At 45.9% G+C, this 72,089-nt stretch overlaps 2 protein-coding genes across 2 annotated transcripts; both read left to right on the top strand.

The window, feature by feature from the left end:
• Positions 1–34,087: 34,087 nt before the first annotated feature.
• LOC109733338 (GDSL esterase/lipase At1g71250-like) lies at positions 34,088–36,389 on the top strand. Its single transcript, XM_020292533.4, has 3 exons — positions 34,088–34,323; positions 34,406–35,035; positions 35,833–36,389. Exons 1-3 carry the CDS (start codon positions 34,110–34,112, stop codon positions 36,099–36,101), a joined length of 1,113 nt encoding a protein of 370 aa, XP_020148122.1. The 5' UTR covers positions 34,088–34,109; the 3' UTR covers positions 36,102–36,389.
• Positions 36,390–58,402: 22,013 nt separating this feature from the next.
• Positions 58,403–67,817, top strand: LOC109733352 (uncharacterized). Its single transcript, XM_020292555.3, has 4 exons — positions 58,403–58,676; positions 58,891–59,342; positions 63,133–63,368; positions 66,082–67,817. Exons 1-4 carry the CDS (start codon positions 58,537–58,539, stop codon positions 66,646–66,648), a joined length of 1,395 nt encoding a protein of 464 aa, XP_020148144.1. The 5' UTR covers positions 58,403–58,536; the 3' UTR covers positions 66,649–67,817.
• Positions 67,818–72,089: the final 4,272 nt, after the last annotated feature.

Genomic DNA, 72,089 nt, shown 5'->3' on the forward strand with positions numbered 1-72,089 from the left:
ATATGTTTTCAGTAATAGAAAGTAGACCCTAGAGGCATAGCTCACTGGTGTCATCTCTCCAAGAGGATAAGTGTGGTGTGATGAACAAATTACACTGGGCGGCGATTAAATTGCAATATTTATATTTATGAACATGATCATTCATGGTATAATCTCATATAGGCATTTACATCCGTGATATGTAAACTGCTACCCAACTGCATCTGAAACTAATACTCCACCCCAAGACTGCTATCCAGCATGCATCTCGAAATATTAAGTTCATAACCAACAGAGCATTGCAATAAGCACGATGACATAATGTAGACAGTAAAACTATCATCTAAGTGTAATAAAGAAACCATCGTTGTATCCTTAGTGGCAACAATACAATATGTCCCCAGTTTCTCATTTTCACTGGAATCAAATACACCACAAGATTGAACCCACTACTATGCATCGCTTCCTCTAAAGAACTACCTATCAATAATACAATACATGCTCATAATTTTTAACTTTAAACCTGCCACCAGCACATCGGCAGCCACCTTAAGCCCAGCTGAGCTGCTCCAAGGTGGGCATCTACTGTTCGGAGGGCATCAAACTCCTCATCAATAAACACTGGTTTTACCAGCGATGTCCTCCTCACCCAATACCGTTAGGCTTTCAACCTCTGAGAGGTCGCAGAATGTATTGCAGAGGATCCCAGTTGAGGAATACTGTGAGGCTCCTTTGGCGGAGGTGGCTGTTGGCCAGCCGCCTCGGGGATAGAAGCAGGAGCACCTAAAACCGGGGGCGCTAGTGTGTTGGCCCGAGAGACCTACAAGTTGAAAAAACCAGGCTTATTGAAGTAAACTAACGCGTGATTTGATTTAATAGAGGTGGCGGTAAAGATGACACTTACATAATAGGAGGTATGCGGACGCATTCTCGGATGCCCGCTTGATGGTAGGATTAAGACCATCCCTCGGTAGGCTCCCTTGAGGAGCCGAGGTCTTTTTCTGGCGCTTCGGTTGGTGACCCTTATTAAGGGGAATGGAGGTGCTTGTCACCAGAGTAGAAGCATCGATTGATCATTTCCGTGAAGAGGCATGAGGGGTGCTTACCATAGAGGAAGGCAAAGCCCCGGATGATCCAGGCGAAGCGCCGCCTCAAAGCCATCAACGCTCTCTTGATAGAAAACCCTGTCCTTAAGATAAGAGATTACTCGGGGTCTTCGACAAAACCGGGGTCATTACCTCGGACATAAGTCTCTGGCTAAGGAGCCTGACAACTCACTGTTTTGATCCAGTTTCTTCATCTCTGCTCACATATGTTAAATTACTGGTTAGAAGTATAAAGAACCATGCCTAGTGTTGGGGATATAACTATTGAGTATAAACCGCCCAGGAGGGGCTGGGTTATACTCATGGCGATTTACCAGTATTGAAGCCCATGAAGACATAGAAGATGGCGACTTACGAAGGAGATTTACTAAGAAGGCCCAAAGCCCAAAGGCGGGTTAGGGCCCATAGATGTAAACCGCCATATGTGTACGACTTGTATTGTAAGGTATGAAAGAGTAAATACCGAGCTGGACACGTTAATGAACCGGCCGGGATTCTGTGAGCCGCGGGGTGTCAACCTGTGTATATAAAGGGACGACCCGGCGGCGGTTTAGGACAAGAAAGAAGAGATCGAAAGCTAGGTCAAGCGTATTCGCTCCCTGGTAATCGAGACATAATCAATACCACCTCAAACTGGACTAGGCCTTTACCTTCACAGCAAGGGGCCGAACCAGTATAAATTCCCTGTGTCCTTTGTCCCATTTAACCTCTTTAAGCTAACCTAGTTGCGATGGCTCCACGACTAAGTCCTCACAGTAGGACATCTGCCATGACTATTCCACGACTGTTGGCGCCCACCGTGGGGCTATCGCATGATGGTTTCAAGTTCTTGAAGGGCAACTTCGAAGGGATCAAGGGATATGCTGTGGGCCGGATGACCAAGAGTCGTCGCGGCAAGCTCTACAGTGATGATGCAGGCTGGGGCCCCGACGCCGGCTCAATTGAGTACGGGTACCGGGTCCCCTTCGGCGGAATCCACGTCTTCATCGACAAGATCGGCGAACTGGGCCCTGAGCCGGACATCTGCACCGACATCATCGAGATGGCTCAGCGTGCAAGACCCGCCCGAGTTCAACCCGCCGTGAAGCGTGCCTTCATTGGATTCATCCATGGGGGAGAATTTGAGGAAGGATCTGTATCCGGCGGTTAGGTGGCCATCTATTCTGACGGTGAGTCGTCCACAGGCGAGACTACTTCATTGTATCAATTGCAGGACGACAGGCTTCGGGGCTATTCTGATGGCGACAGTATTCCGGACCCCTAGGAGCCGCCGAACCGGGTTGCGATCTTTATGGCCGGTACATAGTCAACGGAATTCTTCGACAGCAGCGGTGATGATTTCCGGATCAGCTGCGGTGACGGCAGCCGGGGCAGGAGACCCTGCGCGCCCGCCGGCTCAGGTCTTGACCGATTTGTTGGACAGTCTGGTGACATTGTTAGCGGCAGATGTTAATCCGGTGAATCAAGATCAGCACAATGCGGAGGTTGCAAAGTTGCGAGATCAGATAGCTCAAGCCAAGGAGGACCTGGCAGCTGAGGATATAAGGATAACAGCGGAACGAGCGGTTCTGGATGCTCAGGCACAACAGATCCAGGCTGATTCCTTCCGGCTTTCATTGGATCAGAATGCTTCAAATGACGTCATGAGGAGAAGACACCGGACTCGTCTGCATCTGTTTTACGAGGCGAGGAACCTCTTCAAGACACCTGGTGTGGGGACTAGTGACCAGCCAGGGGTAAACCGGGCAATAGCGCACCGGGGACTGGAGCGCCAGTTCAACCACGCACAACGGACCCGCCTCGTCAGAACAATGTCCCACCGCAACATGTGCCGACACCACCGGGTCATTACTCTAACCCCTTGGATAACATGATCGCTGCGGCATCACGATTGGCGGCCATCCCAGTTGAAGGTGAGTCTCCAGCTGCGGTTGAAACGCGGAGGGCTAGAGAGCTTCTTCAGACAGCATTGGTTCAGCAAGAGGCATATTCTTACAGCCGTGAGAGGATCCATTCAACCCCCCGCCCAAGCCGGAGTTATAGCAGGCACATGGACTCCCTGGCGGTTCAAGCAGTGAGCAACGTTGTAACCCGCCCCGTGGACATAACCCGACCCATAACACTCAGGCCCTGATAGATCAGCAGAGAGCACGTCGCGAGCCTGAGCCGGCAGCCCAGAATATGGCTCGTCCGCCGTCTCCGGTTTATCCGACAGCTTCGGTGGAGTTAGGTGTGACCTCCCAAAGCACTGGTGTGCCATGTTTAGTGCCAGCTCTACCTAACATACGTCTGCCCAAGGATTTCAAAGGTCCTCGTAAGGTGCCTAATTACACAGCTGACTTACCCCCTGAGACATGGGTCGAAAGTTATGAGATGGCGGTGGAGTTACTGGACGTTGATGAGGCTGCATGTGCTAAGTATTTCACCATGATGTTGGAGGGAACAGCTCACACCTAGTTAAAAGGACTGCCAGCCAACTCTGTTGGATCATGGGCCGAGTTACGAGCCCAGTTCATACAGCAGTTTAAAGACACGTGCAAGCAGCCGATGTCGATTGTGGATTTGGCTGCTTGTGTTCAAGAAGAGGGTGAGTTGACAACCCACTGGGTGCGCCGGTTCTCAGCAATTCTGCACTCATCGGATCATATCAAGGCTGATTCGGCAGTTCTAATGTTGGAAAGCAATTGTCGTTTCATACCTTTGAAGCAGAAATTAGGGCGACTCAAACGTCACTGCAATGACATGGGGACGCTCATGGCATCTCTAGTTAAATATGCCGACTCGGATAGTACCAAGGACCCCGAGTCTGATGATGAAAAGCCGGGAAAGGGAAAGAAGAGTGGCAACACCAAGGGTCAACATCATAACCCCGTGAGCCAAGGGGCAATGGTAAGCGTAAAGCGGACGGTAATTCAGATTTTGTGGCCAATACTAATACGCAGAATAATAGTCAGCGTCGTAAGGGAAAGCCACCTCCTCGGACAGGAGGACCAATTGTCAATCTTGAGCATGTGTTAAATCAGCCCTGTCCGAAACACGGATCACGTGAAAGGCCATCCGGTCACCTCTGGAAGGACTGTCAGATTATGAAGGAGTTTAAAAATTCTGATTTGTTCCGGAATGATCATGGGTCGGGCGGTGGCTCCGGTTCCGGACCGAGTTATGGTGGCGGCGGTCCTCATGGATCGGGTTATGGTGGCGGCGATTCTAATTCTGGCTTCCAGGGTCATCAAGGAAATCAAGGCAATCATGGCGGTTATCATTAGCAGTCTGGCCAGGGAAATCAACAGCAGCAATCTGGGTATCAGAGTAACCCAAAGCAGTTGAATAGTGGGCAGTACCACGTCTTCACCACAAGTTTATGCAAGCGGGACCAGAAGCTCCATAAAAGGGCTGTGAACACCGTTGAGCCAACAGTTCCCCGTTACTTGCGCTGGTCTGAGCAGCCTATTGTGTGGAGTCATGAGGATCACCCGCCCCGGGTTGATAATCCGGGTCACCTGGCTTTGGTGGTGGCGCCTCAGGTTGGAGGATATAAATTCACTAAGGTACTCATGGATGGAGGTAGCAGCATCAATATCCTTTATTATGAAACCTTTCGTCGCATGGGGCTGACTAGTAAAAATCAAGCCATCAAATATTGTCTTTCATTGCGTGGTGCCTGGCAAGTCGGCATACCCGGTTGGGAAAATAGCTCTGGAGGTTGCATTTGGGGATGATCATGATTCCAGGTCTCAAACATTGACCTTTGAAGTGGTGAAGATCAAAAGCCCTTATCATGCTCTGTTTGGACGGCCGGCTTATGCCAAGTTCATGGCACGGCATTGTTATGTTTATCTGCAGCTTAAGATGCCAGTTACAAGGGGACCATCATAGTGCATGGGAGCCGGAAGATAGCTTTGGAGTGTGAAGAAGGTGATGCAGCTTATGCTGAGTCAGTTTGTGCAACAGAGGAGTTAAAATTTTATAAGGACAATGTTGATCCGGCGGACATGACATCTTTGAAAAAGCCAACCACGGAACATGACCCGGCTCTAAAGTTTAAATCGGCGGATGACACCAAGCTAGTTGACTTCGTCCCTGGCGATTCGTCCAAGCAATTCAGCATCAGTGCTAATCTGGATCCGAAATAGGAAAGCGCATTCGTCGGGTTCATCCGTGAGAACCGGGACATTTTTGCATGGAAGCCTTCTGACATGCCAGGTGTACCGAGGGAACTCGCTGAGCACACTCTCAATATTAATTTGAAGTTTAAACGAGTCAAGCAATTTCTGCGTCGTTTTAACGAAGAAAGGCGTAAGGCTATTGGTGAAGAGGTAGCTCGGCTCTTGGCGGCTGGGTTCGTTGTTGAAGTTTTTCATCCTGAGTGGTTGGCTAACCTGGTGCTAGTACTTAAGAAGAATGGCACTTGGCGTATGTGTGTGGATTACACGGATTTAAACAAAGCTTGTCCGGCTGATCCTTTTGCTCTCCCTCGTATTGATCAAATTATTGATGCTACGGCGGGTTGTGAGCGTTTGAGTTTTTTGGATGCTTATTCTGGTTATCATCAGATCAAGATGGCAGTTAAGGACCAGGAGAAGACAGCTTTTATTACTCCCTTTGGAGCCTTCTGTTATGTGTCTATGCCTTTTGGGCTCAAGAGTGCCCAGGAGACTTACCAGCGATGTGTGCAGAATTGTCTTCATAATCAGATTGGGCGCAATGTTCATGCTTATGTGGATGATATTGTGGTGAAATCTAGAAAGAAGGAAACCTTGATAGATGACTTGAAGGAGACTTTTGACAATCTCCAGGTCTATAAGATGATGCTTAATCCGGCCAAGTGTGTTTTTGGTGTACCGGCAGGCAAGCTATTGGGTTTTCTGGTTTCAGAATGGGGTATTGAGGCTAACCCAGAGAAGATCAAGGCTATCACTTCCCTGGCTAAACCGAAGTGTGTTAATGACGTCTAGCGCTTAGCGGGTCGGATAGCGGCGTTGAGCCAGTTCATAAGCCGCCTGGGGGAGAAGGCTATCCCTCTATATCAGATGATGAAGAAGATAGACGATTTCGTCTGGAGTAATGCCGCTAATGAGGAATTTGAGGCACTTAAAAAACAGCTGGCTGAACCGCCGGTTCTCGCTACTCCTATTGATAAGGAGCCTTTGTTGTTATATGTGGCTGCTAACAACTGAGCTGTCAGTGTAGCTATAGTGGTGGAGAGGAAAGAGCAAGGAAAGGAGCATCCGGTTCAGCGTCCAGTTTATTATATCAGTGAAGTGCTCATTGAGTCCAAGCAGCGATATCCACATTGGCAGAAGCTGGTATTTGGAGTCTTTATGGCAAGCCGCAAGCTCAAGCAGTATTTCTTTAGTCATCCTATCACTGTGGTTAGCTCTGCTCCCCTAGGAGATATTATTCAGAACAGGGAAGCTACAGGCCGAATCGCCAAGTGGGCCATTGAGCTTGGACCCCATGGTTTCAAATATGTGCCTCGCACAGCAATCAAATCTCAAGCCCTTGTGGATTTTATCAATGATTGGACAGAACTACAGATGCCTGAGGAGAAACCGGACAACACGTATTGGACTATTCACTTTGATGGGTCTAGACAGTTGGAAGGCTCAGGGGCTGGAGTTATCTTAACTTCCCCATGAGGTGACAAATTTTGTTATGTTTTAAGGCTGATGTTCCCTTGTACTAACAATGCAGCTGAATATGAGGCTTTGCTTCATGGCCTCTAGATGGCTAAGGAGATGAATTTAAGCCGAGTCAGGTGCTTTGGTGACTCAGATTTGGTAGCTCAGCAAGTTTCAGGTACTTGGGATTCTAAGGACCCACTCATGGTGGCTTATCGACGAGAGGTGGACATTATTGCTGGTCACTTCAAGGGTTATCAAGTTGAGCATGTCGATCAGGGAAAAAATGAAGCGGCCGATGCCTTAAGTCGGTTGGGTTCTCAACGTAAACCGGTGCCGCCTAACATATTTCTTGACGTCTTGCATAACCCGTCGGTCAAATTACCTACAGAGGAGGATTTGGCTATTCCTGACCCGAAGGCACAACTTGTGGCAGTTCTTCATGCTATTCCTGATTGGACAATTCCGCATCTGGTTTACATGACCCGGGGCGAGTTACCAGAGGATGAAACACTGGCTAGGCAGATAACCCGGCGGTCTAAGTCAATGACTATTGCTAACGGAGAACTGCATCACTGTAGTGTTACGGGGGCATTTCAACGTTGTGTTTCTCCCGAAGAAGGCCGTGAAATTCTGCGTGAGATTCATGAAGGAGATTGTGATCATCACGCCGGTTCTAAATCTCTTGTAGCCAAGGCTTTTCGTCACGGATTTTATTGGCTGACGGCTCATGCTGATGCGGAAGACCTAGTCAGTAAATGTGATGGTTGTCAGTAGTTTTCACGGCGAGCTCATGTGTCGGCTCAAGAATTGAGGATGATCCCGTTTACTTGGCCGTTTTCGGTCTGGGGGCTTGATATGGTTGGGCCTTTTAAAAGGTCCAAGGATAAAAAGACTCATCTTTTAGTGGCAGTTGACAAATTCACAAAGTGGGTTGAAGCGGAACCGGTCAGTAAATGTGATGCGGCGACGGCGGTTCAATTCATCAAAAAGGTGATCTTCCATTTTGGTTTTCCCCACAGCATCATAACTAATAATGGCACTAATTTATCCAAGGGTGCTATGACAGAGTTTTGCCAACGTGAGCACATTCGGCTTGATGTGTCATCGGTTGCTCACCCCCAATCCAATGGTCAAGCGGAGAGAGCCAATCAAGAAATTTTGCGAGGCATCAAGCCCCGGCTTATGGTTCCTTTGCAGAGGACGCCGGGTTGTTGGGTGGAAGAGCTGCCTTATGTTTTATGGAGTATCAATACTACCCCCAACAGATCTACGGGTTACACGCCTTTCTTCATGGTTTACGGGGCAGAAGCGGTTCTACCTAGTGACATCCATCATGACTCGCCCCGTGTGGCAGCTTATGTTGAAGCTAATAATGAAAAAGCACGTCAGGATGCACTTGACCTGTTAGATGAGGAGCGTGACATAGCGGCGGCTCGTTCGGCGATTTACCAGCAAGATTTGCGCCGTTATCACAGCCGCCGGGTTAAGGCCAGAACCTTTCAAGAAGGTGACTTGGTGCTCTGGCTTATCTGGGATCAAACTCATATGCACAAGCTATCCCCACCTTGGGAAGGACCCTTTGTGGTTAGCAAGAATCTGAACAACGGGTCGTACTACCTTATCGATGTTCAAGACCACAAGGACTCACGCACGTCAGAGGAGGAGACCCACCGGCCGTGGAACATTGCTCATCTTCGGCCCCACTACACTTGAGCCATCGGCTCTTACAATGTATATATTTTTACAATGTACATATTATGATGATTATAATAAAGGTAGGCATCCCTGATAAGCCTCTATCGTTTTATCTCCAAGAATAACAAGTATTTCTTTTTACTTCAAAAGGTCACTTGGGGTCTTCCTGGTCGTATTTGAATCATAGCTGTGAATATCCCTCTTGATCGGCGCAATGTCGCCCTTATGGTCACTTGGGTGCTTCCTGATCGTATTTGAATCATAGCTGTGAATATCCCTCTTGATCGGCGCAATGCCACCCTTATGGTTACTTGGGGGCTTCCTGATCGTATTTGAATCATAGCTGTGAATATCCCTTTTGATCGGCGCAATGCCACAAACCACTTGGGGGCTTCCTGATCGTATTTGAATCATAGCTGTGAATATCCCTTTTGGTTGGCCCACGGCCACAACCCACTTGGGGGCTTCCTGTTCAAACATAGGTGTATTCACCAAAGATAACATAGCGTTACTACCCATGTGAGCTGGTTTGGAACACCAGGTGTAAATCACCAAAACCGTCCGGGTTATCCTGCATTGTTGAAACTGTCACTCTGACCAGGTAATCTGGAATGGCAAGCTGATTACTTGATAGACATATTTGAACTGATCACAGTTAAACCGGCAATCGTGTGAGGACAGATTCGCAATAAAAGGATAACTCAGTGGCTTGGCAGCCCATGACAGCCTCTTTTTTCTTTACTTGATTAAATTTTTGTGCATCTTTTGGGTTTATATTTGATGAATATTGACACACAGCTCGGGCCATACTGAGTCTACCTGCGGTTCTTGATAAACCGCCCTGGCCATATTTGAGTCATACTTGGAAGCATGGCGCTCCAGAATTTTTGTTAACCGGCAGTTCAATCACATGTCACAGGTATGATATTTGTTAACCCGGCCCTGGTTATGAATTATTTTGATTACCTATGATCACATATGGGGTATGCTGACCCGGCCTGCAGTAAACCGCCAGGACACTTGTAACCTGATTATATGCAGGAACAGATTCACATGGAAACCAACACTTGTCATTTGAGAGCATCCCATCCTCCGAGGACTTTGAGCGAAAATTATCAAGTGAGGAAAACCCAAACCCAAACACCCACAAAACCAAAGTGATTGAGCATCACTGAAGAGATTGATCCTGTGTGGATCTGACGCTTGTTACCTTTGAAGACTGTGCTTCTTCCAGACGGTTAGGCGTCATGGTCTAGAGCATCCAAGAGGAAATTGTGGATCACCGAGTGACCGAGTCTGTGAAGGTTTGGAAGTCACCTGAAGACTTACCACGAGTGATTGGGCGAGGTCTGTGTGACCTTAGCTCAAGGAGAATACAGTGAGGACTGTGTGTCCAGGACTGTGTGTCCTCAGGTTTAAATACCTAGCCACTCCAACCAGACGTACAACTGAGACAACAGTTGGAACTGGTCTACCAAATCATTGTCTTCACCAAGCTTACTGGTTCTTTTTCCTCAACTCTTTCATTTCCTCATAACTGTGTTGTGCATTTGTTCATATCTGTGTTTGAAGACTTTGACTGAAGACTTTCTCAATTTCCTCAGTTCAATTTCTTCAGTCTGTTTGTCTTCATCCTGTGCTATCCTGTGTTTACACTTTCTGTACTCTGTGCTTGTCTTCATTTCATCACGATGACCATGCTTGTGTTCTGCTATGCATACTTTTGAGTACTTATTCCGCAGCAAGTAGTTCTTCGCTAAGGAATTTCCTCACTGGCAAATTCCTCAGTGAAGAATTCATAAAAATCGCCTATTCACCCCCCTCTAGTCGATATAACGCACTTTTAATTGGTATCAGAGCAAGGTACTCCCTTGTTCTGTGTGATTTTGGTTTAACCGCCTCGAGTTTTAGTTATGTCGACCACAGGTATGAAGAAAGTGACATGCCCCATCTTTGACGGTCATGAGTATCCCAAGTGGAAGGCCATGATGAAGAAGCGCCTCATGGCGATGAACAGCGAACTGTGGACCGTCACTGAGATTGGTCTTACCGATCTGTGCAAGATGGCGGAAGCTGATGACATTCGCAAGTACACTCTTCTCAACCTCACAACGAAGGACGTCATCTGCTCCTGTCTGTCTCAAAATCAGTTCAGGAACATCATGCATCTAAATCATGCGAAGCTTATCTGGGGCCGTCTCTCTGAGGTCTATGAAGGTCATCGAACCCGTCATGATCCTTGGTTTGAGGACTTCAAGGAATCTCTCGAAGCGATGACATTCGAACCAGAACCATCATCCTCTTCATCATGCCTTATGGCAAAAAGTGCTGAGGTAACTGAATGCTACCTATCCGAGTCAAGTGATGATGAATCTGGTGATGAATTTGGACCCAGCTATGTCAAACTTGCTTCCCTTGCCACTAAACAACAAAGAGCTTTGGAAAAAGTTCAATACATGCTAAATAAGAGCGATGATATGTTGGGTGAAGAAATGGATCAGTCAAAAGCTTTGGCTGAAAGTCTTCAGAGACTTCATACTAAGTATGACACCCTTCAAGGTCATCATAACACTCTCTTATCTGATCATGAGAAGCTTTCTTATGAATTTCTTCAAAGAAAGCAAGATCTTGAGAAGCTAAGAGTGAGTTGTGAAGATCTTCAGAAGGAGCGCAATTCATTACTTGCTCAACAAATCAGCGCTGCTCAGGAAGAATTTGTTCCTCCATGTTTGAAATGCATTGAACGTGAATCTGCTAATTCTTCACCTGAATGTTCAAATGCTTCTAATGCTACAAATTCCTCACCTGCCTCTGCTATCACTAATTCCTCATCTGAGGACATTGCTAGTATCACTGACGATGCAGGGCTGAAGGAATTGTACATGACATGCATGTACAAAAGCCTCAAAGGGCATCAGGCTCTTTGTGATGTGCTTAAAAAGCAGATCCTCAACAGGAACCCTAGGAAAGAGGGTATTGCCTTTGAGAGGAAACTCAATGCTAATGGTACATACTGGAAGCCTGAGCAGTACCCCAAAACCTCATGGGTTGCTGCAAAGGGACCTCCAGTTGATCCATCTAATTTATCTGGCTTTACATGTGAATCTTCTCATTCTTCTGATGAGTCATTTGACTCCAACTATAAACTGTTCAAAAATCAGAATGGTGAAGTATTTGCTAGATATGTTGGCACTAATTGCAGGAACGGTTCCCCTATTAAGAAAATCTGGGTTCCCAAAAGGTGCCTTGAAAGTCTTCAGGTGAATGTCCTCAGGACACCACCTGTGAAGAATAGGAACCCCAGATCAAATTCTTCATATGGACCAAATTCTTCATATGGATCCAAGTCCTCATACGGACCAAATTCCTCACGTGGATCAAATTCCTCAAAAGGATCAAAGTCCTCATATGAACATCATTGTGCTAACAACTCTGTTTCGCAGGGAAGAGCTAAGGGCTATGAATATGAGCATTATTCTTCTAATCATTATGTTCATAAGTCCTCGAAGAATTTCTCTGCTTATTCATATGCTTACCCTAACTCCTCTTATGTGAAACGAAATGGATTGGCTTCTATGCCACCTTTCTCGTATGGAGCTCGCAGAGTGATGAACTCTTTGCCACCCCTTCAGATGTGGGTGGTGAAGAAAAAGAACTAATCTTTTATGCAGGGTCAGGTCTCCAGGCGTACTTAAACGTCTGAAGAATTTGCTGGAGACCTGAAAAGTGCCTGAAAGGACGCGGGCTAATAATGAAGAAATGAACTTTCATTTCTCACGTCCTCATACTGTTTTAACTGTTGCATTGCTTGATGAAATTGTTCTGATGAATTGTGATGTCATATTCTTCACTGATGAAGTATATGAAGTTCGTAAGCTGTACTAATTCATCTGCAGGATGATCAACCCAAAGCCACTGAGTGGGTCCTCGATAGTGGATGTACAAATCATATGACTGGTGACAAGAATCTATTGATGGATGCTCCCTTATCACCATCGCATCTGAAACATATCATCTTCGCTGACAAAGGCAAAAGTCAGGTATTGGGTCTAGGTAAGGTTGCGATCACAAAGGATCGACACATGGACAAAGTCATGCTTGTCGAGTCCTTAGGATACAACCTCATTTCTGTCTCAATGCTTTGTGATCTTGATATGGTTGTTGTCTTTGGCAAGTATCGTTGTGTTGTGGTTATGGAAGCTGACAATTCCAAAGTCTTCGAAGGCTTTAGGAGAGGAGACTTGTATATTGTTGATTTCTCCACAGGACCGCAACCAGCCGTGTGCCTACTTGCAAAAGCTTAAGAAGGTTGGCTATGGCATCGACGACTTGGTCATGCAGGCATGAGGAATTTGCACACGCTTGCGAAGAAGAAGCATGTCATTGGCATTGAGAATGTCAAATTCCTCAAGGATCACTTGTGTGGAGCTTGTGAAGCTGGAAAGATGACCAAGGCTAAGCATCCAGCGAAGACTATCATGACCACTACTCGACCATTTGAATTGCTTCATATGGATCTCTTCGGTCCTAACCATTACTCAGCAGTCACAAATGACGCTTCTCTCTATGGCTTTGTTATTGTTGATGATTACTCTTGATACACATGGGTACACATTGTTACTTACAAACATGAAGTGCAGGAAGTCTTCAAACGATTTTCCTCAAGGGCTTCAACCAACTTCGGTGTGAAGATCAAGCACATCAGAAGTGACAATGGAACTGAGTTCAAGAATTCTGGTCTTGATGACTATCTTGATGAACTTGGTATTACTCATGAGTTATCTGCTCCTTACACTCCTCAGCAGAATGGCGTCGTGGAGCGCAAGAACAGAACTCTTGTTGAGATGGCTTGCACTATGCTTGATGAGTACAAGACGCCTCGTCACTTCTGGATTGAGGCAATTTATACTGCGTGCCACATCATCAACAGGGTATATCTTCACAAATTCTTCAAGAAGACTGCCTATGAACTCCTCACTGACAAGAAACCCAATGTGAGTTATTTCAAAGTCTTCGGTGCTAAATGTTGGATTAGAGATCCTCATCACAATGCTAATTTTTTACCAAAAGCACATGAAGGTTTTATGCTTGGTTACGGAAAGGACTCGCACACCTACAGAGTCTTCAACAACGTTCTTCACAAGGTTGTTGAAACTGTAGATGTGCGGTTCGATGAAACTAATGGCTCGCAAAGAGAGCACCTACCTTCTGTGATAGATGAACCAGCACCTGAGGAATCTATCAAGTTCAAGGCTACTGAGGATGTCATTCCTACCGAAGAATCTGCTGAAGAATTCATTCGAGAACGTGAAGAACGTCGAGCTAATGCACCTGAAGAAAATGTTGAAGAAAATGGTGCTGAAGAAAATGCTGATCAAATTCCTCAATGACAACCTACTCATCCTCGCGTTGCAAAAGAAGTGCAAGTTGAAAAGATCATCGATGACATTGAAGCACTAGGTCCTCTCACACGCTCAAAAGCTTCACATTTATCTAACTTTTTTGGGCACTATGCTTTTGTCTCTATCACAGAGCCCACTAAGGTAGATGAAGCATTTCTGGAGCCTGAGTGGATTCAGGCCATGCAAGAAGAATTACATCAATTCGAAGTCAAGAACGTCTGGGAACTGGTTAAACGTCCAGATCCTCGCAAGCACAATATCATTGGCACAAAGTGAATCTACCGCAACAAGCAAGATGAAAATGGCCATGTGGTGAGGAATAAGGCACGGCTTGTAGCTCAAGGCTACACACAGGTTGAAGGAATTGATTTCGATGAAACTTTTGTACCTGTTGCTATACTTGAAGCTATTCGCATATTACTTGCTTATGCTAACCATCATGATATCACTTTATATCAAATGGATGTGAAAAGTGCATTCCCCAATGGTAAGCTCGAGGAAGAAGTATAGGTTGCTCAACCCCCAGGTTTTGAAGATCCAAAGCATCCTGACAAAGTCTTCAGACTCAATAAGGCCCTCTATGGCCTCAAGCACGCCCCTCGGGCATGGTATGATACTTTGAAGGGATTCCTCATGAAGAAAGGCTTCAAACCCGGTTCACTCGACCCTACTCTTTTCACTAAATCTTATGATGGTGAATTGTTTGTGTGCCAAATATATGTTGATGATATTATCTTTGGCTGTACTGACCAATGTTATAGTGATGAATTTGCCTATATGATGAGTGAAGAATATCAAATGTCTATGATGGGAGAGTTGAAATTCTTCTTAGGTCTTCAAATTTGTCAACAGTGCAATGGCATATTCATATCTCGGGAGAAATACCTCAAGGATGTACTGAGGAAATTCGGCATGCAAGATTGCAAAGGCGTCAAAATTCCGATGCCCACAAATGGCCATCTGTGCACTGATGAAAATGGTATTGACTTCGATCAAAAGGTATACCGCTCCATGATTGGTTCTTTATTGTATTTATGTGCATCTAGGCCAGATATTATGCTTAGTGTTTGCATGTGTGCCCGATTTCAAGCTACACCGAAGGAATCACACCATAAGGCTGTGAAACATATTCTTCGATATCTAGCTCACACGCCAACACTTGGATTATGGTACCCCAAGGGCTCGGCTTTGGATCTCATTGGATATTCTGACTCTGACTATGCTGGTGATCGTGTGGATCGCAAGTCAACATCTGGTACATGTCATTTCCTCGGACGATCTTTGGTCTGTTGGTCCTCGAAGAAACAGAACTGCGTATCACTGTCTACTGCTGAAGCTGAGTACATTGCTGCTGGTTCTTGCTGTGCTCAATTGCTGTGGATGAAGCAAACTCTCAAGGACTATGGCGTCAACGTGAAGAATGTGCCTCTCTTCTGTGACAATGAGAGTGCCATCAAGATTGCTCACACCCAGTTCAGCACTCGAAGACAAAGCACATTCAGATTCGTCATCATTTTCTTCGTGATCATGTTTTGAAGGGCGACATTTCTATTGAGCATGTGAAGACTGAAGAACAGCTAGCCGATATCTTCACTAATCCCTTGGATGAGAAGAGATTTAGCAAGTTGCGGTGTGAGCTAAATATCCTAGAATCTTCGAATGTTCTTTGAAAAGGACACTCATCCTAACACTTATGCAAAATTGATGACTTAGATGTGCAACACATGAAGAAACGTTTTTCTTCAATCAATGAAGAATAACACTCTAAGTGTGAAGAAATTAACGAAGAATTTGATTCTCAGAACCCTACGACAATTGTACGCGGTGTCTGAAATCATCATTCTTATACGGTGGGTCACGCCACCACCAAAAGTTGAAAATCTTCAATTTGAGTTTTTCCTCAGTTTTGAAATTCCTCAGTTGTTCAAAATCTTCAACTTTGCAAAATCTTCACTGTTTTTGTTGTTTTTCTTCATTGGCTATATATATATATATATATATATATGAGTTTATGTCCTCTACAGCATTCACTTATGGCTAATTCTTCAAGTTGCGTTTTGTGCTAAGTGAATGTGATCGGACCCTTCCCCCTCTATGCTATACTCAACCCAATCTATTCACAAATTCTTCATGTGCGTTCTATTTGAAACTCGTTCAAAATCTTCACTGTGTCCTTCAGCTGAAGAATTTGCGAACGGAACTTTTAACTTACCTTATCCAAATTTTCGGCTTTGCCGCTCAAACCGTTCCGCATCCCACGAAATACTTATCTATTCACCCACGATCTAACACGATCTCCACTTCTCAGTACGTGGGTGACACATGTCAAGCGAATGAGAAGGGTCAGGGGCACGTTCGTCCAATATCTTCGGGCGAACGGTTTTTCACCCTGGCTATAAATACCCCCTCTCCCCTTCCTCACTTCCTTTACTCCGCTCGACCTCTCTCCAGCTCGAGCTTCTCAAACCCTAGCGCCCCGCTACTTCATCGTCGCCGGTGAGGAAGAGCTTCCTGCCTCGACCTCGTCACCGCCGTACTCGCTCCGGCCGCGGAAATCTTCACTCCGCCGCCGCCATAGCCGTCTTCCTCCGCCGAGTTAGGGCGTGGAAGATCTGCACAGACGAACTTCACTTCTCCACCTCACAGTTCATCGTGTTCTTCATTCAAGGTAATTAAAAGTTACTTTTACTGCCCTCTTTGATTCAAATGATTTCTGCAAAATCTTCAAAAGGTGTTTATTCTTCAAATTCTTCACACACTAAACACCTCACATGTCATCTGTTCTTGATTCATTTCTCTTAGCTATAATTTTTCTTCAAGATTCCTCAATTGTGCGGATTTCTGATCTGTACAACTCTGGAACCTAAGACTAAGAACGCTTAGTGAAATTCTTCAAGACTCGCCTGGTCAAATTCCTCAAACTTGTTCTTTTTGAAAAACCTTCTGAGAACGCATATGACCTCTTCAACTTCCTCGCAACTATACTCTGTTCACAGGTACTCATGTCCGCTGCTGAATCACTAGGTTCTCATCAACTTACCTCATTTGCAGCGTTCCTCGAAGAAAAGTTGCATACTTCTTCAGAAAATTCAATTGTCCAAATCCTCATTTGAAGAAAATGGCTGATGGAAAGAAGCCTCAGAAAGGAGGAAATAGGCCTGAGGTCAACACTGCATTTGAAATCCCTGAGGACATCTATGCTGGGTACTGCACACCCCCTGAGGAAGATAAAAATTAGCGCAAGGTGCGCATTCAGAAGATAGAGAGGAGATGGGCAAGAGAGTGGAGGGAGTACAGGTATGTGACTCCCAAGTACATGAAGAAATTCGCACTCAATCCTCCATGCTCAAGACCTCCGTTGGCACCTGGCCAAGAAGCTGATCTCACCAGCCTCAAGCGTGGTGAAGATTATCCTGAAGAATGGGCCAAGCGCCAGGCCAAGTTGGCCAAACAAGCAAAAGATGCAGTGAGGAAATTCAACGAGGACTCTGCTGCTACTGCTGCCTCTGTTGTCAAGCCGAAGAAATCCATGGCAAAGAAGCCTGCGCGTAAGCCAAGTGCTTCACCGTCAATGTCCTCACGGCAAATTCCTCACGCTGCTCCTGCCCCTCCAAAGTCCTCAGCTGCTCCGACCAAATCCTCAGCACCTGTGCATCTTGCCACGTGCCAAAGGAATACAGGCATCTCTATTGCCTCAGGAGCTTCAGCTAGTTCCTCAGCTGCACCAAATTCTTCAACAGGACCCTCTCTGCTGAAGACAAAGACCACTGCTGGACGAGGCTCTCGCCCAAGTCCTCACAAGAAGCAGGTCGCCTTCCAAGTGTCGTCTGAAGAAGACGAAGCTGATGATGAAGAACTTGCTGAAATCATCAGAGATAGGCAAGTCAGGGCCGCTAGAGCCAAGGGCACAAATGTGCCTCTGCTTTTGGATCCAAAGTTGATCCTCGATTACATTGATCTCTGGCACAAGGACCCAAACACTCCTATGCCTGACTTCAAGCTGACTCCTAGTCAAAGTCATATGCTGACTGCCTTCATCCAAGAAGAAAAAATGGAAATTTGAGAAGGCCAGGCAGCTCAAGAAAGCACAGTACAGGAAGGAGAAATTCCTGAAGAACAATGTTGTCTCTATGACAACTGATGAACTTGTGAAGATCCAGTCTGAAATCAAAGTCCTCAGCGATGATTTCAATGCTTAATATGCCGATTGGAAAGGAGCCAAGGTCAGGTTTGTTAAACTGACTAAGATGTTCACCTCCAATGTTGCAGCCCCATCGCAACAAGAAATTCCTCAGGCTGAAGCATCTGCTCAGCCAACCGAAGAACATGCCAGCACGGCTGATGACAATCAGGCTGCTGAAGAAAATGTAAGTTCCAGGGCTGATGACTGCATTCCAGCTGCTGATGAAATTGCCAGGGCATCCACTAGTGGTGCGCCTGAAGAAAATGAAGAAGTCAGGGCAACTGCATCAGTTGTGCCTGAAGAAAATCAACCACATTCCTCTGCTCCTCCTGCGCCTACTCCAACTCCAATCCTTCCATCTGCATCAGATGTGAAGAAGACCAAGGCTGCAGAGCGTGCAGCAGTGAAGAAAAGGAAAGCATCAGCTCCTTCAGATTCTTCAGCACCGAAGAAGATGAAGAAATTGACAAGCTCATTTGCTAATCCAATTGATGATGTTCCTGTTTCCTCCATGCCATCAAAGAAAATGGTTCCTTTTGATGAAGAATATGTGATCCCTAGCGGATCTGATGAAGAAAATCCTTCTGCTGCTTCGTCAGAGCAGATGGATGAAGAAATTGAAGTGGATAAAATCCCTTCAGCCCCCACAGTTTCCTCGCATATGCCTCAGTTTACTGCTGAAGAGGCTGGCGTTGAAGAAATGGAAGATGAAGATGTGGACATTGGTTGTACCACACCAGTGATGAATGATGACTTTGGGAAAGTCAGCACCCCAATTCTCCACTCTTCACTCCATTGCAACAAATTCCTCAGTCCCCAGCAACTACAGTTCAAATGGGATCTGATGAAGCTCGTGAAGAAATTCCAGCCACTAGTGCTGAAGAAAATGAAAATGAAGAATTGAAGAACCAGGCTGCCACTGAAGAGGAACCAGAAATTCCTCAGCCTGAAGAACCTGAGATTGCGATTCCTGAGGTTGTAATGCAACTGACTGACACTCCTCTGCCCAAGCCAAAGGATCCATTCTCAAGGAAGCAAAAATTCAAGGCTAATGATTTCTTCGGCGAGCACGTATTCTTCACTGATTACAACCCCTATGACTCTGCTCGCATTAGGAAGAGGCATTTCTGGACTGCCAACCAGGCAAATTTTTATTCCTCAGTGTTGTTCAACAAAGACAAAGTCTTCGATCATGAGCACATTCCTCACGTGGATATGGAATCTCTGCCGTGCTTCGGGCCAGTCCTCAGTGTTCTTTACGACGCTGGACCGTTAAATTTCTGCACTGGTATATGTGATTGGAATGAAGAGCTCATTCTTCAATTTTATGCAACTCTGCACATCACCGGAGACTGAAAATGTGAATTCATGGGTGCTGGACTGGATGTCTGAAAATACTCACTACAAGGCACCAGCTACTGAATTGCTTCGTGCTTTGCCTCTCAGTCCTCCCCTTGAAGCTGCTCGTTGCGTCTATAGTGAACCTGAGCTTACAGATCACTATATGCAAGTGCTGATGAAGCCTTTGAAGCCAGGTCAGGCCCCAAGAACAAAATTCCTTGTGAAGGAATTGTTATATGTGCCTCGGACTGTCTATCGCATTCTGACAAAGACATTGAGTCCTATCAAGGGCCACGACTCGAATGAAGAAGAAGTCGTTGGCATCATGAAGAATCTGCTTTTCAATATCATTCATTGCGTTCCCGTCAACTTCCATGATTTCTTCATGAGGACTCTGGCCAATGTCGCAATGTCACCGTTTGAGTTGAAGCCTTATGCTCCGTGGATTATGAGATTCATCAGAACAAGGTCTTCACTATACTACAAAGCTGATACACTGAACCATTGCAGCTACTTGCGCCCAATTGAAGTCCTCCAACGGACATTTTCCTCAGCTGATGAAAAGGGCAAGGCTACTGCTGTCATTGATGAAGGCATTCGTCCATTGGATGGTCAATTTCGCAAGGCTGCATCCTACTCCACCAATGATGACTCTGCCACCCATGACTCTGCCGCCAACGCAACCAAGCCAAATCCTCAAGGCACAGCTCCCAGGGTGATGACTGACCATGAGCTTCTCCTTAGTCTTCACCAGAAGGTTGATCGCAATCACAAATGGGTCAAGCGTCAGTTTGGTTCAATTCTTCACATCATGACTGCTACCCACAATGCAATGAAGAAAAATCATTACTACCTTCATGAAACCCTCAACCGCACCTGGGCTGTTCTGTCACACATTTATAGCGCAGAAGATCTGAAGAAAATGGGTATCAAGGAGGACTATGACTGGTCTGCACCTCCACCGAAGAAATACAAGAAGGTCAAGGTTCTGTCCTTGGTGGCCAGCTCCTATTCTTCATCGCGCGACACCGATGAACATGAAGACTTGGACGACACTGCGGCAGGCCCTACTACAACAAACGACCCCAACAACGCTGGCGCTCCTTCATCAACTTGATATTCTTTAGGGGCGTTTAGTCCTCATTTTCGAACCTTTTGGTCATTCGATGACAAAGGGGGAGAAATTTGAGTTAGTCTTCAAGCGGGTCTATCTTTTATGGGCGTTTTTTTTCTAAGTTACAACTCTCGTTCTTCTGATGACTTTGTTGGATTGAGTTGTAAACTTCAAACTCTATGGTGGCCTGATACTTTTGATGTTTCTTCTGCATGCTTATTCCTCATTAATGTTATTGCACGCATGCTGAATTACATCAGTCACCATATTTCATCATGCATTTCAAATTCTTCATATATTATGTCAAATGCGTGTATGAATTACAAGATATAGGGGGAGATGTCCATGATTTAACTCTTCAAGTGTGCATTGCTTCAAAAGCAAATTCCTCACTATGCACATCTTCAGGGGGAGTTCTTCTATATCTTGCAATCAAATTCCTCAATATCAGTATTTACACTTCATATGTTTATCCCCGCTGAAAACTTAACCTATATTGTCATCAATCACCAAAAAGGGGGAGATTGTAAGTGCATCTAGTGCCCCTTAGTGATTTTGGTGTATTGAAGACTTATAGGTTAAGGGGCTAATGTGTTTATGAGCGTACACAGGTCTATAAGTCTATGAGGAGTTTGATATTTACAGAGAAAGTCGACCCCTAAAAATGAAGTTCTTCGACTGAAGACTTTGGATTTATGAAGACTTTCTGAATACTTTGAAAGTGAAGAAATTGGTGTGACCTTGAAGACTTGGTATTCATTTGAGGAACATGAAGCGTGAAGACTTTTGTTTTCATAGTTTCATTTTCTCTTTCTTGAGTCGTAGGAAACACCGTACTGTTAAAGGGGGTCGAGGAAATACTAAGGAAAAATTTCCATGTGATACTCAACTCAAAATCCTACACCTACCAATCCCTTCAAGTGAAGCCATTGGAAATCTCATACAGTTCAGTCAACTTCTTCAGTGACAGAGACGAAGTTCTTCTAGTCTCCGAGGAATTTGTTCTGACTGAGGAGTTAGGAATTCGCCAGTGCGGATTGCCAACACAGTGAGGAACATGATAGCCCTGAGGAATTTGATACTCAAATTTCCGACCGTTGTTGTGCTACGCGCCAGCTGTCCCAAAATATCTACCCACCTAACGGTCATATCATTGAAGGGCATTTATCTCTTATCATGACGGGCTGCTCCCTAGGCTATAAATAGCCCCCCCCTACAACCACTAGTTGGTTGGCTGCTCCGAGAGAAACTGACACTTGTCATTTGAGAGCATCCCATCCTCCGAGGACTTTGAGCGAAAATCATCAAGTGAGGAAAACCCAAACCCAAACACCCACAAAACCAAAGTGATTGAGCATCACTGAAGAGATTGATCCTGTGTGGATCCGACGCTTGTTACCTTTGAAGATTGTGCTTCTTCCAGACGGTTAGGCGTCATGGTCTAGAGCATCTAAGAGGAAATTGTGGATCGCCGAGTGACCGAGTCTGTGAAGGTTTGGAAGTCACCTGAAGACTTACCACGAGTGATTGGGCGAGGTCTGTGTGACCTTAGCTCAAGGAGAATACGGCGAGGACTGTGTGTCCTCAGGTTTAAATACCTAGCCGCTCCAACCAGACGTACAACTGAGACAACAGTTGGAACTGGTCTACCAAATCATTGTCTTTACCAAGCTTGTTGGTTCTATTTCCTCAACTCTTTCATTTCCTCATAACTGTGTTGTGCATTTGTTCATATCTGTGTTTGAAGACTTTAACTGAAGACTTTCTCAATTTCCTCAGTTCAATTTCTTCAGTCTGTTTGTCTTCATCCTGTGCTATCCTGTGTTTACACTTTCTGTACTCTGTGCTTGTCTTCATTTCATCATGATGACCATGCTTGTGTTGTGCTATGCATACTTTTGAGTACTTATTCCGCTGCAAGTAGTTCTTCGCTAAGGAATTTCCTCACTTGCAAATTCCTCAGTGAAGAATTCATAAAAATCGCCTATTCACCCCCCTCTAGTCGATATAACGCACTTTCAATTGCCGGGCGCGCCGCTTGCCGGGCCTTGGCGGCCGCCGACAAGCCAGGAGCCTCCGACAAGCAGTATTGAAAGATCCACCGCACCAACGGCCATGACCTCCAGAACTGCCGACAGGTCGAGCTGCTTGCCGAAAAGCAAAAGGCCGAGTATGAGAGGCGGGACAAGGAGAAGGGTCAGGATGGTGCCGAAGGATCCGGCAAGAAGCGTGGCGGGCAAGGAGGCCGCCGCGGCAAGGATAACCAGCAAGAGAGGCCCGCTCAGGGCCGCGACAAGAAGCAGGAAGACGATGATCATGACGAGGACGACGAGTCCGGTGAGCAAGAGTTTCAGAAGGCTACGGAGGCCATGTGCGTCGATGGTGGCGCCTCGCTGCACACTTCTCACCGCCAGCTCAAGCAGTGGGCGCGTGAGATTACGGCAGCAGACTGTCGTTCGACGCTCAGAAGCCACTGAAGTGGTCCAGCACACCCCTCATCTTTGACGCCGAGGACCACCCTGACCGCACAACCGCGGTCGGGTGTTTGCCGTTGTTGGTCTCGCCAACGATACGCAACCTCAAGGTGAACAAGATGCTGGTTGACGGCGAGGCCGGCCTGAACTTCATCTCGCAAGTCGTGATCAAAAGGCTGCAAATTCCTGATGGAGACCTCGAGGAAATGGGTACGTTTCAAGGGATCAATCCGGGAAGGAGCCAGCCGAAGGGGAAGGTCACATTGCCCGTGACGTTCGGAGGTGAGTTGAACTACAGGACGAAGAGGATCGTCTTCGATGTGGCCGAGATCCCCTTGCCCTACAATGGGATCCTCGGCCGCCTGGCACTAGCCAAGTTCATGGTTGCGTCGCACTACGCCTACAATATGTTGAATATGCCTGGGCCGTTGACCATCATCATCGTCCCCTCCGACAAGAAGGACGCGCTGATCTGCGCTGACCAACTTTATCGAGAAGCAGTCTCAGCAGCTGCCGCCAAGGCACTTGCTCCTGCCGTTGAAGCCCCGGGAGGGAAGAAGAAGACCGGCAAGACCTCTCGCACCCACTCCGACAAGCGCACCTCTTCGGAGTGTTGTGCTACCGTTGAGGACGTGCCCGAGAGCTCTATCGGCCAGAGCAAGAAATCCAGAGCTGCACCACCAGAGACCAAGAGGGTGTCCGTCAGGGAGGATGGCACGGGAGGGGCTTTCACCATAAGCTCCACCCTCGACAACAAATAGGAAAGCGCGCTCGTCACTTTCCTGCGGGCGAATGTCGATGTGTTTGCGTGGCAAGCATCCGACATCCCCGGCGTTCCCAGGGAAGTGATTGAGCACCACCTTGCTGTCTATCCCATGCGCGACCCGTCAAGCAGAAGGTCGGGAAGCAAGCTTTGGAACGACAAGAGTTCATCACAGAGGAGATCAGGAAATTGGAAGCGGCAGGTTTGGTGAGAGGAGTGCTCCATCCGACGTGGTTGGCCAATCCGGCGGTGGTGCGCAAGGCAAATGGGAAGTGGAGGCTGTGTATTGACTACACAAATATCAATAAGGCTTGCCCCAAGGACCCCTTCCCGTTGCCGCGCATCGACCAGATTGTCGACTCCACGGCCGGGTGTGATCTGTTGTCATTCCTCGACGCCTACTCGGGCTACCACCAGATCTTCATGACAAGAGAAGATGAAGAGAAAACATTTATCACCCCATGTGGTACGTATTGCTTTTTATGGATGCCTTTCGGGTTGAAGAGTGCTGGCTCGACATTCACGAGGGCGGTCCAGATTGGTTTTGAGCCCCAGCTACATAGAAATATGGAAGCTTATATGGATGACATAGTGGTCAAAACCAAGGACAAGGCGACCCTTGTACAAGACTTAGAAGAGACGTTTGCCAACCTACGCAAGATCAACCTCAAGCTGAACCCTGAGAAGTGTGTCTTTGGCGTCCCGTCAGGGAAACTTCCTGGGTTCTTTGTGTCGCAGCGTGGGATTCAGGCAAACCCAGATAAGATCAAGGCTATCGAGCAGATTGAGGCACCCAAACGGATCAAGGATGTGCATCGGCTCACTGGCTGCGTTGCCGCCGTGAGCAGATTCATCTCCAAGTCTGCTGAGCGTGCCCTCCCCTTTTTCAAAATCTTGAAGAAGGCAAGGCCAATGGAGTGGACCCCAGAGGCCGAGGCGGCGTTACAGGATCTGAAGAAATACCTTTCTTCCACGCCAATACTAGTTGTGCGTAAACCACAAGAGTCATTGTTGTTGTATCTGGCGGCAACGAATCAAGTGGTCAGCGCCACACTAGTGGCGCAGAGGGAGGTCGACGAAGAGGCAGTGGCAACGGCAGGACCGGCGGATGGCAAGCCAGAGATTCCCCTGGCAGGGCCTGGTGCCGGCAAGGTAAGGCCCCCGGCAGAGCCTGACACCATCGGGGCAGTGCCCGCGCAGCCAAGTGAAGTGGTGCAAAAGAAGAAGATGATGCAGCAACCGGTTTACTTTGTCAGCTCCCTCTTGCAGGGGGTCAGGTCAAGGTACTCCGGTGTGCAGAAATTGCTCTTCGGCCTCCTTATGGCCTCAAGGAAGCTGCGTCATTACTTCCAAGCCCACGAGATCACTGTCGTCTCCCGCCTCCCGTTGCAACGGATACTGCACAACCCAGATGCAACCGGAAGGATTGTGGAGTGGGCCTTGGAGTTGTCAAGCTTTGGGTTGAAGTTTGAAAGTACTTCGACAATCCAGAGCAGAGTCTTGGCGGAGTTCATTGCAGAATGGACCTCTACGCCCGACGAAGAAATCCAGGAGACCGCTCTCCCCGGCAAGGAAGCAAGTCGCGAGTGGATCATGTACTTTGATGGGGCTTTCTCGCTGCAAGGCGCCGGTGCCGGTGTGCTGCTTGTCGCACCCACTGGAGAGCACCTCAAGTATGTTATCCAGATGCACTTTTTTTTGAAAGCTAATCCAGATGCACTTTCCCAGGGAGATGTCCACAAACAACACTACTGAGTACGAGGGGCTGCTTGCCGGTCTCAGGATCGCGGCAGACCTCGGGGTGAAGAAGCTCATCGTTAGGGGTGATTCACAGCTTGTCGTCAGACAAGTCAATAAAGATTACCAGAGTCCGTTGATGGAGGCCTACGTAGATGAGGTGAGGAAGCTGGAGGAGCGCTTCGATGGTATACAAGCAGAGCACGTTCCCCGAGCGAAGAACGACATCGCTGACTACCTGTCAAAGCGCGCTGCATTCAAGCTACCTGTGGAACCAGGTACCTTTTTGCTCCGGTTAACTCAACCATCCGTCGAACCATCAACGGAGCAGAACAAGCGGAGGAAATCAGGCCCCGGCAAGTACTTTCCCGCCGAGCCTCCAGGGGCTGCCGGCAAGGGTGTTGCCGCGGAATCTGAGCCTGTCAAGGGGTAGCTGGCTCCAGCAGGGCGCCAAGCCCTGGCCATCGAGACGGCTACCCCCATGGCAGAAGAGATGCCTTTGGTCCTTGCCGTCGAGCCCCAGGCTCCGGCATGGGCACAACATACCGTTCGTTTCCTCCTTACAGGGGAACTTCCTGAGGAGCAGGAAGAAGCGGAAAAAGTAGCCCGTCGGTCTACCTTGTACCAGTTCGTCGATGACGTCCTGTACAGAAAAAGACCGAACAGTGTGAAATTGAAGTGCGTCCCCCGGGGGGAAGGACTGGAGCTGTTGGCAGAGATACGTGGAAGCATATGTGGCTCCCACATAGGGTCGAGGGCCCTTGCCGGCAAGGCTTCTTCTGGCCCACCGCCCTCCAGGATGCGACGGCACTAGTAACCAGGTGTGAAGCGTGCCAGTTCCATTCGAAGAAGCTTCATCAACCAGCTCAAGCCCTTCAAACAATCCCTCTCTCCTGGCTGTTTTCAGTCTGGGGGCTCGACATACTGGGCCCTTTCCCTCGCGCTGTCGGGGGCTTTGAGTACTTGTACGTTGCAATCGACAAGTTCACAAAGTGGTCAGAGGTGGAGGCAGTGAGGAAGGTTACAACACAGTCAGCCATTAAGTTCTTCAAGGGGCTAGTCTGCCGTTTTGGTGTACCAAACAGAATCATCATCGACAACGGCACGCAATTCACGAGCCACACCTTCATGCAATACATCCAAGACCTCGGCAGCAAGGTCTGTTTTGCTTCCGTGGCACACCCCCGGAGCAACGGCCAGGCAGAGAGGGCAAATGCTGAAGTGTTGCGAGGCCTGAGAACGAAGACTTTTGACAGGCTGCACAAGAGCGGAAGGCACTGGATTGATGAGTTGTCAGCGGTTCTTTGGTCGATCAGGACGACGCCAAATCGAGCCACCGGCCAGACACCCTTTTCCCTATTATATGGGGCAGAAGCAGTTCTCCCCACGGAACTCATATATGGGTCACCTCGAGTGCTCGCTTAAGACGAGCTTTAGCAAGAGCAGTTGCGGCAAGATGACGCAATGCTCCCTGAGGAAGATCGTCTTCGGGCGGCTGTGAGAGCAGCACGCTACCAGCAAGCCTTGCGCCGCTACCATAGCCGCAAGGTTCATGCCCGAAGCTTTGAGGAAGGCGACCTTGTTCTTCGGCGCGTTCAGTCAGCCAAGAATTCCAACAAGTTGACGCCGAAGTGGGAAGGCCCTTATCGGGTAATACGAGTCACCAGGCCCGGCGCAGCCCGCCTGGAGACCGAAGATGCTGTCCCAGTGAGCAACTCCTGGAACATCAAGCATCTTCGAAAGTTTACCCGTAAGGCGCGGCTTGCCGGGCTCCCCGGCAAGCCACCTTTTGTACAAGCCTTGCCGGCAAGGCATGTAACCCTCTGTACAAAGCCAGGCGCAGACCCTGAGCATAAATGAATGAAGCGCTGGCACCCTAAGTTATAGCATGCATGCTAGGTTGAGTCTCTCCCTCGGTTAGGGTTGATAGTGCTTAGCGGTGACTAACCCCTAGGCTAGAGGTCGAGTGTGAGTCTTTCTGTTCTCTTTGGTTCGCAGGGCACGCTGACACTTCTGCTAAGCCGCTTGGGAAAAAGAGAACGAACCGGTGCTCCGGCCCTGGCAGGCCAAGACTGCCGGGGGCTGAAGATACAGGGATCCAACCACGGCAAGCCAAAGTTGCCGAGGAGCTGCAGATTCAGATAAGTCTTTCATCCCCCTGTTATGTGTTTCCGTATAGAACTGGGACATGTGAAACCTCGTTTATGTTCTTAAAACCACCGTGCTCCCCCTTTCCTGTACCCAAGAGCTACCTCCTGGGTTGGAATTTGGTAGTAGTCGTGGTGGCGAGGAGATGAACGAGGGGCCTAACTCTACTTCGCCCCTGCCTCCTCCAAGAGCGCGAGAATGGTCGACTGAAGTGGGGGAACGGCAAGGCATGTTGTCGGGCGACCATGTTTATCTTAAAAATAACAAGGATTCATCCTTGGCATGGGCCTCGCTCATGCACAAAGAACCCGGCAAGCACCCTTTTCATTAAAAACATCCCATACAAGTACAGTTCATACAGAATTAAAAACATGAGCAAGGGAGTTACAAGTCTTAAAATTAACAAGTGCCCGCAGGCTTACAAACTAAAAAGAGATAAGGTGCCCGTAATCCCTTTCTTGTCCCTCTCCACAGAAGGTAGAACAAGGCAGCAGGAGGGCAAAAAGAGCGCCTGGGCAAGGTACGAGGAGCAGAAGGCACCAAGAGAACATCTTGGTGCCGGGAAAGGAGCTGGAAGACGAGGCAGCGGGCCGGCAATACGCGACGAAGGCATCGGTGCCCGTGTACTCCGATTTGACGGCCGCCACCCGCCTTCTTCGCCTTCTCCGGCCCTCCTACGCCAGCCGCCCAAGGAGACGACGGGGAGCACCCCGATGGAGAGCTTGGCGAGGATGGCCCTCGGCAGGGCGCGTGGCCGAGGGAGGGGTGGCGCGGTCAGTCGAAGTCAGAGTCGGCATCCTGCCGCTCGACTCCCTCGTCGTCGTTGTCGCTGTCCTCCTCGTCACTCCCGCTTGAGGAGGAATCTTCATCGTCAGAGGAGCTCTCCACGCAGCACTTCAGGCGAGTTCCAAGATCTCCGAAGACCTTGACGGGGAGTAGGCTATGGATGCGAGCCCCTCCATTAACTTGAAGTAGAGGACGAGCCCCACCGTCAGGCTATGGATGCGAGCAAATGTCTTCCATCCGCGACGGAGGTACATAACATGAGGAGCGGGGAAGTCGACGTCGACCCACGTGTCGCCGGTCCCGTAGCCCCTCATGTGCAATCTGAGGGTCTGGGGCGGATCGAGCTCCATCTCCTGAGCGAAGGGGTGGGGAGACGGAGACGACGACGCGGAGGCCGGCGCAGCCTGATGAAGAACTCGCGGGGCTGGTCCCCGACGTGACCCTCCGTCGCGGGATTCACCGCTGGTGGAGGCACGACCATTGCGCCGCCTCGTCCCCCTCTCCCCCGACCGCTGCGGCGACCTCGGCCACGCCCCCTCCCCTTCCTCTCGTAGCCGGCTCCGCCGCCGCGGCCTCATGGGAAGGAGGGACACGCTGACGAGCAGCAACCCTCACCGCCCCGTCAAAGGCCCAGCACCTCCTCTCGCCATGGCAGGTGGAAGAAAGGAGCGAAGGTGGAGGAGGATGGACACGGAAGGAATGTGGGATGACGCCCCCCTCCCCCTCCTTATAAAGGGGCTGGGTCGAGGCTCGGCCGCCCCACTCAGCCAATCCAGCCATCAGAGGTGCAGGGAATCAGGACCGACCCGCTGCCCCAATCAGCGACGGCCCGGTTTCCCGCCTCCACCGCCTGCCACTTGCATGGAGGACGTGTGGCGAGCGAGCAGGATCGAAAGGACGGGTGAGGCAACCGTTCCCCGCCCCGTGATCATGGGGCGTGGGCGCCTTGAAGGCTGCGACCCAAGTCCACCCAGTAAATGAGCCGCGCCTCCACGCCTCCCTCTTTTTATGGGGAAGGCGCGAGCCGCCTCTTTACTACGACGTGACGCATGCGTGCGGGAACCGCCCCACGCATGACCCCCACGTCACGCACGCCCCTCCACGTCTCGCGTTCAACGTGGGTCGTGGGAAAGCACAGCGGACGAAAAATTACTGCGGCAAAATCCCGCCCCGACTACCCGCGCACCGTTTTGGGCCTGGCCCAACAATGTGTCGCACTTATGTGTGGCCCAGGCCCGGGGGCTCCTGTCAGTGTACAAAAGTAGGGGCGCTCCTTTTGACCCCTTTACTTGTGCACGGACAGTCGGAGCCGCGCCCACGGCCACACTAAGCAGGGCAGGGGAGGGAAGCCGGAGAGAAGCCAAAGGCGCAAGGCGATCAGAGGCAACGCCAAGACCAGAAACACAAATAGCAAAGGGGGTAAGGTGGACTCCCCCGGCAAGACCCTTGCCGGGGCGGCCTCCGCGGCCCCGGCAAGACCCTTGCCGGGGCAACTTGCCCAAGACCAACAGAGCGAGCCACCCTTGAGCCCACAGGTTCCAACCCAACCAACTACATTATGGCCAGGGCTCGGGAGGCACCTCCACGGTGGCATGCAGATCTTTGTCAAGATCATAAACACACAAGATCAGATGAGGATCAGAAAACGATGACCCTCGGCGAGATCCTCGCCAAGGAAACCCACAAGACCCCCGGCAAGCGTCTTGCCGGGGACAACTGCGACGCCACGGCAAGGCCCTTGCCGGGCCCCCCGGCAAGGCCCTTGCGGAGGGCGTCAGCGGGGCCGCTGCCAGGCCCGCACCAACCAAGACTCCGCCGCCGTTCGCATGTAGTTGCCAGCCCAACCAGCTGGGCAGGCACCTGCGTGGCAACATGCAGCTTCCAGGCCAAATCAGCAAGCACCTGCGTGGTGGCATGCAGATCTTCGTGAAGACCCTACCACGGCGCCACCTCAGCTGCTTGCCTGCCTACATGGCGCTGCATGCATCGCTGGCCAGGGCGCGTGTCGAAGCGAGGAGGAGCGGCGACGGACGGGACGGGCCTCGTTCCCGTCCCCGATAAAGCTAATGGACACCTAAGTAGTGCATTTAATGCACTTTGTCCCGTAATGCCGTGCGATAAGCTCGCGCACTGTAGGCCTTTCCACCTCCTGTGTGCCACTGTGGCAACCCCTTTTCCCTATAAAAGGAGGCCCGAGGCGACCAGGAGAGGGATTCGGCTTTTTTGAACTATACAACCACCGTAGCTAGTTCGAAAGCTCAAGAACACTCAATACATCCACCAAAGCAGGACTAGGGTTTTACGCATCCTCGCGGCCCGAACCTGGGTAAACGATCTGTGTGCTTGCTCCTAAACCTGCTCTTCTCACGACCCCGCGCCCGCCGACCGTAGAAGGGATCCCAGTGATCCCATAGGTGTCGTTCCCACCGACAACTAAGAAGGCCCGAAGCCCAAAGGCGGGTTAGGGCCCATAGATGTAAACCGCCATATGTGTATGACTTGTATTGTAAGGTATGAAAGAGTAGATACCGAGCATGACACATTTATGAACCGGCCGGAATTCTGTGAGCCGCGGGGCGTCAACCTGTGTATATAAAGGGACGACCCGGCAGCAGTTTAGGACAAGAAAGAAGAGATTGAAAGCTAGGTGAAGCGTATTCGCTCCCTGGTAATCGAGACATAATCAATACCACCTCAAACTGGACTAGGCCTTTACCTTCACAGCAAGGGGCCGAACCAGTATAAATTCCCTGTGTCCTTTGTCCCGTTTAACCCCTTTAAGCTAACCTGGTTGCGATGGCTCGACGACTAAGTCCTCACACTAGGACATCTGCGTGACTATTCCATGACACCTAGGTTAATTGAGTAGTTGATAAACGCACTTGCCTCTTTGACGGGTTTGAAGTAAGAAAAGCCATCAAACATCTTTTGTTTGGCAAAGTTCTCCTTTTCCCCCTTGTAAATGGCTTCCAGCGCGGATGCTAGGGCTGCCTGGTTCTCGAAGCCTTTTCTTATAACTTGGGTGGCATGGTCGGACCCATTATATTTCCACAGTGGATGAAGGCGTTGTTGAAGTGGCTGAACTCCTCAGCCTAGAGCCACAACCATCACATTAATGATGGTAAGCTTGTGGTGGCCAAGACAAGTAACTTGAGCAGCCTGTCGAGCAACTTCCGCATCTGTCTCTTGCGAATGACTTCTTTGCCGCAAGTTAAATCATTTCTTCAGTGGTGTATGAGAGAAAGGAGGGAGTCCTTGTCGGATCGGATCCTCAAGGGGCACGTCATCAATATAAAACCACTCAGATGTCGATGTCTCGACGTCCTCTTTCGAAGTGCCAAGAAGATGGCTCCCTGACAATTCTGCACACTTCCGCTCCTCCGACCTAAAATATAGAGCCGTCTTGAGAGTGGGAACACACAAAAATACTTTTTTCATAATCTGAAGTGGGCCTTGCAACCAAGAAAGGCCTCAGAAAGGGTGACGAAGCCAGAGATATGAAGTATGGAATTCGGAGAGAGGTGGTGGAGTTGGATCCCATAAAACTCTAGGAGACGCCTGAGGAGGGGGTGGTTTGGGAAACCAAGACCCCTGAGAAGAAACAGGACGAAGAATACTCGCTCCTTCCCATGGGGTGTTGGATAGTCGTCAACAAACATATGTTTACCTACAAAAACCAGCACAAAACGAACGGGTGCAAAATATGGATCTGGCAGATACCCTTGGGTCACTAGTCGATTCAGTTATGCTCGAGCAACTAAGCAATTCTTCCAATCTCCTTTGAGGGGGGCATTTGGGCGCCTTGACGAGCTGGAGGCATTCTCCATTGTTGCAAATCTAGAAGCTGTAGTGGAAGGAAGCGGGAGGAGTGAGTAGTTATCTCCCCTATCGCCTTATATCTACTGCGACAAGATGGGTCACAGTTGGACGCTTGAGTCCCCGATAGTAAAAGCCGTTTGTTCCCCAAATTTTATGCCTTGATTGGGAACGCGGATCGAGGAAGAGAGGTTAAGGCTATCACTAAGGAGGGTCTTCGGGGCCACCACGACTCCTTTCCGTAATTATGATGAGTTGTGGGACCATAAAACTACCCAAGGGTTGCCAAGAAACCTCGGAGGTAAACTTCGCTAGTAAAGAAGAGACCTCGGGTTTTAGTCATCGGACTCGGAAAGGGTGCATTACTTGTACAAGGAGTCTTGTTAAAAGAAGCGCAGATACTCAAAGTATATCGATGCTCAAATCCTGAATCTAAAAACCTAAGGCTGGCAGCCAAGCATAAAAATAGGACCTCAGGTCCGAATAGAGCCTCGGATCCAGAAGATGACATGGAGGGTAGAACTCACCTACGAAGCCGAAGACCACAAGATTGATGTTGTTCCGAAGATAGAAGCCTGAGTCTTCGGCTTGAAGACCGGTTCAAGGGCTACTATCGCTGTCCTGGATTAGGGGATGCATACCACGTCGGCCTACCATTCATGGGACGGGCCTATGACCCACAAATGGGCCTCGCATACCCTGGCCCTCGGCGTGATCAATATGGAGTTCTCCGAAGACTTGGCGTAAACTTCAAGACATATTTGAATGATTGGCATGTTTATCCCTAAATTGTAACTGACTATGTGCAAACCCTAGATACCCTCGGTGCCTACATAAACATGGGGTTTAGTCCGTAGAGGCAGAATTTCAAGGTCTCAGAGCTTAGAACTCATTCGTACGATCTCGAGGTAGATCAAATTGTACTTTGTACCCCCTCCATAATCAATATAACAAGAGCATGACATAGGGTTTTACCTCTCCGAGAGGGCCTACGCTTTCATAATATTGTCTTTGCTCGAATCACGATTACTGTTGCGGTTCCAATTGTTACAAAATTGTTACTACTGCTATCAAAACTATCATATTACGGTGCTACTAATATTTTGCTGTAAAGAAATAACTTCTCATGTGTGATTGAGTTGACAACTCAACTGCTAAGGCTTATAAATATTCTTTGGCTCCTCTTGTGTCGAATCTATAAATTTGGGTGAAATACTGTCATCAACGACTGTTGCAATCCCTTATACTTGTGGATCATCAATAGCTCATACGATTGATGCAATGAGTTTTATTCAGTGTCCCATGGATGCTAATAGGGTAGCACATAATTTGACTAAGCGAGTTTATGATTCTAAAATTGTACTAGTAGATTGAGAGGGTGTCCGTCGAGTTTTATTATCCCATTGATGTTGATAAAGTGCGCCCAAGGGCATTTCCCAAAACAAAATCTCGGCGACAAGAGGAGGATTACACCCAATAAATTATAGTTATGGAACCAAATCTCAAATTACCCTGTGCTATTCGTGTTTGAAATCCTAGCAAAAGGGGCGCAATTTAGAACTTCCGTAGACACGAGTGGCTCTTCCCCGATCTCGCTCCCAATCCAGACTCGCTCCTCCTTCTGCGACGTCCCACGAGCGCGAGTCATGATATATTTGTCTTTTTTGTTTCTCAATTTGTATTACGAATTTAGATTTGATTTTTAGGGGTTGTAGTCACATACGTTGTTTATACATTCACAAAAAAAATTCATATTTTCTTGAAATATCCAAAATTGATTTTTCAAATATCATGCGAGTATGTTTCAAAATTTTCAAATACCTATTTTTGGACACCAAATTTTCAAATACCTGATACACAAGTAGTGAATTCAGGAGCTCGGCCCGGACCTTCCCGCGAAGCCAAGCCTAGTACTTGTGTTGGCGCCGCAACGCGAGAGGCATGGCTCTCCTCCTCCTCCACCTCTTGCTCTTCCTCCGCCTCGTTACCTCCGCCGCCGCCGACTCGTTTCCGGCCACTGCGATCTTCGTCCTCGGAGACTCCACTGCCAGCTGTGCCGCCACCACGCTGTCCCTCAACCTCACCCCCCCGTCCTCTTTCTCTAGCCCCTGCCTTTTCCACTCCGGCCGCCGCCGCCTCCTCCCCGACATCCTTGGTAAGCACCTTGAACGCCCCCGTTCCACTAAACCCCTCGAGCTCTGCTCCTAATTCGCGCACCATTGCTTCCGTCCATGCAGCCGCCAAGATGGAGCTCCCGCCACCGCCACTCATCTCCACCCTCAACGGCTCAGCGGCCGCGGCCGCGATGGGCGTCAACTTCGGCGGCGAGGAGGGCGAGAGCGGGGGAGCCGGGGTGTTCCGCATGGGCAACGTCGGGCAGCAGCTGCGGCTGGCCGCCGAGACGCTGCAGCTGCTGCGCCTCGAGGCCGCCACGCCGGGCGAGGCGTCCGCGGCCGTGGCCGGCGCCGTCTTCGTGGTGTCCTTCGGCGCCGACGCCTACGCGCGGCTGCTCGCGCGCGGGTCCGAGGCGGACGCGTCGGCGCCCAAGCACGGCCGCCGCGGCTTCGCCCGCCTGCTGGCCGGCCGCGTGGCGCGCGCGGTGCAGGAGCTGTACGAGGCGGACGTGAGGAGGGTAGCGGTGCTGGGGGTGCCACCGCTGGGGTGCGCGCCGCAGGTGATGTGGGACGGGCTGCACCTCGTGGACGGCCGCGGGTGCGTGGAGGAGGCTAACGAGCTCGTCCAGGGGTACAACGCCAGGGTGGAGGCGCAGCTGGACGCGCTCCGGCCGGAGCTGCCCGGCGCCGACATCGTCTTCTGCGACGTCTACAAGGGGGTCATGGAGATGATCACCAATCCCGCCGCCTATGGTAACATTACTTTTACGAACCGGGATTATCTGTTATGTGCATGATCACCAATCTGAATCGACGTTCGCCGCATTGCGCTTTTTTGTTACTGCAATCACATTCAGAAACATGAACACCTGCTGCTACCGGGTGTTCAATCTGTTCCATGTGAGCCATGCTGTGCTTGTTTTTCAAACTTATCTTAGCTGGGTTGATCGGTGATCGAAGCATCTTAACCAATTACTAGTACTAAAATACTTGTTGTTACCTCGGTTAGTTACCTTCGTGTGCAAAATCAGTTCTTCTAGTTATAGTATTTGAGGACGGGGCGTCGACCCGTTGGCTGGGCAGCTGAGGTTGCTGCCAGCCCACCCGAGTTCGAGTCGGTCTTATTTTTTTTTTCTAGTTATAGTATTTCAATAGAAACTAGTTGTTCCCTCAAAGAAAAAAAGAAACTAAGTTGTCATGACAAGAGAAATAGATGGTTACATTCTTTTCCTTTCTTTTTGGGTCAAAAAGTGCCTAAGCTGTAAGGTCTACGTATACAGTAATTAGCCGTCGCTGTTATTGGATTCGTGGTCCTTTTATCTGTAGATTGACGCTCATTAAGACGGACAAAGTCATGTTCATCGGTGCAATGATAGTACATAGGAGTAGTACTCGATATCAAGCGGAGCGATCCGAATTGCAGTTAGCACGACCTAAACGACAAGGTTAGGAAGTACTCCCTCCGTGTCCTTGCGACCTTTTGCTTGTTATTAGTTGAATATCTGATCAAATGAGAATGAAGTTTTTATGTGAATTCTTGGAGCCTGCAGGGTTTGAGGAGGCGAGGGACGCGTGCTGCGGGCTGGGCCCCTTCGGTGGCACCATCGGGTGCCTGACGAGGGAGATGGCGTGCCCCACACCGCAGGGACACATCTGGTGGGACCTGTACAGTGTCACGGAGACGGTGAACACACTGCTTGCGGACTGGGCCTGGTCGGTGCCGCCGTCGACGGACTCCGACACGAGCATCTGCCGCCCCATTACCCTGCAGCAGCTTTCCGGGCGAGCCGACGCACTGGCGCCACCGGCGATGGTGTAGGTTCGACAACGAGGGCTGGTTATTTCGGCTTGATCGTTGGAGATCGGGCATTTTTCGTTCCGCCCGTGCTGTTGTTCCAGTCGACGGCGGAAAACAAAGGAAATCAGGGAACACTCTGATGCTGCGAAGAAGCGAGGGGACAGGGTCTGATGGGTGTGCGTGTCCATACAGACGTGAGACGACATGTGATGCTGCGCACGCAATTGAAGTACGGAGTACTGTATAGCGGGGTTGGAGATGATGTAACGCATTATTATCGCAGAGATGATGTAACGCATTATTATCGCTCCTTCATGCTGAAATGCAACAGTGTTATTACCCCAAAAAATCATCACTTCACAATTCGTTGTAAAAACCATCACACCCAAAAATTGACGGTGGAAAAAACACTAAAGCCTCCTTTGGTTTGGTTTAGAGAAATCTTATAGAAATTTCATAGGATAGGATTTCTATAGGAAAATTTTCTTTAGAGCCCTTTGGTTTGTAGGAATGGAATCCTATTCCTATGAAGGAAGTCTTCCTATCCTTCACATTTCATAGAAAAATAAACATTAGCCTATTCTCAATAGAAAAAATCCTATGATGTGAATTAAAGGGCATCTTCTTTCCTATTCCTACTCATAGGATTTGAGATACATGTTATCTCATTTTTTATGACTTTCCTATTCCTACGATTTTCCTACCCTATGAACCAAAGAAGGCCTAACGGTAAATGCTAGTCTCTACTACTTATCTGTATATACTACTTAAAAAGGACGTAAGGTTCCCATTTCACCTTTCTTCTCATCACACCTTCGTCCAACCTTCCATCTATATGATAATCAATAACCTTAATTTACTTACTTTGTGAATCAATTTCACTTTAATTTACTTACCAAACTTCTAACCAAAATATAACGTAATTAATAATCAGAATATGATGAACATTTATTTACACAATCACATTATTAGTTGTACTACTTAAAAAGAGTGTAAGGTTATCATTTCACCTTTCTTCCCCCACCCATTCGTCTAACCTTTCATGTATATGATAATCAATCACCTTAATTTACTTATCTTCTGAACCAATTCCACTTTAATTTACTTTAAACTTCTAATCAAAATATAAGGTAATTCATGATCAGAATTTGATGAATATTTATTTACACAATCGCATTATTATCTCTATTACTTAGAAAAAACGTAAGGTTCTCATTTCATCTTTCTTTCCACCATCCCTTCGTTCAACCTTTCATATATATGATAATCAATCACCTTATTTTACTTACCTTCTGAACCAGTTTCACTTTAATTTACTTACTCCCTCCGTTACTCACTTCGTTCACTTTTGTAAGTCATTTTAGACAACTCAAAATAAGTTGTTTTGCACATTTTCTAAAATGTCTTCAAGGTCTTATAAAAGTGAACAGTGGGAGTACCAAACTTCCAATCAAAATATAAGGTAATTCATGATCAGAATTTGATGAACATTTATTTACACAATCACATTATTCTTAACAGATAAATGACAAGCTAACTTACTAGGATAGTTATATCCCATTGCAGCGCACATGCATTATTCTAGTGAGGACTAAAGCACCTGACGTGAAACCACATCTCTGAGTCCTCCCCTCCCGCGGGCGATGGGGGGGGGTGTAACCCTAGCGCCATCGGGCCTGGCCTCCCATTGCGGCCGCGGCTGCCCGGTCTAGCTCAGGTCCGCGCGGATCCAGACGGCGGATGGCCTAATGGCCGCCGGTGGATCCTCCTAGCGCTCCTGGAGGTCTTCCTCGTGCCTCATGGGTGCGTGTGGAGGCGGCTTCACGGATGCGGGGCTGGTGGCGGCGCGCTCATACGGATCTGAAAGCGAGATCGGGGCGGGCGGCACAGGTTGGGCAGCGGCCTGGTGTGGTTGTTGCTCCGGCCATGGGCGGCGGCCCGGGGAGGTCCGACACATGGCCGGTGGCCTCCCGGTGGCGCGGCGGCTACACGGTGGCCCGACAGCTCTACCCATGGTGACGGCCAGCTTCTACTCCGGCGTCGGCTAGTCTGTGAGCTGACTATTTCGACCTTCACTTCAACCTCTGGTCATGCGTGTGCTATGTTCGCTGGAGAGCTGGTCCTCTCCCAGCCGTCGTCCACTGTTGAGGGACAACTCCACCGCCAGGAGGGCCGCAGAGTCTTTCTTGCCTCTCGTCGGCTGGTGTGCCACCGGGGAGCTCGTCCCTTGCCCGGGAGGGACGGGGCGGGGCGGTGGCGGCCAGTTCTGGCCGACCCAGGGGTGGATTTTCGGGTCCGGAGGCTGCCCAGGAGTGGTAAAAGAGGGGTCTTTTCTGCTCATCTCTTCATTCGTCGTAGTTGCGTGTCTCGAGTGGGGTGGTGCCGGGATCTTGGATGCCGGGGTGACGACCTTGGTGGTGGGAGCCGCGCAGGGCCGGTCCTAAGATTTTGGGGGCCCGGGACGGAAACGAAACTTGGGGCCCCTTAACGTAAACATCATGACAATGAAACAAATTAACGTAAACATCATGCCTCCATCATGTCTGTCATTAGATGTTTAATTTTCATATTCTATAAATGTCGATATTTTTAATATAATATGGAAAAACTTTATGAAGTTTGACTCCAGAGGGAGTACTTTTGCTAAATGTCAACAATGTTGATTTATTTCCCTAGAGAAAATTGCGAGGTGGCACCGTCTATGCCACCCCGGCGAGACCCTCGGTATCACTAGTGGCGGGGAGTCGAAGGTGGATAGTTGCGAGTGTCATGGGGTCGCCGATGCCAGAGAAGGGGTCACTAGAGTGATGGTTGCAGAGGTGGTGTCCCGACGGTGGAGGAAGTCACTTGGGCAGAAAGATGCGGCAGTGCAACACCGATCCAGGGTAGCGGTGGACGGCGGTTCAGCCATTATGAGAGGACATATCTGACTTGGCGGGATGGTGGAAAGATCGACTCATGACAAAAAAGGGGTAGCTGAATAATAGCAGGCCAAGAAAATTGCATCAAAGGTTGAACAATCCAAGGCATGTATCATGTATCATGTACGTATAAATAAATTAGCAAAACAAGTATAGAGAATGATAATATCGTATACCTCTGTGATTGCCTGATTGGACGCTCGGCGATGATGGTATGACACCTAGAGAGTCTGGACGATGCTAAACAAAAAACACGCATCAATTATAACACGGATATGCATCTAAGGAACAGCAATATGACATACCTTGGTGATGTGCGTTAATGTGTGTGGCTACCCACACTACGCCTAGAGTGTGTGTGGCTACCCATACTACGCCTAGAGAGTCTGGAGACGGAGGAGCAAGCAAACGCGTGACGATGGGGGCCTCGACAATTGAAATTGGCTTTGTGGCGAACTAGATTAGGAAGAAAATTAGTAGGAGGCGGCAGTACGACGGCGGCGGCCTGGGGTTGCGAATTGCTGCGATAGAAAGGGGTGAGGAGTCGCCGGATCGATGGCCTTCCTATTTTTCTATGTGAAGTAAGGAATCGGTCACATTTTCTAGCGAAACGAATCGATCACTGGATCGACCTTGTGCGAGTTGCGTGCGCTTGCACAACGTGAAGCCCATCCATTGATTTTTTTTTCTGGCCGATGGCAGACTCATAGGCCTAAGCCTACCTACATATACCTAGTCGGGGGCCCCTCAAGTTTGGGGGCCCGGGGCGGCCGCCTCCTCTGCCCCCCCCCCCCCTCCCTCAGGGCCGGCATTGGAGCCGCGGGTCTCGTGGGCGAAGCTCGTGGCTCCGGTGTGGTCTGGCTGCCATGGTCATGCCAGCAGCGTGGTGGTCAGGGTGCGATGACAGGTGGTGGTGGTGCAGCGAGCGGTGGCTCCGTGTACCCCGTCTGGGTGGTGAAGAAGGCTTGCCGGGGTGAAAACCCATTCTGGCCCAGCCAGGTCGAGGGCGGCAGCGTTGTTGTCACCTTCTTGAAGGCGTCGTCGCGGCTCCTCTTCGTTCCCTTTGATGCTCCGGGGGAAACCCGATCCGTGGATCGGGGGGTAGTGGCACTCGGTGTTGTACCCTTCCTAAAGGCATCATCTTGGAGCTCCTGTTCGACATGCTCGGCTTCTCTTCGTCTGGAGAGGGCCCTGATCGCCTCAAGCGGTGCTCATGTTCCTACAGGTAGCGTGCTTGGTGTAGTCGGGTGCTTATAGCCGTTCTTGTCACCCTTATATCTTGCCTTGAGTGTGTGTTGTGGCGTCGGGTTGTGTGTGTTGAATTGTATGCTAGATTGGTTGTTGCTTTATATATAAAGCGGCGTGTGAGTCTTTTTCGGTAAATGCTAGTGACTTTGATGATGTCACTAATTGGTCGGGGCCGCCTGTCGAGCTGAGTTGGGAAAAAAAGCCACGTAAACACTTGGACTTGGCCTTCTTCTTCTTCCTCCTCCTCCTTTCTCTCTTTGTAGCATTTTATCAAACACCTTATTAAGAACATATTCTTTCTTAGCACTCTTGAGAACGACTCTCAGATTACGGAACCAGGCCGCAAATTTATTTTCATATGCATTCAGTTTTTCTTTCTCAAGCATAGGTGCTAACTTAAAGGTGGTATTGTATGGCATTATTTACAACATATAATGCAAATTCATTTAAACTTTGTTAAAAATAATGCAACCAATTAACAATTAATTAGAGCGCTCCCACTAAAATCCATATCTCTCATAATTGATTACTAGTGATTCAAGATCTACGTCTCACTTACTACCCATTGAAGGGACATCACTAATGAGTAGCAGTGAGACCGGTAGGTCGACATGCTATTCATATCTTCATATGACTTTTGTTCATCTTTCAATGGGTGTGTTCCGAGATCAAGACCGTCTTGCTAACTCGTCAAGATAACCAGGTGTACTTGCAGCATGAACCATTCATGCTCGTTTCAAATAAGAAACATCTATCATACCCATGTGACATGACGTACTCCAAGAAACATGTATTCTAGACGGTTGCACAGTTGGATGAACACTATCGACTTGATATTTTAAGTAAGAGGTCAAAACAATTTAGATGCATCTAATCATTTTGCTATTTACTGTGGCTGCTATGATTAAGTGCGCAAAATTTTAATTTCCTATGAAATCATGAGCATGACACTTCATGTCGTTGCTTTAACATGTGGGGTGTATGAAACACAAGACTTAATTAAAAATTTCGAGCCCCATACCAAACTTCGTCACTACACGTAACCCCTGTGTAGATCATAACCTACAAGCCCTTCTTTATTCACAAAGTTTTTCTTTCTCAACTATTAATGAACCCAAAGTATCTGAAGCTTAGCTATGGATGCCAGACCTTAGCAAGTCAGACATTTCTAACAAAGTTCGTCCATGCTGCCAAGATCAAAACCTCGCAAAATTAGAGGGGTTACAACATGAACTTCTAGCATTTAGAGCTCTCTAATCACTCTGCATATACGTGCAATGCCGCATATCACCATATGCTCTAATCGTACCTGCATCTACTCATAGATTTGTCCTTGGTGACACTGTTGGGGAACGTGTAACACAACAACAAAAAATGCTACACGATCAAACCCCAAAACACTATGAAGATGACGGTAACGATCAAACTCACCGACGAGCAAAGTAGCGGAAGTAGTAAAGAGTTGGTGCAGCATGAAGATTTCCCACAACTAGGTTACACCTCCCAGTCGCGAGGAAGTTCTCCGTGACGGGAATCGAAGTAGACGACCCCTCTGAGGTATCCACACATTTCTAAGTAGTAATCCAGTAGAACTTCGACGTCTGCTACCTGTGACAGGCGTTGGGATCCCCGAAGAGGAAGGATGAAGTAGTGTAGTAGAAAAAAGTATTTCCCTCAGTTAAGAACCAAGGTTTATCGAACCAATAGGAGAGGCCACACAAACAAGATAAGCGGTACCTACACGCACACAAAGCAAATGCTTGCACCCAACAAAGGAAAGAGGATTGTCAATCCCCTTGTTCTTGCCAATTGTAAGGATTAAATCTGATAGTGATGGATATATAAAATAAAATATAAATAAAAACAACGAGCAATTTTTAGGGTTTTAGTAAATATAGAAAATAAACTCGGGGGCCATAGGTTCGCTCGAGGCAGCTCTCTCATAAGCATAACAATGGAGGGTAAACAAATTACTATTGGGCAATTGACAGAATAGCGTATAATTATGATGATTCTTCATGGCATGATCAATATATAGGTATTATTTCCAACACAAGTATACCGAATAATCCATGTGCATCTACTACTATTACTCCACCCCTCAACCGCTATCCAGCATGCCTCTTAAGGTATTAAGTCGATAACAAATAGAGTAATATTTGGAGCATGATGACATAATGTAGACAAAGTAAGGCCAATTAATATGTTTGAACCCCGTCATTTTATCCTTAGTAGCAACAATACAAATATGTCCCTTCCAACTCCTCCTGTCATAGAGTAAGGACACTGCAAGATTGAACCTACTACCAAGATCTCTCCCACTGAAGATAAACCAATCTACTTGGCCAAAGAAGATAGATAGATCGAAGAGAAATACAAGGCTATAAAATCACACATAAATAAATATCAGAAAAGATTCAAATACGTTCAATGAATAATCTGATCATAAACCCATAATTCATCAGATCCCAACAAACGCACCGCAAAAAGTTTACATCGAATAGATCTCTGAAGAGATCATTGTATTGAAGATCAGAGAGAGAGAGAGAGAAAGAGAGATCTGGCTACTACTATGGACCCGTAGGTACTGTGGGAACTACTCACACATTATCATGGAGGTAGCAAGGGCAATGAAGATGCCTCCCCAATGGTTTCCCCCTCCGGCAGAGTACCAGAAAAGGCATCTAGGTGGGATCGCGGAAGAATAGAGGCTTGCGGCGGCGGAATAATGGTTTCTGGTCTCGCTTCGGGGGGTTTTTGATTCTAGGGAATTTATAGGCCATAGATTAGGTCAAGCAGAGCCACATGGGCCTCACAAGTGCAGATGGCGCCCCCCTGGGACGCGCCCCTTGAGCTTGTCGCTCTCTCTTTGCATCGTCTAGTCTCTCCCCGAAGCTTCTAGGGTCTCTTTTGGTCCAAAAAATTACTGTAAAGTTTCATCGTGTTTGGACTTCGTTTGGTATGGTTTTTCCATGAAACAAAGAAATAGACACAAAAAAACAGGAACTGACACTAGGCACTTAGTTAATAGGTTAGTCCACAAAAATGATATAAAATGGCATATAAAGCATACAAGATTGATAGTATAATAACATGGAACAATAAAAATTATAGATACGTTGGAGACGTATCAATGTCCAGGAAGAAGAACTCTGAGAAAGCCTAGCGGTGCTTCTCGTCTAATTCTATTAGACCAATTAGACCTAGATTAGAGCCCTTCTAATTAGGAGCCTAAAACACTTAGGCCAATTAGACCGGGAGAGTGTGGAGCTATGCGGGAGAGATCCCCTTTGGATTGGTGTGGTGCAATCGGGGAGGAGGGAATGACTCCACCCTATTAGGATTCGGCCTAGGCCTTCCTCGGGGGGTGGCATCCCATGTGGGCTCTATGGGGCCCACTAGGGGTGGTCATGTCATGATAGTTTTTCACAAATAAAATTTTGGATATTTCGGATGTCTCCGGAACCCATTCCAAGACCCTCAAAAACTTTTCTTATACAGATCTAGACTTTCCGATATCATGTTACACCTTTCTGGAATTCCGGGAACCACCCGAAACCCTTTTGGAACTCTCCATAACTCTTTTGGTGCTCATTTACCCATCTTTCATTGCTCCGGTGATCATGATTATTACCCCGTTAAGCATGTGACCCTTGATGACCCACAAGTATAGGGGATCTATCGTAGTCTTTTCGATAAGTAAGAGTGTCGAACCAAACGAGGAGCAGAAGGAAATGATAAGCGGTTTTCAGCAAGGTATTCTCTGCAAGCACTGAAATTATCGGTAACAGATAGTTTTGTGATAAGGTAATTTGTAACGGGTAACAAGTAACAAAAGTAAATAAAGTGCAGCAAGGTGGCCAATCCTTTTTGTAGCAAAGGACAAGCCTGGACAAACTCTTATATAGAGAAAAGCGCTCCCGAGGACGCATGGGAATTATCGTCAAGCTAGTTTTCATCACGCTCATATGATTCGCGTTCGTTACTTTGATAATTTGATATGTGGGTGGACCGGTGCTTGGGTGCTGTCCTTACTTGGACAAGCATCCCACTTATGGTTAACTCCTATTGCAAGCATGCGCAACTACAAAAGAAGTATTAAGGTAAACCTAACCATAGCATGAAACATATGGATCCAAATCAGCCCCTTACGAAGCAACGCATAAACTAGGGTTTAAGCTTCTGTCACTCTAGCAACCCATCATCTACTTATTACTTCCCAATGCCTTCCTCTAGGCCCAAATAATGGTGAAGTGTCATGTAGTCGACGTTCACATAACACCACTAGAGGAGAGACAACATACATCTCATCAAAATATCGAAGAATACCAAATTCACATGACTACTAATAGCAAGACTTCTCCCATGTCCTCAGGAACAAACGTAACTACTCACAAATCATATTCATGTTCATAATCAGAGGGGTATTAATATGCATAACTGGATCTGAACATATGATCTTCCACCAATTAAACCAACTAGCATCAACTACAAGGAGTAATTGACACTACTCCCACAGGTACCAATCTGAGGCTTTGGGACAAAGATTGGATACAAGAGATGAACTAGGGTTTGAGAGGAGATGGTGCTGCTGAAGATGTTGATGGAGATTGACCCCCTCCCGATGAGAGGATCGTTGGTGATGGCGATGGCGATGATTTCCCCCTCCCGGAGGGAAGTTTCCCCGGCAGAACAGCTCTGCCGGAGCCCTAGATTGGGTCCGCCAAGGTTCCGCCTCGTGGCGGTGGAGTTTCGTCCCGAAAGCTTGCTTATGATTTTTTTTCTCAGACGAAAGACTTCATATAGCAGAAGATGGGCACCAGAGGTCTGCCAGGGGGCCCACGAGGCAGGGGGCGCGCCTCCCACCCTCGTGGCCAGGGTGTGGCCCCCCTCTAGTAGTTTCTTCGCTCAGTATTTTTTTTAATTCCAAAAATGACTTCCGTGGAGTTTCAGGACTTTTGGAGCTGTGCAGAATAGGTCTCTAATATTTGCTCCTTTTCTAGCCCAGAATCCCAGCTGCCGGCATTCTCCCTCTTCATGTAAACCTTGTAAAATAAGAGAGAATAGGCATAAGTATTGTGACATAACGTGTAATAATAGCTCATAATGCAATAAATATCGATATAAAAGCATGATGCAAAATGGACGTATCAACACCCCCAAGCTTAGGCCTCGCTTGTCCTCAAGCGGAAGCCGATAACGATAAATATATCCACATGTTTAGAGATAGAGGTATCGATAAAATAAAATACGGACATGAGGGCATCATGATCATTCTTATAACAGCAACATATATGGATATTGTCATATGATTTCTTATGCTTAAGTAATAATCTATTCACAATGCCAAGTATGAATCAGAAACTTCATTGAGAACTAACAAACTATGATCTCAGTCATTGAAGCAATTGCAATTTATCATAACATCGGAAAGAGTCTATGTAAGAGCTTTTCAGCAAGTCCACATACTCAACTATCATTTAGTCTTTCACAATTGCTAACACTCACGCAATACTTATGGTTATGGAGTTTTAATCGGACACAGAGAAAGATAGGGGCTTATAGGGTTGCCTCCCAACTCTTTACCTCAAGGGTAATGTCAACAATAATAGCTCATGCTAACTTACATCCAATTGGATATATATATCAGGATCTTTCCAACACAAGGTGCTTGCCAAAGGATAAAATGTAAAAAGGAAAGGTGAAGATCACCATGACTCTTGCATAAGGTAAAAATAAAAGATAGGCCCTTCGCAGAGGGAAGCAGAGGTTGTCATGTGCTTTTGGTTGGATGCACGAAATCTTAATGCGAAAGAACGTCACTTTATATTGCCACTTGTGATGTGGACCATTATTATGCAGTCCGTCGCTTTTATTTCTTCCACATCACAAGATCGTATAATGCTTATTTTCTCCACACTAATAAGTCATACATATTTAGAGAGCAATTTTTATTGCATGCAACAATGACAACTTACTTGAAGGATCTTACTCAATCCATAGGTAGATATGGTGGACTCTCATGGCAAAACTAGGTTTAAGGATATTGGGAGCACAAGTAGTATCTCTACTTGGTGCAAAGAATTGGCTAGCATGAGGGAGAAAGGCAAGCTCAACATGTTGGATGATCCATGACAATATACTTTATTTCGGATATAAGAAAACATAACCCATTACGTTGTCTTCCTTGTCCAACATCAACTCTTTAGCATGTCATACTTTAATGAGTGCTCACAATCATAAAAGATGTCCAAGATAGTATATTTATATGTAGAACCTCTCTTTCTTTATTACTTCCTATTAATTGCAACGATGACCAAAGCTATGTTTGTCAACTCTCAACAACTTTTAATCATCATACTCTCTATATGTGAAGTCATTACTCTCCATAAGATCAATATGATCTCTTTATTTCTTTGTATTCTTTCTCTTTTCTTTTATTCCCTCAAGATCATAGCAAAATAATCAAGCCCTTGACTCAACACTAATCTTTATTATATAGCTCACGGACTCAATTACATAGAGGGATCATAAAGCAAAACTCAAAACTCAAAGCTAAATCATACTAAAACTTTATTCTACTAGATCAAGATATTACCAAAAGGATCGAACTAAGAAAAAGGGTAAAGATAGGAGTGTGATGGTGATACGATACCGGGGCATCTCCCCCAAGCTTGGCAGTTGCCAAGGGGAGTGCCCATACCCATGTGATTATATCTCTTTTGTTGGTGAAGAGGATGGAGGTGATGATGGATAGTCGCACATCGAGCGTAGGAGGTCCTCCAATTTGTGGATAATGCCCTTGAGTGCGATGATATGCTCCTTCAACAAAATATTTTCACGTGTGAGATACTTGTTTTGTATACAAGCTAACTCAATCATCTTGAAAGCTTCGATCTCAGTTGGGGTAAGAAGATTGTGATCAAGTTGAAGGATGTCTTCTGCTGCCGGAACTTGGTCCTCCGTGGCCTTCTTGATCCCTTCATCCTTTTTGATCTCCATGGGTTCTTCCCTCTTCAGCTCTATCTTCATTAGCCAAGCATTGTTGTCACCATTGTTGGAGGAGGGGGACGACATGATGCCTGGCCTTGACAACCCTGACAAAAAACAGCTTGAAACAAGGACAGAGGATAATTGTGTGATACGGTGGTCAAAACCTACGGGAGATTATATAATGAATTTTTACCGACCAAAAAGAAGTATCGTGCAAGAAAACGGAGTCCGGAAGGCACATGAGGTGCCCACGAGGCAGGGGGCGCGCCCAGGGGGGTAGGGCGCGCCCTCCACCCTCGTGGACGCCTCATGTCCTTCCTTGACTACTTCTTATTTTTCTATTTTCTTAAATATTCCAAAACGGAGAAAAATTGCCATTAGAACTATTTTGGAGTCGGTTTACTTACCGTACCACGTACCTATTCCTTATCGGAATTTCAAACGTTGTGGAAAGTGTCCCTTATGTATTCCTCCGGAGTTACGGTTTCAATAATACTAGTTTCAACATTTATGGGATTACCTGAGATATAATGTTTGATTCTTTGACCGTTCACCACTTTAGGATTTGTGCCTTCGAAGTTGTTGATTTTTATGGCACCGGAACGATAGACCTCCTCGATAACGTAAGGACCTTCCCATTTAGAGAGAAGTTTTCCTACAAAAAATCTTAAACGAGAGTTGAATAGCAACACATAATCACCTACATTAAACTCACGCTTTTGTATCCTTTGGTCATGCCATCTTTTAACCTTTTCTTTAAATAATTTGGCATTCTCATAGGCTTGGGTTCTCCATTCATCAAGTGAGCTAATGTCAAATAGCCTCTTCTCACCGGCAAGTTTGAAATCATAGTTGAGCTCTTTAATGGCCCAATATGCCTTATGTTCTAATTCGAGAGGTAAGTGACATGCTTTTCCGTAAACCATTTTATATGGAGACATACCCATAGGATTTTTATATGCAGTTCTATATGCCCATAATGCATCATCAAGTTTCTTGGACCAATTCTTTCTAGTTCTATTAACAGTCTTTTGCAAAATTAATTTGAGTTCTCTATTACTCAATTCTACTTGACCACTAGACTGTGGGTGATAAGGAGATGCAATTCTATGATTAACATCATACTTGGCAAGCATTTTACGGAAAGCACCATGAATAAAATGTGAACCACCATCAGTCATTAAATATCTAGGGACTCCAAATCTCGGAAAAATAACTTCTTTAAGCATCTTAATAGAAGTGTTATGATCAGCACTACTAGTTGGACTAGCTTCTACCCACTTAGTAACGTAATCAACATCAACTAAAATATGAGTATACCCATTAGAGGTAGGTAACGGTCCCATATAATCAAAGCCCCAAACATCAAATGGTTCAATAACAAGTGAATAATTCATAGGCATTTCCTGACGTCTACTAATATTACCAATTCTTTGACATTCATCACAAGATAAGATAAACTTTCGGGCATCCTTGAAGAGAGTAGGCCAATAAAAACCGGATTGCAATACTGTATGTGCACTTCTATCTCCAGCGTGGTGTCCTCCATAAGCCTCGGAGTGACACTTGCGTAGGATCTGTTCCTGTTCATGCTCAGGTACACAACATCTAATAACACCATCTACTCCTTCTTTATAAAGATGTGGGTCATCCCAAAAGTAATGTCTCAAATCATAGAAAAACTTTTTCTTTTGCTGGTATGTGAAACTAGGTGGTATAAATTTAGCAACAATGTAATTAGCATAATCAGCGTACCATGGAGCAGTACGAGAAGCATTTATGACATTTAATTGTTCATCGGGAAAGCTATCATCAATAGGTAGTGGGTCATCAAGAACATTTTCTAACCTAGACAAGTTGTCTGCAACGGGGTTCTCAGCTCCCTTTCTATCAATAATATGCAAATCAAATTCTTGTAGCAAGAGGACCCATCTAATATGTCTAGGTTTAGCATCTTTCTCTTCCATAAGATATTTAATAGCAGCATGATCTGTGTGAATAGTTACTTTAGAATCAACAATATAAGGTCTGAACTTATCACAAGCAAATACAACTGCTAAGAATTCCTTTTCAGTAGTAGCATAATTTCTCTGAGCACTGTCTAGAGTTTTACTAGCATATTGAATAACATTTAATTTCTTATCAACTCTTTGCCCTAGAACAACACCTACAGCATAATCACTAGCATCACACATAATTTCAAAGGGTAAATTCCAATCAGGTGGCTGAACGATAGGTGCAGAAATCAATGCTTTCTTAAGTATTTCAAATGCTTCTACACAATCATCATCAAAGACAGAAGGTATATATTTTTGTAATAGATTAGTCAGAGGCCGAGAAATTTGAGAAGTCCTTAATGAACCTCCTATAAAAACCGGCATGACCAAGGAAACTTCTTATACCTTTGATGTCCTTGGGACACGGCATCTTTTCAATAGCATCAACTTTGGCTTTATCAACTTCAATACCTCTTTCAGAAATTTTATGCCCCAAGACAATTCCTTCTTTAACCATAAAGTGGCATTTCTCCCAGCTCAAGACAAGGTTAGTTTCTTCACATCTCTGCAAAACTCGATCAAGGTTGCTCAAGAAATCATCAAAAGAGGATCCATAACCGGAGAAATCGTCCATGAAAACCTCACAAATCTTTTCACAAAAGTCAGAGAATATAGCCATCATGCATCTTTGAAAGGTAGCAGGTGCATTACATAAACCAAAGGCATACGTCTATAAGCAAAGGTACCGAAAGGGCAAGTAAAAGTGGTCTTTTCTTGATCATCAGCTGACACAGGTATTTGAGAGAAACCAGAGTAACCATCTAGAAAGCAAAAATGTGTATGCTTGGATAATCTTTCTAGCATTTGATCAATGAATGGCAAAGGGTAATGATCCCTTTTAGTAGCTTTATTTAATTTGTGAAAATCAATCACCATTCTATAACCTGTAATAATTCTTTGCGGAGTCAATTCATCTTTATCATTAGGAACGACAGTAATACCTCCCTTCTTCGGGGCACAATGGACAGGACTTACCCACTGACTATCAGCAACGGGATAAATTATATGTGCCTTAAGGAGCTTTAATATTTCCTTTCTTACCACTTCTTTCATCTTAGGATTTAGCCGTCGTTGGTGATCAATAACTGGTTTGGCGTCTTTCTCCAAATTTATTTTGTGTTGACATAGAGTGGGACTAATTCCCTTAAGGTCATCAAGAGTATATCCAATAGCAGGACGGTGCTTCTTCAGAGTTTTCAATAATTTCTCTTCTTCATGCTCTGAAAGGTTAGCACTAATAATAACAGGATATATCTTCTTTTCATCAAGATAAACATATTTGAGAGTATCAGGTAATGGTTTAAGCTCAAACACGGGATCACCCTTGGGTGGAGGAGGATCCCCTAGGATTTCAACAGGCAAGTTGTGTTTCAGAATAGGTCCCTGTTTAAAGAATTCTTCATCTATTTCCCTTCTTTTATTCATAAACGTATCATTTTCATGGTCTAATAAATATTGTTCTAAAGGATCACTAGGAGGCACGGCAATAGAAGCAAGACAAATTATTTCATCTTTACTAGGCAATTCCTCATCACGGGGTTGTCTACTAAATTTAGCAAAATTAAACTCATGAGACATATCACCCAAACCAATAGTAACAATATCCTTTTCGCAGTCTATCCTAGCATTAACAGTGTTCGAGAAGGTTCTACCAAATACAATGGGACAAAAGCTATCTTGTGGGGAACCAAGAACAAGAAAATCAGCAGGATATTTAACTTTCCCACACAATACTTCAACATCTCTAACAATCCCAGTCGGTGAAATAGTATCTCTATTGGCAAGTTTAATTGTAACATCTATATCTTCTATCTCAGCAGGTGCAATATCATGCATAATTACTTTGTATAAAGAATGAGGTATTGCACTAGCACTAGCACCCATATCACACAAGCCATGATAACAATGATCTCCTATTTTAACAGAAATAACAGGCATGCCTACCACAGGTCTATGTTTATCTTTAGCACCAGGTTTAGCAATTCTAGTAGTTTCCTCACAGAAATAAATAACATGCCCATCAATATTATCGGCCAAGAGATCTTTAACCATAGCAATTTTAGGTTCAACTTTAACTTTCTTAGGAGGTTTGTGTGTCCTGATATTACTTTTGTTGACTACAGTTGAAGCTTTAGCATGATCCTTTATCCTAACAGGGAAAGGTGGCTTCTCAATATAAGCAGCAAGAACAACAGGATCATCATAAGTTATAGTCTTTTCTTCAACTTTAATAGGTGCAACTACTTTTACTTCAATGGGAGGATTATATTTAAACCACTTCTCCTTAGGGGGATCAACATGAGTAGCAAAGGATTCACAGAAAGAAGCTACTATCTCAGAGTCAAGTCCATATTTAGTGCTAAATTCACGGAAAACATCAGTATCCATAAAAGATTTAACACAACCAAACTTAGGTGTTATACCTGACTCCTTACCTTCGTCGAGGTCCCAATCTTCAGAGTTGCGTTTAATTCTTTCCAATAAATCCCATTTGAATTCAATAGTCTTCATCATAAAAGAGCCAGTACAAGAAGTATCGAGCATGGAGCGATTATTGAGAGAAAGCCGAGCATAAAAAATTTGAATAATCATTTCCCTTGAGAGCTCATGATTGGGGTATGAATATAACATTGACTTAAGCCTCCCCCAAGCTTGAGAGATGCTTACTCCTTCGCGAGGCCAAAAATTATATATATAGTTACGATCACGATGAACAAGATGCATAGGATAAAACTTCTGATGAAATTCCAATTTCAATCGTTTGTAGTTCCATGATCCCATATCATCACATAGCCTATACCATGTCAATGCCTCTCCCTTCAAAGATAAAGGGAAGACCTTCTTCTTGATAACATCATCGGGCATACCTGCAAGCTTAAATAATCCACAAACTTCATCCACACAGATTAGGTGTAAATCGGGATGCAATGTTCCATCTCCTGCAAAAGGATTAGCTAGCAGTTTCTCTATCATACCCGAAGGAATTTCAAAGTAAACATTTTCAGTAGTTTCAGTAGGTTGAGGAGCAAATCTTTGCTCTACTGGTCAGGGTGAAGATACCCCGAACAAGCCCCTCAGAGGATTACTTTCCATAGTAACAAGTGACAGTAAATTTCAGCACACTATATAAATTTTTCCTTACCAAATTCCACCTACCAAAGGCGCTTCACTCCCCGGCAATGGCGCCAGAAAAGAGTCTTGATGACCCACAAGTATAGGGGATCTATCGTAGTCCTTTCGATAAGTAAGAGTGTCGAACCCAACGAGGAGCAGAAGGAAATGATACGCGGTTTTCAGCAAGGTATTCTCTGCCAGCACTAAAATTATCGGTAACAGATAGTTTTGTGATAAGGTAATTTGTAACGGCTAACAAGTAACAAAAGTAAATAAAGTGCAGCAAGGTGGCCCAATCCTTTTTGTAGCAAAGGACAAGCCTGGACAAACTCTTATATAGAGAAAAGCGCTCCCGAGGACGCATGGGAATTATCGTCAAGCTAGTTTTCATCACGCTCATATGATTCGCGTTCGTTACTTTGATAATTTGATATATGGGTGGACCGGTGCTTGGGTGCTGTCTTACTTGGACAAGCATCCCACTTATGATTAACTCCTATTGCAAGCATCCGCAACTACAAAAGAAGTATTAAGGTAAACCTAACCATAGCATGAAACATATGGATCCAAATCAGCCCCTTACGAAGCAACGCATAAACTAGGGTTTAAGCTTCTGTCACTCTAGCAACCCATCATCTACTTATTACTTCCCAATGCCTTCCTCTAGGCCCAAATAATGGTGAAGTGTCATGTAGTCGACGTTCACATAACACCACTAGAGGAGAGACAACATAGATATCATCAAAATATCAAACGAATACCAAATTCACATGACTACTAATAGCAAGACTTCTTCCATGTCCTCAGGAACAAACGTAACTACTCACAAATCATATTCATGTTCATAATCAGAGGGGCATTAATATGCATAATGGATCTGAACATATGATCTTCCACCAATTAAACCAACTAGCATCAACTACAAGGAGTAATCAACACTACTAGCAACTCACAGGTACCAATCTGAGGCTTTGGGACAAAGATTGGATACAAGAGATGAACTAGGGTTTGAGAGGAGATGGTGCTGGTGAAGATGTTGATGGAGATTGACCCCCTCCCGATGAGAGGATCATTGGTGATGACGATGGTGATGATTTCCCCCTCCCGGAGGGAAGTTTCCCCGGCAGAACAGCTCTGCCGGAGCCCTAGATTGGTTCGGCCAAGGTAAGCTTGCTTATGGATTTTTTCTCAGACGAAAGTCTTCATATAGCAGAAGATGGGCACCAGAGGCCTGCCAGGGGGGCCACGAGGCAGGGGGCGCGCTCAGGGGGGTAGGGCGCGCCTCCCACCCTCGTGGCCAGGGTGTGCCCCCCCTATGGTAGTTTCTTCGCTCAGTATTTTTTTATTAATTCTAAAAATGACTTCCGTGAAGTTTCAGGACTTTTGGAGCTGTGCAGAATAGGTCTCTAATATTTGCTCCTTTTCCAGCCCAGAATCCCAGCTGCTGGCATTCTCCCTCTTCATGTAAACCTTGTAAAATAAGGGAGAATAGGCATAAGTATTGTGACATAACATGTAATAACAGCTCATAATGCAATAAATATCGATAGAAAAGAATGATGCAAAATGGACGTATCAACCCTACAGGTTCGGAAATAAGCGAACATGACCCGGAACCCTTTCGAGTCAATAGTTAACAATGGGTTCTGGACACCCTTATTAACACTCGCATATTCACAGAGTTCTCGAGCGAACCTTTGTTTATGAATACTATTCCCTTTGCTTCGCGATACATTTACAAAACCTGAGGTGAGATTATTGGTATCCTCGTGATCAACTCCTTGATCACTATATTGATTATCCTTATTGCCGGTTTTGTTCTCTTTACTCATGTCCGTGTTTCGGTATCTCGTGATCATAATCACAAGTCTATGGCTAGGCGATAATGACACCGTAAAACCAAGTGGGGCCAGAGAGTATCTCTCTGTCGTGAGAGGAGCAAATCCTAGTCTTGAACTATTGATACTGAGACATACGTTTCCGGCATACCGGTAAGTCACCTTTACTCACATCCAGTTATAGAGTGACATTCGATAAACCCAAAGTAACCATCCAGCATGTTGACATACGATATTCTTATGGTCTAAGGAACTTAGTAATCATGAACAAGTTATATGAAAATACCAACAACATAACAATGATAAAATCTCTAAGTAATTCATAAGTTGGGTTTATCCAACACCATTGTTTCGACAACAATGTGTTCTCATTATTCAAAGCATCCTTGTTACAATAACAATGCTTATGATTAGGAAAACAAGATCATCATCAATACATGAGCTAGTTTTAGAGGCATGAGTAGGGATCATATTGGTGTTTATGTTTCCACACATGTATTTGGGTTTTCCTCTGAATCTCGTATACAAAAACTAATAAGATTATAGCATAGAAGTATAAACTTAATTATGAACATGGAAATATAATAATACAAATATTATTGACTTTAGGGTATATTTCCAACAATTCTCCACTCTAGTTGCTTATTTCAAGACTTGATCAGCCAAAACCCAACACACGAGCTCATTTTGATCTTGTCTTGAAACCATAACTTAAATTCTTCTCTTAAATAGTTCTCTCAAGTCCTTGATCCTTATAAGCCTAGATGTATCAACCTTTGAGATCCTCCAACGAACTCCACCTTGAACATATTTGTTTAAGCTTTGAAATCAATCTTGAGGGGCAGCTAGGGTTGAGGCCCACTCTCACTTAAATAGCCGGCTTTGACCCCTCGGGTGGCGCGCAGGAGCGGCAACATGAATGGCGATCAGTGAGCTCCCGTCGGACTGATGGGATCTCTGCGTATTTCCGCGTGGGTCCCACCCATCGGTCTGATGTGGCAGACACGTCCGGCGCGCCCAGACCTCCCCATATATGGGGTGGGTATGGGTGGGGTGCCTGATAGCCCAGACATATAGGGCCGGTTTGAGGCGTCTGGGTAGATTGCATTTTCATGACCTGTCACTGCCCGGACCATTCATCCGGACGTACATGTGGAATTTGATGGGTCCGTTGTAGATGCACTTATAGACTGTATTTATCCACCCATGAAATCAAACATGCCCTTAGTTGTCTGTGCTGGAGTTGCCTATGCGAACGGATCCCTAGCACCACCCTTATACATCCGGGCTGTCACTGTCGGATGTGGGGTTTCGGCAAACCCTTAAGGTTCGAACACTGGGGTGCGCGCGAAGGCTTTCCCTCCTACCGATCTACGCCCTAGCTCGATAAGATCTCGCGGACGAACTCGACGAACTCACAACACAGAAAGACATGGGATTTATACTGGTTCGGGCCACCGTTGTGGTGTAATACCCTACTCCAGTGTGGTGGTGGTGGATTGCCTCTTGGGCTGATGATGAACAGTACAAGGGGAAGAACAGCCTCCTGAGGTTGAGGTGTTCTTGTGCTTGCCGAACTTGTGTGAGTGAGGACTCGATGCCCTGGTAGCTAGCTCTACTTATATAGGCCCTGGTCCTCTTCCCAAATATTGAGCGGGAAGGGAGCCAACAACGGCGGGCAAATTTGAAGGGGGACAGCTAGTACAAGCTATCCTGACAAAAGTGGTTTTCGCCTGCGAAAAGCTCTGGTGGTGACGCCGTCTTGGGCTCCACGATGACCTCCGTCCTGTCGTCCCTCTGGTCTTGGTCTCGTTGCACCGATATGGCAACCTTTGCCTGATGCCTCGGTACTCTTCGCCTGCGCTGGCCTCCTTAGCACCAAAGAGGAAACAAGGACGTTGCGTGCGCTAGCACCCGCCTGGCGCCCGCCTGGTGCCGATCGTCATGGCTCACGTCACGAGAGCCTTGTGAGGTTTGCCCCGCCTTGATATCTCCGCTCCTCGTGAGCCTGCCTGACTAGGCCACTCCTGAGGAGGTCTTGCGTCGTCCGCCTCGCGAGGGTCTTGGATGCCTTGTTGATGAAGATGGGTCGTACGGCCTGCTGGCTTAGCCACGCCGTGGGCCGCAGGCAGGCAAGTCTGGGGACCCCCGTTCCCAGAACGCCGACAGTCACCTGCTCCTCCTTCTCCCCCTCCGGAGGGTTCGGAGGCAAGCCGGCTGCAAAGCAAGCGGCATGCGGTGCATGGAGTGGATGTCCTCCATCCCTGCATGGATCTTCGCCTGACGCTGCATGGCCAGCATCTTGTAGTAGGTAATCTTTTGGCGGACCATGGCTACCGGAGGATGGCTAGCTCGGCGTGGAATAGGTGTGGACGAGGTCGCGGTAGTGGCACAGATGGGAGAGACGGGGAGGAAATGGGGGCAACTAGGGTTGCGGCTCGATGTCCGGCTTAAATAGCCGGCTTTGGCCCCTCGGCCAGCGCGCAAGAGCAGCGACATGAATGCAGACCGGTGAGCTCCGGTCGGACCAAAGGGTTTCCACGTGTTTTCGTGTGGGTCCATTCCATCAATCCGACATGGAGGACGTGTATGAGTGCGCCCGGACCTCCCAATATCCGCCCATATATGGGCTGGTCTAGGGGTGTCGGACAACCTAGACGTATAGGGTTGGTTTGAGAGGTCCGGTTAGGTCACATTTTATTATTATAGAAAAACAACGTGTCTTTATTCTTCCCGCAAAGAAAACCAGTGTGTCTTTATTCAGCAAGAAAACTACTGTGCACGAAACAACCTATGGTTGGATGCTTAGAAGGACACTGGTATCCCCATCCAACCAGAGTTAAGTCCTAGACTTCACATTGGTGCTCGCATTATTCCTGGATTTATTTCAGGCTTTCTGCGATGTTCGTGTAGTGGGAGGAGACATTCCCGTCGACTGCAAGACGCCTATGGTGACTTTGTAAAATCTCAAGATGCTATGTCGGCTTAGTCTCTCGGAGGTGCTCATAGGGGTTGGGTGTGTGTGCGCGCGCGTTCATAGGAGTGAGTATGTTTTTTTCTCGAATACGCACACACATGTGTATCATATGTTATAGAAAGAAAAGGGGTGGAGAGCCCCTCCACATGGGTTTGTTACAAAACACACCTAAATCCACGCGTATACATCATAGTGGGCTAACTACTCCCGACCAACCCACCGTGACAACGCTTGAAAGAAGCTCTCTAGGCCGCCCTTCAGCAAGCCCGCTTGCTTCCATGCCCTTCCTTCCTCCAAGATCCTCTTACCAACTTCGTGGACTGATGATGACGCTCCGTGGAACACTATCATGTTTCTATGCTTCCATAACTCCCAGAGGACAAGGGAGAAGATGGCCCTATAGTCCTTGCGTCGCCCGTCCCCGGACGTTGCACACCATTCATTGAATCTGCCGCGGTTACCATTTTCCCAAAACCTGCTGCCTTCGGCCAGAAGGCCTCAAATCTGAACCTACGCCCCACCTTCCAGTCCGCGTTTAAGTCGAGTAGCAAAGGGCAGTGGTCTGGGATGGCCGAGCCCATGGCATCAAGGAATCTGGAAGGGTGCATGTCGTCCCAGTCGTTGTGGTAAGCACGTGATCGATCTTCTCCAAAGTGGCATGCTCGCGCTCATTTGACCACGTGTAGCGTCTGCCGTTAAGGTACATCTTCTTGAACTCGAGACGGTTCAACATTGTGCGGAAGCATGCCAACATCCTCCTATTCACCGCCATTTTGTTCTTGTCCTCGCGGTTGAGTAGGAGGTTGAAATCCCCTACGACGGCCCATGGTCCAGCGTGTAGATCTCTGACCTCACAGAGCTCCTCCATGAATGCGATTTTGTCCACGTCAAGTTGGGAGGCATAGACACCATAATCCACCATTGAGACTGTAGTTTTGACGAGTGTCTTCTATTATGCTTGTGTATGTTAGCGTCTTTGATTGTATTGTGTTAAAACAAGTTTGAAAAAAACTGCTCTGCGCATGATGAGTTTTTTTTCTTTCCTTTTCGAGGGGATGTGAGCACGATGAGTTAGTATGCACACCATTGCACGATGGCCCATGTAGCGTTCAGTTGTCATGCAACTTTAGGCTTGATCGCATTGTCGTCCAAAAATCGTGTGTATAATGTCGTGTGCATAGTAGTGTAGCCCCCCACCCCACGCCAGCACTGCCGCCCTGCCCCGGCGCCGCCGCCGTCGCGCGCTGAGCTGCAAATCTTCCTCTGTATATTCGACGTTTCCTCTGACGCCGCCACCTCCGTGCCCCAATGCACCGCCTCTCATCTACTTCGCGACTTCCCATCTCCTTCATGGCATCTTCCCCGCCTCGCTGGTGGCCTTCAGCGCTTGCCCGACGAGTTATCCCACTCTTGGCGGCTCCAAATCCACCTGCCCGTCGTCTTTCCCGGTGTGTTTTCTTGTTCTGATGCTAACGTTTGCGCCTTTACCTGGCTGGTATAGTTTTTTTTAAAAGGAGTTTGGCATAATTTTAGATGCGGATTATGACCAACCATTTTTCAGGCTTACATAATGGTTGCATCACGATTTCAGTCCTTACCCGATGATTACAATCCTATTTATGTCCGATGCTGAGATTGGATTTTATGCTATTTTGGTGATAGATTTCCTCATGGATCTCAGAACCTGGCCACCGTCAGTCGAGTACAAGGCGATGAGTCTGGTAAACCATATAGACGGCTGCCCATCTCGATCGCTCAAATCATGAAAAGAATGAAAAATACTGGGACGAGGGGCACTGTCTCGGAGGTTATAGATGAAGACGAGGGGAAAAGTGATAAAGATGCTTTTAGGACAACCTCAGAGGTTATGGATGACAAAAGTGATACATGGGGCCAAAATGTGAACTTACCTGGTTTTGAGGAAGACCGAAGTAGCGCAGCCAAGAATCACATTACTGGAATCGCTGTCAGTGAGGATGAAGGACTCAGTGATGACGAAGGATTTAGTGTGAACGGTATACTTGCAAAAAGCAGACACCGTGACGGTTCTATATACAGGGGTATTGATTTATTTCATTGGAAAGAAGAGTATCGTATTGCAGACCGTAATGAGAGTAAGTGACCAATATATCTTTCCTATTTTTATTTTTATTGTTAGATATATGATTAGTTTTCTTAATCAGTGGTACATCTTTCCATATCCTACAGCTGTACAGATTTGATATTGATCATATAGATTACTTGTACAGAGACAATGCTAGCTGTTTGAGACACTCGCCGAAGCTTGCTCGCCTTGCACTCTTTCAGTTTATAAGATTAACAGTTCCACCCCAAAACTCGCATTCCACTCTCGCCGGCCCTTCAGGTTGGGACCGTTTGGACAGATAGCAATTGGTGCTGTCACCTGACAAGAAAGGCTGAGGTGGCATGTAGAGTATTGATGACATTGACTAGGACTTTATTCCATGCTATGTGATTACATAGCCCAATTTCCCATGTGAGGCTGAATAAATTAATGCATTCTCCCTAAATTTTTCTTACATATCAAACCGTGCAACAATATATACGAACAGCATAGTACGCAGGAAAATGACAGTTGCAAATTCAAATAACAGTATAAATATGTACAGTCACACTGCTGCAGTTAATTAGATTTAAAGTCTCTATACATGCAGCCTCAAGCTACCAATAACACAAAGGGTTTCAAGTCCTCATACAGTTCACATACTACTAGTTATGAAAGGAGCCAACCAAACCTTCAATGCCCCTGTTTAGCACGAGGTTTGGGTTGCCACTTCCAAATTTATACTATCCCCCAATACATTTATCAGTTTCTAGCTAGCAAAGTTTTAGTTCTTTCTCTCACTGATTGATAACAATGTGGGGTGGAGCCAGGATGAAAACTGAGAGGGGGCAAAGGCGTGTAGGAACTTCTTTTGCCGGAAATGATTGTAGGAACTAATGGCTAGGTCATTTACGGAAACTAACCAGACAACTACACAAGCATGAGTGAAGCAAAATCATATATTTCCTTATAATATAATTTCATCACACACATAATTATGATAAGTTCATCACCAAAGTAAAAGTAAACTAACCATTTTAAGATACAATGACTTGAGAAATAGCAATATGTTAAACATTACAAACTATAGGAAAAGATGATGTTAAAATCTAGGGAGAATGTAAACATTGATAAATAAAGAAATAAGCTTGAGTGCATTACCTCCTTCTGTTTCAACCCACGTCGATTTTTTGCATGGAAGGGTTTAACTGTCACCTCATTAGGGATGTTATCCTACATTTCCTTTTCTACGAAACAAATTAGGCCACAGCTCAAAAGGTCATCACCCATTTTGTTACATAAAGCATTCTTCACAAACTTTATAGCTGAGAAGCATCTCTCCACGGCTGCAGTGGCAGCGGCTACAGAAAGAACCTACCTTGTTCAAGGAGAATTCCAGCCATACTCACATCTAAGCTTCCCTAGCTCTCGCTTAACAAATTCCATTGATATAGAATTTACAATGTGCCTATCCTTTTCTCTGAAAGGTTTTTGATAGCCCATTTATTAATGCTAATATAATAATCATCATTGTAGAAAGAATGCGGAATCAAATGATTAAAACTAATTAAAAGACCATTGACTTGACATTGCTTATTAGAATCTGTGCCCTCTTCCTCAACATATTCTAGTACTTTTACCACTGAGGTGAACATCTTTGCTCAACAAAGTGGTATAGTGAGAAGTCCATCTAGTATTCTCCCAGTCTTTGAAGAGAAAGCTCTTGGTTTTCTCACTTCTCGATGATTCTCTCGAAGTTTATCCTTTTTCTAATGATACCGTATCAAAGAAATCTCCAACATCAAATATCTTCTTAGCAATGGCCACAACAACCAAGTTAAATTTGTGAGAAAAACAATGTATATAATAAGCTGAAATGTTCTCTCATAAATTATGCTCGTAGACCATTAAACTCATCTGCCATGTGTGTTACTTGCTCCATCATAACCTTGTCATCTCACTTGCTGTAGACTCAAACCAAGCTTTTGCAATTAGAAAATCAATTTTAGACTTGGGATAAGCGGCTGTTGTCTCCTCCACATGAAGAACATCAACAAACCTCTCATTTGACTCGTCACATTTGTTAACATATCATAGAAACACTGCCATTTTTTCTTCGACACTCATCAACCAATAAGCTGAATGCGCCATTACGGATCTCCTTCAAAATACAACCCCATACTTCTTCTGCAAAACATTCGGGTAGATCTAAGGCGATCGGTCACAACTCTGCTGCTGCTACTCAACATTGGTGTCCTCCTGCTGGGACCTTAAAAATTAATGCTGAATCATTGATTCTGCCTTCGATCACAATATCCTGTGTGGTTCGTCGGGTTTTCTGATTGGTGATGATAGATGCAATTTTATTGCGGGTGGAGCTAAGTGGTATGGTTCTTTAACTTCACTTTTGTAAACCGCAAGGCCAACTTTGCTGCACATTATTTGGCTAAACTGGCCTCTGTTTCTAGTCCGGATTGTTTCTGGCTTGGCCAGGCACCGGTGATGTTAGCCCCAAGTATTCAGCAAGATCGTTCCCTTGCTGATGAATCAATATAATCTCTGATTCTCAAGAAAAAAAGATGGAATTGGAACGAAAAAAGGCATTCAGCTTCATTATGGGCTATACTCATCGCTCCACTCCTTGGCGGCCTCTTCCTATTATTCACAGAAACAAAAACCACTACCTTGGTTCCGTTCCGTATGAGCAAGTCAGTAAGGTTGAAAAATAGAACCACTACATTACACGTCCAAGAGCTGCTATGATGCCCTCTTTCACGGGGTGGTTGGCTCGAGCTCCTGGATGGCTGGATGCCCTCTTTCGCATGGCTCCCCCTAGGGCCAAGTTCTTCGTGTGACTTGCCTGTCAAGACCATCGCTGGATCGTTGAGAGACTGGTGAGACGAGGCTTGCATCATGCACCTAGCTGCACACATTTCGACCAATCGGAGTAGACAATGGCACACCTTCTCACCGGTTGCACTTCCTCACACATGGCACGAGGTACACTCTCTTGTATATGTTCGATGGTGCAACCCTGCTGGCAAGGGCACATCCTCAGTCATCATGTCGGTGGCATGGTGCATTTGGGAGCATCGTAACACGGTCATCTTACGCCCAGCTCAGCCTAGCCCACCTCCTGGACACTTTCAAGGCAGAGGCTAGGCATTATTGGTACCTCCCCACCCTTTTGGTCTTCAATCATCTCTGTAGCTTTTCTCTTCCTTGGCTTTGTAGGCTTAATGCCAGCTTTTCTGAAGATACATCCCTTCTTGTTATGGTTCGGTTTGTGCAGTAGCCGCAGTGTATTGTGACATGTTCAGACATTTTCCCCCGGCGCCTCATGATGTTTCTTTTTGCTGACCTTCTGACCTACCTTCAATCTCTTAATTGGAATAACCCTATTGGCATATATGCTTGTAGGAGACATTTTCCCCCGGCGCCTCATGATGTTTCTTTTTGCTGACCTTCTGACCTACCTTCAATCTCTTAATTGGAATAACCCTCGCAAGTGCTGTATGCTTTGGTACATAAGAGGACATACATTTTTTTGTCGAAATGCTCTTTAATCCTCACCGGCCCTATGCTCAGTTCTTTTTTTTCTGTAAGCAACCGACAAGCTTTTCAAGGTAATGCTTTCTTTTGGTATTCCTAAAGAACTTCTCGAGGTAGCGAAGTTTGTAGTAAAAAGAACATATCCACTTAGTAGATTGAGAAAGAAAAATTCTAATAGGTCCATGTAATCCTCAAATGGCATTTTTTTTACCTTTTGAATATCATGTATTTATTTACTGTATTAATTTGAGTTATAAACTTACACTATAACTTTACTTTTTATGAAGCTCGGTTGGAGGCAATGACACTATCAGATCCTGCTGCAAATTGCAAAGTTCACAATGGAATTTGTACTAGACATTTTGCTCGTAGCATGCTGCAAATCTACTCATTAGAGTTGGCTAAAATTCCTGTGGATGGCTTCGTAGAGTTGTATGGATATGTAGCAGTTCGGGATGACCTGGATCCATTGCTTAATTATGTTGTCAATATTAGCAGGGATGACCCCGTCATCGTGGAGCAGGTATACATCTATACTTATCTACAATACTTTCTACGAACAAGTCTACCCTAACACCCCATATGATCGAGGTTTGTCTGTGTAACCAGGTGTTTGCCCGTTAAAAACAAATCTCCACTACCATCTAAATCACACCTTGGGACAGTTTTGGAGGCAATCAAAACCGCCCCAGAGAATAGATTTAGCCGGTATGGAATATTTCAGGGGTAGATACCAGATTTTGTACTTGTGTTTTAAATAGACGAACCTTGATATTTGATGCGGTTAAGCAAACCTGTTCCTTATTTTAAGCTATATTATTCATTTTTCACAGTATAAGGTTAAACTTATCACATGAATATAACATATGAGATCAGAGCAGTTACATTCTCTCGATGGCATACTACAACTACTACCCTGCTCCTGAATTATGTAGTAGACATGAAGTTCAGTTTTCACTCTTGATTTTCTTAGTAACTATAAATAGGATTAGTTTATTGTTGTTGTTCCACATATTTATTGTGCTGTAGCTCCAATTTAATCTGTCTTAGCTGCGAAAAAATGCTTCTATGCGACTATCTGTCCAAAAGTAGCAGAATAGTTGTGTAACACGTACGATTGTATAAGCAATACTATATTATGAAATGATGATTTAGTTTGAGAACAGATTTGAATTATGAAATTAAGGGAGTATCACGTCCCAAACAAATCCAAATTGAATAGTTTTGGATTCTTTGCTGTTTCTTAGCACACCAGGAAATTGATATCCTTTTGTTTATAGACATATGAGGATGCATACCCCCTCTGTTTGGGTTTACAAGGTCTAATATGTATTTCGAGATTTACTTTGACCATCAATTAATCAATAATAATGAGATATATGGCATAAAAATTATGCCGTTGGAAAATTCTTTGAAACGCAAATTCAGTGTTATACCTTCTGTGGCATACATATCATATATTATTGGTCTCATTGATGGTCAAACTAAATCCCGAAATATGCGTTAGGCCTTATAAGCCTGGTCCGAGGGAGTACCATTAATGAATCCATCAGTACAAGTCATTTTATTTTGTCTTTTTATTACACACATGCTTATGTACAATTGTGTATATTTAAGGGTTTGAAACAAAGTCAAATAAATTAGGGCACCAATTTTCCCTCTCACCATTATGCAGCTCATAACCGTCTTGAAATGCGACAAATATCTTGGTTATCAATTATTATTATTATTTTTGGAAAAGGAGGTCAAAACCCCCGGTCTCTGCATCAATCGATGCATACAACAATCTTTATTAATCATTCAACAAAGGTCTGACAAGAACATACATCAAGACACCCGAAGCCACTACTCACACCTACAAACTCGATAATATGGAGTGCTCTCACTCCCCATATCTAAAACCGGTGTCGTCGCCGATCCATCCGCATAATGTATCGGAACCTACAGCCGGTGGAGTAAACCTAAAGCGTACACCACATGCACACGTTTTAGAAGTCATCACCATCATCATCGAACCGTCACCATCATCATCGAACCGCTGACACATCTTTAGGAAAGAGATCCGCATCATCCTTGCCAGTCCGGCTATCCGTCGACGCCACCAAGGCGCCCAACGGCACCAGCTCCCTGCGCGCAAACTGCTGAGCACGTCATGGTCGTCGCCAGTACACCGCAACACCATGCCGCCAAGTACCACCAGCCGACACAGCTTGAAGTCTCTGGAAGATCTGTTGTGCGTAGCACCTGCCGAACAGGCATGACACAGCGTAGCACCTGTCGGCCAGACATGACTTGACATCTCCACCGAAGCTCCATGCAAGACGAAGCCGCTCCACCTCCTGCCGCAGTCTTCCAGCGCTGCTCCACAAACGATGCTCCCAAGAGAGAAACGACACCACAGTGCCGCCATCGCCTGATCTGGAAGACCAGATCCTAGGGTTTCCCCCGGAGCAGCACGAGTGGATCGACAGTAGTTACACGACGATGCCTTCATCAAGGTAATGGTGCAGAACGCCGCCATCGCCCGCCATCGGCTCGGTTTTCACCGGCAACTATGTCTCCCCGACTCGCAGCCAGGACTAGATGACAGATCTCGAGATCCGACCACCCAGCCTCAGGACGACCACCTCCGACGGAGGAGATGGCCACCACCGCCAAGCCCAAGGTCGCCGCCCCGGGCGCCCGCATGATGCAGATCAAGACCATGAGCACCACCGCGATCCGAAGCCGAACCGGAGGTTGAGCGGCTGCAACATGGCCGCCACCGCCACCTGCCGCTGCGGCTACAGACCCGCCGCCACACTCCAGCCGTCGTTGTCCGCCATCACCGCCGAGGAGATCAAGATTGGAACCGTCACAACGATCTCGAGCAGCTGACGCGCGAGAAGAAAGCCGCCGCCGTCGAGCCGCTAGGGCTTTGCCTCGGCGTCGTCGCCGGCGACGGCGGAGAGGAGAGTGGTGGCGGGGAGACCGGAGGAGGGAGGCGGGGACGCCCCGGTGCGGCGCGGCAGCGCCGCACAGGAGCGGTGGTAGGGTCGGATGAGATGGCGATGGAGAAAGGATCCGGCGGCGGCGCTAGATCGAGTCGCGAGTCGCTCCTGGTCGCTCTGGTTATCAATTATTAAAAACTCCTTTGAATCAAATTTTGTTACAAGTGAAACATCGTAACAGAAGTATTTAGCTTTAGACATTTCCCACTTTTCTATAAAGAGCTACTAAATATAATCATTTTGTAGGGTTCTCTCATCAACATGATTGGCCCCAAGCGAGGGATAGATATGGCAGATCATGCTCTACTTGAATATGACATGAAGATCAAGTCAGGCGAACAAGAAAAAGATGACCTACAGCTGATTGATGGTGCATCATTCATAGGCCCCTTGGGCTCATGGGATCAGCCATGCACGTTTCACATTGCTGGCGATTGTGGCTCAGTTGACATAACTTTGTCACGTCTTTTACACGCAGTTGAGGCGACCGTAGAGGTTCTCATATTGGAAGTGAAAAACAGTTTCAGTTTGTCCGTCAGATGTTTAGCCAGTGGGTTTAATGAAGAAATCCGGCTCTTTGATGGAACCATCGCTGATTCACAAGGCCTAAAGAGGTCGGTGGTTGCTGTAATGGACAATTCTTTTATAGATTTGAAGTTCAAGGTAGGCGCACTGTCATCCAGTTCCGACCAACATTGCTGTTCCTTCAAGGTGAAAATGCATGGGCATGATATTGAAGAAATAAAGACTGATTTTGCATTAATCTTAGTGAAGGTGATTTGGTCGACCTTGCCTAGGGGCTTTTGCGGTTAAGGTTTGTCCGGCCATGTGTCTGATGGGCTGGCTCGTGACTAACTTGTGGAGTGTAATAATCAAAACTATTCTGGCAAGTCTTTGCATACTCAGTCGAGAGGCCATAATTTGCTTATTATCAAAACACCACACCACAAGCTAGTGCTATGGTTGGGTCCTTCTGGTGGCAAGACGTCTGTTCATTGATGCATTCTTTCCGTGGAATTTCGGTCTGCTCTCCTCATAATGGTCTATCAGTGTTGTTTTGGAAAGATAACTGGTGGTGTGACCCTCTAATGGCCCATAAATTCCCAAGCCTGTTCTCATATGCAATTAATCCTGATGTTTGGTTGGCCGAGCTCTTGGGTTCAAGGGATTTGCGTGAACTTGTGATGAACTTTGTCCTCTCTCAGAGCAAGCTTTTGTTGAATTGCAAGAACTGGGGGTGCTTCTCCTGGAGCTCAATATGGATCAGGAGGCTCGTTCTGGTCAGACTGCTGGTTTTTTCAGGTACCCCAGGGACGGGATACTGCAGCTGGCTTGTTTGCCGGTCTAGAGTGTCCATCTATTTTCAAGAAAATGTGGAAAAGCAAGTGCATGCCAAAACTGAAGGTGTTTATTTGGCTGCTGTTGGTTGACCGACTCAATACCCACGACATGTTGGATAGAAGACACTGGCACATGGATTCGGGATTAAATTGTGCTTTGTGTGCAAGCAACAGCAGAGAGACCAGAGATCACCTTTTCTTCAACTGTACATTTGCTCGCTGTTGCTGGAGGCAGGTTGGTATACACTGGACCCAAAATCATGATGTGGCTGCCATGTTCCGCTCGGCTAAACAATCTTTTACTGGCCCTTGTTTCTTTGCGGTGGCAACTTGTGTTTCGTGGAATGTGCGGAAACAACACAATGCTTATATATTTCAGCATCAGACACCTTCTTTGGCTACTTGGCGTGTGCTGTTTAAGAGAGATATCGGTCTCATTGGTCATAGGGTTAAGCCCCATCTTCAAGCTCTGCTTTCTGCTTGGTTGACTACTTTGCACTAGTTTGGCCCTTTTGGGCTTGTAACCTCCCCTGTACAGCATGGTCTCATAACCTTTATAGCTTTGTAAATAAATTTGTATCTCTTTCAATAGGAAAATATCGTAGGGGATTCCCCTACTGTTTCAGGTCAAAATAATAATAATGATACATGAATGCAGTTCATCACTGCATTGTGAGTGTGAACTGAACAAAAAAATTGCTGAAGCTTTTTCTAGAATAACCTCTAACCTGATGCTGGTAACATTACCTTTTTCCAAGAGCTGAATGATCAGTGTCAATTGCACTGCGGACGATGTTTGCTGCTGATTTGTGAAGCTGCTGAGAAAAATAACTCACAATAGAAGAATGATGGGTAAGTTCAGACATTTTATTAATCATCATCAGCTCAAAGATCTTTATCTGCAATTGAACTGAAACTGCCTGCCACCTCCTTGCTAACTGTCCTTTCTCCATTGTCGTTTGGCGTTTGGCTCTTCTCAGAGCTGGCCTACCAGGAACAATCCAGCTAACAACAAATGACGCTGATAATTCTGTTTGTTCCCGCCACTAGAATCTGAAGCCTTTGCGAATCTAGCTAAGAACAATCGTAGTACATCAAGCTCTCTTTTTGGGTGGCATGTCAGGACTAAACAATGAAGCAGAGGGGATTAGCATAATGCAGACTTAGTTTTCAATGTTAAGCTGTCATGACTAAACTCTGAAGCAGAGGTTACTGAGAATTAGCATTAGTGCAATGTTAATTTTCAGTGTGAAACTATCATGGCTCTCGGCGGTTGTTATTTAGTTCCTCTACTTGATATCTTGTTCATCTTCTGAAACCCAGTTTTCTAAGCCACACCTATCCCTTTTGCAGGAAATCAAACTTGATTCTATTCCAGACCACAAGCTAAGATCGTCCCTCCCTAGAAACCTTGAGAATGTTAGTTCTTGTGCCTTCTATTGGCACTGCCGGAGGCATATTGTCAGCAGCAAACGCAAATCATCTTTGTACCATCTCCCACACACCACACATTCTCAACCTCCCTCACCGCCCCTATTATCTACCAATGTCTACTCCCCTGCCACTAGAACCTCAAACCTGCCTTCCTAAACCAATTCCACTTTATGGAAGGAGTATGATTTTACCTTCATACTGCGTACCCGCCAATTCCACTTTGTAAACAGCCTTTTCTTTTTGAGAAACTCTTTGTAAACAGCTGGGCCTTTCAACAAACATGCCATCACATTGTTAGCCGTTGCTGAGCTACGAAGCCCAACAGCTCGAGCACAACAAGAGAGCAACTAACCCACGAATGCTATATCTCGCTTATAGCCAAACTAGCACCCATCTCGTCTTAAGGGCTCGCCCATATGGGCCGGCCTGTTAGCGCTGTGCTCGCTATTCAGTCGCTCGCTCGCTCGTTTTAGGTACAGTTTCATCTGTTTTTCTTCTTTTTATTTTATTTTTTCCTTTCAGTTTTCTTTTTCTTTCATTGGCATTCTTCAGTTTTTGTTTTATCAGCATTGATCTTCGTTTCTTTCACAGTTTATATCAGTTATTTTCTTTTCTTTCTTTCTTTCTTTATTTATTTATTTTTCGTTTATACTGGTTTTTTCTTTTCGTTTTCCTTCTTTTTGGGTTTCCTCTTTGGTATTTATAGGTTTTCTTTATTTTCTTTGTCCTTTTTTCGTATACACCAGGAATAGTTTTTATATACACGTTTAAATTTTTCCAAATATGTGATTAACATCTTTGACAACTTCTTATTTTTCATATCTACCTTTTCATGCACAGTGTATATTTTTTTGTCTACACCAGAAACATTTTTTATATACACGTTTAACATTTTGAAAATATATGATTAACATTTTTTTAAAATTTATTTTTTATCTACTTCTTCCATAAACACTGTAATTTGTGTGTACACATCTGGAACATTTAATAAATACTCCCTCCGTTCGGAATTACTTGTCTCGGAAATGAATGTATCTAGAATTAAAATACGTCTAGACACATCCACTTCTGCGACAAGTAATTCCGAACGGAGGGAGTACATGTTTACCATTTTCCAAATTCATGATTAACATGTTTTAAGACATATATTTTTATGTCTATTTTTTCCATACACATTCTACATTTTTTATATACATCAGAATCATTTTTCATATACACGTTTAAACATTATCCAAATACATGGTTAACATTTTTGAAAACTTATACTCCCTCCATCCCAAAATTCTTGTCTTAGATTTGTCTAAATACGGATGTATTAAGTCACGTTTTAGTATTAGATACATTCGTATCTAGATAAATCTAAGACAAGAATTTTGGGGCGGAGGGAGTATTTGTTGATGTCTACTTTTTTCCGTACACATTGTATGTTTTCTGTATGCATTTTTAGTATAGCTCGAAAACATTATTTAATACATACTTTGGATTTTTTAATGCATGATTAACATTTTTATTTAAGAATAAAAACTTATATATTTTTGGTTTCTATTTTTCTCCGTAGGCATTCTACATTTTTTGTGTACGACGGAAACCTTCTTCTACACATATTTAAAAAAATTTAATGCACGACTAACATTTTTCAAATTTGTCTATAAAGTGAGTTTATAATAGACATACTCAGAATATTTTGAAATATAAGTAAAAGTAAAAATACAAAACAAAAATGAAGGTAAAAAGGTGACAAAAAATAAAAAGAAACACCAAAGGCCTGTGTCGGAGGCTAGGCCGTCCCCAATCAGGCGGCCGCCTTCAGCGAGACGTCCTACTATCTCGCTTGAAGCGAGACATAGGCTCGCCCCAACTAACTAAGAGTTACCCCTTGCAGGGTTCCTGCGAGGGTCACTTTTGTGGCCTGGGAACTAGCCAGATGGTGTGCCCAACCACTATCACGTGTCGCGTGATGTGTGTTCCCCTTGGATTTTTGTTTTTATTTTTTTGTATGCGTTGTCGGGATCTAGGTATTTTTTTTCATGTTTCATTTGGTTTTTCCTTAGGATTTGGAGTTTTTTTGTGAAACACAGTTGTGCTTCTTCAAAAGGGAAAAAATATGCTTTCATGAGAAGCATAGATTTGCTTTCGCGAGCGAAAAAAAAAGTGCTTTCACATGAAGCACAGATTTGCTTCTTGTAGAAGTACAGACTTGCTTCTGTGAGAAGCACAACTGTGGTTCTCGAAAGGGACAAAAATTATGCTTCTACGAGAAACACAGGCTGGCTTCCGCGAGAAACAAGATTGTGCTTCTTGAAAAAAACAAACATTTGTGCTTCCACGAGAAGCACATATTTGCGTCTTGTGCAAGTACAACTGTGCTTCTCGAAAAAGTGAAAAAGGTGAAAATCCGCAACCATGCTTCTAGGCTCCGTTTTTTCTTTCGTCTTTTGTATTCATTTTTCTCCGCTGTCATTTTTTTGTGTGTGTTCATTTTTTTTAGTATCTTTCCTATTTTTTCCAAGAAAAAAGTTCATTGAAACCTATTAACATGATATCTAGTTTTGAAGACGTTGACATGAAAAATCCAATGATGAAAATGGTTTGGGATTTGGACGCACAGTTCCTTTCACGAGAAGCACAACTGTGGTTCTCGAAAATAAAGAAAAAAATTATGCTTCCACGAGAAGCATAGATTTTCTTTGGCAAGAAGCACAATCTAAAAATATATATGTGCTTCCATGAGAAGCACATATCTACTTCTCGTGGAATTACAAATTTGCTTCCGCGAGAAGTACAGATGTGCTTCTCGAAAAAGGGAAAAAGGTGAAGATCCACAACCATGCCTCTAGCTCTGTTTTCTTTCGTTTTTTGTATTCATTTTTCTCGATGCTTCTCGAAAAAGGAAAAAAAGGTGAAAAATCCACAACCATGCCTCTAGCTCTGTTTTTTCTTTCGTTTTTTGTATTCATTTTTCTCGGCTGCCGGTTTTTTCAGTTTTCAATTTTTCCCTGTTTTTCGGTAATTTTTTGTGTTTTCCTTTTTCCCAATATCTGTTTTTTCTTATTTTGGTTTTTTCGTGAAAAAAGTTCGTTGAAATTTATTAATATAAGATCTAGTTTTGAAGATGTCGACACTGGAAAGTCAACGATGAAAACAACTCAGGATTTAGACGCATAGTTCAAGACACAAAACATTTGAATAAACAAATCTATGAAAAAAATGAAACTCCCCCGGTTGCGAGAAGTGGCACACATGCAATGCGTTACTTGTCAGTGTCTGAGAAGGTAGGGAGTGACCTTTCCAAGGGGTAACCCTTAACTGGTGATTTTGGCACAACAATAAATTTGTTCTATGGTATAATAAAACTAAAGCAGGCCTAAAGTCTTGGGCCAAGAGATGTAAGCTTGCCCCTTTTCATGAATTAAAATCCAAACTGGTAATCTCCTACTATATTGAATCAAAGAGTGGAATATTTTTTAATCTCATATATTC

The sequence above is a fragment of the Aegilops tauschii genome, chromosome 5 (genome assembly GCF_002575655.3).
Source record: "Aegilops tauschii subsp. strangulata cultivar AL8/78 chromosome 5, Aet v6.0, whole genome shotgun sequence".
Classification (NCBI taxonomy): Eukaryota; Viridiplantae; Streptophyta; class Magnoliopsida; order Poales; family Poaceae; genus Aegilops; species Aegilops tauschii.

Excerpts from the sequence above, each read along its gene's own strand:
- LOC109733338 (XM_020292533.4), top strand. The coding sequence starts at position 34,110 with ATGGCTCTCCTCCTCCTCCACCTCTTGCTCTTCCTCCGCCTCGTTACC. Across the intron at positions 34,324-34,405 it reads CCTCCTCCCCGACATCCTTG|CCGCCAAGATGGAGCTCCCG; the intron begins GTAAGCACCTTG and ends CCGTCCATGCAG. Across the intron at positions 35,036-35,832 it reads CACCAATCCCGCCGCCTATG|GGTTTGAGGAGGCGAGGGAC; the intron begins GTAACATTACTT and ends TGGAGCCTGCAG.
- LOC109733352 (XM_020292555.3), top strand. The coding sequence starts at position 58,537 with ATGCACCGCCTCTCATCTACTTCGCGACTTCCCATCTCCTTCATGGCA. Across the intron at positions 59,343-63,132 it reads TATTGCAGACCGTAATGAGA|CTCGGTTGGAGGCAATGACA; the intron begins GTAAGTGACCAA and ends CTTTTTATGAAG. Across the intron at positions 63,369-66,081 it reads ACCCCGTCATCGTGGAGCAG|GGTTCTCTCATCAACATGAT; the intron begins GTATACATCTAT and ends ATCATTTTGTAG.